The 72,089-nt window shown below is 47.6% G+C and overlaps 1 protein-coding gene and 3 pseudogenes across 1 annotated transcript; 3 read left to right on the forward strand and 1 right to left on the reverse strand.

Moving 5' to 3' along the window:
• Positions 1-4,730: 4,730 nt before the first annotated feature.
• On the forward strand, positions 4,731-21,967 carry LOC149337390 (uncharacterized). Its single transcript, XM_089554416.1, has 2 exons — positions 4,731-5,072; positions 21,956-21,967. The coding sequence occupies exons 1-2, from the start codon at positions 4,731-4,733 to the stop codon at positions 21,965-21,967; spliced, it is 354 nt and encodes a 117-aa protein (XP_089410542.1).
• Positions 21,968-52,387: 30,420 nt separating this feature from the next.
• On the forward strand, positions 52,388-62,552 carry LOC149337391 (uncharacterized; annotated as a pseudogene).
• Positions 62,553-62,565: 13 nt separating this feature from the next.
• LOC149337392 (uncharacterized) lies at positions 62,566-64,343 on the reverse strand (annotated as a pseudogene).
• A 3,479-nt stretch (positions 64,344-67,822) lies between these two features.
• Positions 67,823-72,089, forward strand: part of LOC149337393 (uncharacterized) — an 8,207-nt pseudogene continuing 3,940 nt past the window's right edge.

Raw genomic sequence — 72,089 nt, forward strand, 5'->3', positions numbered from 1 at the left:
ACTAAAACTGAACAATGTCATTTTCCATCTGACGGACGTTGCGAATCATTGGTACCGCAACCACGAGGCTGACATCACATCGTGGTCCGCCTTTAAGCGGAATTTCGCTAACGTCTTCGACCGGCCTGCGGTGCGCAAGCTGCGTGCTGAGCAACGCCTGCGTGCTCGGGCGCAGCTGCTCGGTGAAAATTTCACCAGTTATATTCAGGACGTGGTGGATTTGTGCAAACGTGTGGACGCTTCGATGCCCGAGCGCGCCAAGATCGACCACATCCTGAAGGGCATTGACGACGACGCATTCCAGATGCTTCTCGCCAAAAATCCAGCCACCGTCGTCGATGTCATAGCACAATGCGAGAGCTACGACGAACTCCTTAAGCGCCGTCTTCTCACTCGCTCTCCGCCGGAGCCTCTGACCGCTTTGACATCTGACTCCGATCAGTCGCTACTGCTGCCACAGATCCAGCAGTATATTCGCGAAGAAGTTCCTCGTCAGCTGTCTCTCGTCCACCCGAGTACTGCCGCCTCCTCTCCTTTTGTGTCTTCGCTGCACCGCGTCATCGGCGAACAAGTGGCCGAAGCTCTTCCTCCTCTACCAGAAGTTCCTTCCGCCCCTGCTTTGACGTCCGGCGGCGCCGCAGCACATTATCGCCAATCCAATCCTGTGGCGGCGCCCTTGACGTACGCCGCCGTGGCTGCACGGCTTGCGGCGTTACCACCTCGTCAGCCTGTACTGCGCCCGGCACCGGCCCCACCAGCGGCTCCGCTTCATCCTCCCCCTTCGCCACATTACAACCCTTGGCGCACATCGGACAATCGTCCTATATGCTTTTCATGTGGCTTCCTCGGACATGTGGCCCGCCGCTGTCGTCGCCGCATGGTCGCCCCTACAACGGTCGCGCCTCCTGCCTGCTTACCTCAGCTGCTCCATTCTGTTCCACCTCCGGAAGCCTGCGCCACTGACGATCGTCCCTATACGACCCGTCGATCCCCGTCCTCAGGTACCCGTTCACTTTCACCTATGCGCCGTCGCCCTACATCTAATGACGAAGGAAACTAAATTCCGCAGTTCCCGAGGCAAGAACTGCGTGCTCTTCGAACAGCTCAAGGCTTCAACTTTCTCCTGCGAACTTTCTATTGGTTTCAGTCGATGGTTTGTCTGTGTACGCGCTTGTCAATACGGGTGTTGCTGTGTCAGTGATTCATGAGAGACTGTGCCGTCGGTTACAAAAAGTGACGACATCATTTTCTGGTTTGTCGCTTCGGACGGCTACCGAAGAGAGGATCGCACCTTTGGCCGCGTGCATAGCGCGGGTCGTCATTGCCGAAATTTTGTACAGTGTTGAGTTTGTGGTCCTGCCGTCTTGTTCCCACGACGTGATCCTCGGGTGGGACTTCCTGTCAAAAAATAACGCCGTGATAGATTGCGACCGCACTAAGGTAGAATTTTCTGCATTGTGTGACGAACCGGCCGACGACCACCATTCCCTGTGTCCGCAGAAGATCACCGTAACTGAAGACGTCGACATCGCTCCGGAGACCTCAGCGCTTGTATCCCTCTTGTGTCCTGCCACACCCGCCGTCACCGATTTATTTACGCCGTCGTCTTCCTGCGTCCATTTCAAAAACCTGCCGCTGACGTCTGCTGTTCTCGATGTTCACGGTGGTCTCGGGACGATGATTGTCTACAGTCCGTCTTCCTGCCCGCTTACCCTGCTACGTGGCGAGTCTCCTGGTTCAGTTCAACCTGCCCACCTTCTCTCTAACCAGGATGCCCCTGTGACCTCCCGCAGTTCTTTCATCAATGCTCTTCATCGTGATTCGGCACCTGATTCGTTGCCCGACGCCTTCTTCCAAGCCGACATCGACGACGCTCTTCCTTCCGCCTACCGGACGCAGCTCTTACCTCTTCTACACACGTTTCGCTCCGCTTTCGACGTCGCCCACACTCCTCTAGGCCGGACTTCCCCCCTCGCTCATCGCATTGAGACCGGCTCTCACCCGCCTTTTCTACAGCGGCCATATCGTGTGTCGGCGGCAGAGTGCCGCCTGATTAGCGAACAAGTTGAGGACATGCTGCACCGTGGTGTCATCCGTCCGTCGAGCTGGTGGTACTTGTCAGGAAGAAAGATAATTCAATTCGATTTTATGTCGATTACCGCCGCCTCAACCAAATTACCCACAAGGACAGTTACCCTCTTCCCCGCATCGACGACGCTCTTGATAGCCTCCAAGGCGCTGAGTATTTTCGTCCATTGACCTACGTTCCGGCTACTGGCAAGTATCGATGGCTGCACCTTACAGAGAAAAGACAGAATTTGTTACACCCGACGGCCTCTACGAATTCAACGTGATGCCGTTCGGTCTGTGCAACGCTCCCGCCACATTCGAAAGGATGATGGATAACATCTTGCGGAAATTGAAATGGCAGACCTGTCTCTGCTACCTGAATCACATTGTTGTCTTTTCCGCCGATTTCACCACACAAATTGCACGCTTAAAGCAGGTTTTGACTTGCCTGACTGACGCTGGACTGCAGCTGAATCTCAAGAAGTGCCACTTCGGAGCTCGGCAGTTGACAATATTGGGACACATCGTCTCCAAGGAAGGCATTCTCCTTCACCCGGCCAAGCTCCGTGCTGTGCCACAATTTCCTAAGCCGGTTTCGCTCAAGCAGCCTCGAAGCTTCATAGGTTTGTGTTCTTATTTCCGGCACTTCGTACGCAATTTTGCGTCCATCATTGCGCCGCTGACGAAGCTACTTGGCGGGACCAATGACATATCTGGTTGGTCGGCCTAGTGCGACGAAGCGTTCACTACCCTGCGCCATCTTTTGACTTCGCCGCCAATACTCAGACACTATGACCCCACAGCACCCACCGAGGTCCACACGGATGCGAGTGGCGTTGGCCTCGGAGCTGTGATGGCCCAGCGAAAAGATGGTTTTGTAGAATACGTAGTTGCGTATGCGAGTCACGTGCTTACCAAAGCTGAAACCAACTATTCTGTTACGTAGAAGGAATGCTTAGCTATTGTATGGGCGCTAACGAAATTCCGGCACTATCTGTACGGCCGCCGGTTTGACGTCGTCACGGACCACCACGCGCTCTGCTGGTTATCGTCGCTTAAAAATCCATCCGGGCGCCTCGCTCGGTGGGCTCTTCGCCTTCAACAGTTTGACATCCGCGTCATCTACCGTTCTGGCCGTAAGCACATGGACGCCGATGCTTTGTCTCGGTCTCCCGTTCCCAGCGACGCTGCCTGCTCCTTGGCGACCGATCCCGTACTTTCGTCTCTTACCATCGCTGATATGCCTGCGGAGCAGCGCATAGACCCGTGGCTTGCGTCCCTCATAGACGCCGTGCCTTCATCACAAAACGTTGCGCCTTCTAGATCTTTACGGCGTCAAGCTCCGCACTTTGCCCTCCGGGGCGGCCTTCTATACCACCGCAACTACATGCCTGATGGTCGGCGGTGGCTTCTCGCGATTCCCTGCCATTTACGATCCGAAATTTGCGCATCTTACCACGCTGACCCTCAGTGTGCGCACGCTGGTGTGCTGAAAACATTCAAACGAATTTCTCAGCGTTACTATTGGCGCGGCATGTACGCCTATGTTCGAAAATACGTCCGATCTTGCGTCGCCTGTCAGCGGCGGAAGACTTCCACTCCCCTTGTGACCGGCCCCTTAAAACCACTCACATGCCCAGCACGTCCTTTCGATCGCGTTGGCGTTGACCTTTATGGACCGCTTCCCTGTACGGTTTCTGGGAACCGTTGGATTATCGTCAGCGTCGACCACCTCATCCGGTATGCCGAGACAGCCGCCCTTCCTGCTGCAACTAGCCGCAAAGTTGCTATGTTCCTGCTCCATCATTTTGTTCCTCGCCAGGGCGCGCCGCGCGAGCTGCTCAGTGACAGAGGCCGCACCTTCCTTTCCCAAGTCGTTGAAGCTCTGCTTGCCGAATGTCGCATCGTACATCGGACCACCACTGCCTACCATCCTCAAACTAACGGGCTGACCGAGCGCTTCAACCGTACTCTCGGAGACATGCTCACGATGTACGTCGCAGCAGATCAGACCAACTGGGATACCGTCCTCCCTTTCGTGACATACGCGTACAACACCGCCATACATGGCGGTGTTGTCCAGCACAGCATATACATGGCCCGCAATAACTGTAGCGTGCGAAGCAATAAGACGAGGTGTTTATTAGTCTAACTGCCAATTATTTCTGATATGTGACGTCATCACACCTAACGGTGCCCTCAACAAAGGTAAAGGCAGAAGCTCGAGCAAGTTCGTACAACTTTCTAAACAAAGATATTTCGCTCCTGGCGGATTAAACTTGAGTTGCCAGTCAGTGCGTTGTGTGTCATTTTCTTCCTTCAACTAGTGTTTGGCACTCGTTTACCTTTCTTTAGAGAGTTAAAGGGGGGGCGAAAAGTCTCGCGCTTGCATGTGCGTATCCCCCCACCCCCCCGCCTCGCACCATTTCGGACGACAGCCTTCTATCGCGTCTTCCTCCTCTCTTCTGTGTGTGCAGCTATGAACATAACCGATTTCGCAGTGATTCCGGCAGGCGGCGCACCAGCAGCTCGCTCTGAGAAACAAAGGACGTAGAAAAGCGAATAACGCCCACCAGGTTCGATTTCAGCGCGTGGCCGTTATCTGAAAAGAAAGAAAGCGGCCCGATATCCTTTTCGCAAGAACTGGTTGCCTTCGAACGATGTGGACGGCGCGGCTCAACCGTATTCCAGAACTCCTCAACGAAACGTCGGTCACCATCGAAGGGAAGCTTTACTCGTTCCACTGTTTCCATATCTGCTGCCCGAACAGTGATGAAATCTCAGGCTACCTCTTGGACGTGTACACCTTCGACACCTTCTCATACCGGTGGGATAGGATACAGACTCGGTCACCTCCCGAAGATGAGCCGATGAACATCACGGGCCGCAGCGTTGTAGCCTACGGCCACTGCGCCTACCTGTGGGGCGGATGGCACATCAGGCCAGAGATTGCCGGCCTCTACCGCTTCGATACCGATGCCATGACATGGAGCCGTCCGGAAGTAAGGGGCGAAGTACCGAGAGCGGATGTTAACCACTCGGCGTGCGTGCTTGGACACCGGATGTACATTTTTGGCGGTATGCTCAGATATTCATCGAACTTTGTACGTTTTCTGGACCTCGAGGCCCTACAGTGGCATCGTGTCCCGACCAGCGGAGAGGCCCCCCTCGGGCGCTACTTCCACACAGCGACCGCTATTGGAACCCGCATGTACGTTTGGGGTGGCAACGTAAAAGGCTCACGGCCCGACGACCGTTATGACAATTACTTATACTATCTGGAAACGACCATTGCGACATGGGTGCGCCCACAAGTGCAAGGCGTGGGCCCGGAGGGGCGCCAGGGTCACAGTGCGTTCCTGTACGGAAGAGCGCTGTATATCTTCGGTGGCTACAACGAAATGCTGAACACCTACTTTGCAGATATGCACAAGTACGACGTTGAAAAGTCGTGCTGGACTAAAGTGACGCCAAGTGGATCCGGCCCGTCAGCGAGGCACTCGCCCGGCTGCTGTGTGCTTGGAGAGAGGGTGTTGGTCTTCGGTGGCTTCGGGCCTACACTTCGCCTTGAGGAGGAAGAGTATCTCGAGGTCATTTCTGAGGAAGAAGAGATGACGAACCTGCACGTGTTGCACATAGCACCGACGCTGCAGAACTTGTGTATGCTTGCTGTCATCGATGCAGGTCTAGATATGAGCGAGTTACCAGAACTGATTATAAACGAGATAAACACCATCAAATCAGGACAATCTTAATCGCCGGCGTGTTGCAGGTCAGCGTGATGGAGCGCCTTGGACAGAGCCACTTGTGGCGGTGCGTTGGCTAACTTCAGTGTCTGTAAGCGTCGCAAGGTGCTGTAGACATACAGGCGGCTGGAACGTATCCCGTACTACCCTATGGCGTTTCTTTCGGCGTGCAGCAGTGCCCCTCCTGCGGTGAAACAATAGTGAGCTATTGCATGCATCGAGAAGACAGGCTTCAAGTTCTGTTTTGTCGTCGCCCGGTAGCCGCGCCGAGTCAGGATGCTCTGCATGTGCTGTCCTATGGAAGGAAATCAGCCGCGCTGCTAGCGCGCAGTGTTAACAGTGGCAACGCATGGCACTGCGCTTCTTGAGTGTGCTATATGTAAGAACGTGTACATATGTGACATTAGCTCAACGGTGGTGATGATACGAGCGGCAACGCGTTTAATCCCGGCACCGAAGCCTTGCAGGTTGGCACGATTTCAGAGTAAGCTTTTTCTTTAAAATTCTGTGCACATCATCGTTCCTGTGCTTGCTGCTGCTGCATATTTCTAACCGCTTTTCTTCCTGAGTTGCTGTGTTTGTGAATACATTTCCTCTATGTAATAAAGCAGACATTTGGGCTAGTTGGTGTGAATTCATGCTATAAAAAACAGCGCAAACTTAGACAGAAAGCACAGAAAAGAGGGGAGACACTACAAGCGCTGACTCGCAACTAAGGTGTATTAGAAAGAACAGAACACAATATATACAAAAGCCACCCACGACTGCGTACGTCATAACAGATTACGTGCAAGCGTGCAAGATAATCTAAACAGAAGCATCGCGCGTGTGCACCCGGTTATTTAAGTACCTAAATTCCAATCCTGACAAGGCCACTGAAGGATCACTCACGCACCGTTTGCCGTTTTTTCGGATAAAGAACGCTTCCATCAGCTCCCGGGTCACCTTATCTTGGTGGAAAAAAAGCACGTCAGTTTTTGGGAAAAGGGGTGTGCATTTGCAAACCCGGCAGTGTGCGGGAAGGTTGTCTCGCGAGTCACTGCCGAGTAGGTTGCGGTGCTCAAAGAGCCTTACATTTACACAGCGCCCCGTTTGCCCGATGTATACCTTACCGCAAGACAGTGGCAACCGATATACAACACCCTTTTTGCAAGGAATGAAAGGCGCCACATGTTTTGTTGTACAGGCCTTGCGATTCTTGTGGACACCAGCCGCCAGTTTTTTGTCCACTTGTGGGCAAATTGCAGCGAGCTTCCTAGGAGCCGAGAACACCTCCCTAACATCGTACCTCTTTGCCACGCTCTTTAACCCATGGGAAAGCCTGTGAGCGTACGGAATGACGGCTGGCCTACAGCGCTCACTGTCAACACGGCCTCTTCCGTTGGCACCTTTAACCCACCTCAGAACTTTTTCTCCTGCCCTGGAGATTACGTGGTCGGGAAAACCGCTGCTTTTCAATCGTACCACTTGCTCTGACACACTTTCCTCAACACGGTGGTGGCACGACGTAGATGTGGCGGCTTTAAGGCACGAAACCGCGATACCGTCCTTGATTAGTTTTGAGTGCCCTGACTCATAACCGAGGAGTGGCTTGACGGTGCGCGGGCGATACATCCAGCAAAGGTGTCCCGGAGTAGCTCTCAAAGACAAGTCAAGAAATAAACCTTAGTTGCGAGTCAGCGCTTGTAGTGTCTCCCCTCTTTTCTGTGTTTTCTGTCTAAGTTTGCGCTGTTTTTTCCACCATGACCTCTATGTAATATTTTATGTGTTTTTGCTTTGTAACGTGACGCTTCTCAAGAACACTCTTTTTCACAAGCTGCGAATGTGATCATGTGATTATTGATGTTATCTTAGCCCCGGAATCACAATGACTAATTACACTTTAGCGCTTTAGATGGCAAGAAGAAAAAACTGGAAGGGCCAAACGTGTCAAGTTAAAGCTACGAGGGGCGAAATAATTTTCCTAGTTTGAACAATAAAAAGAAGTCCTGCTTAATAGTGTTCTGACAGAAGTAGGCAGCAAGCTTATTGGGATAGCCGAAATTAACGAGATAGTTATTCTATTCTTGATAGACATGCTCGACAAGGCAGAACCGCCTGTTCAACACCTGCCCGATCAATGTGATATGTATTTATGAGAGGTAAAATAAGAGTCAACTAGGACTGCAGCATGCAAAAAGAGGGCTGAGAAGGTTGAAGCGGACCACGCCAATATGGAAGTTAAGAAGATAAGACGGTGGGTGTAACACGAGGGCTCGCTTAAGCACCGGCTAAAGCGTATGGCGCTACAGCGTTAATGGGTGCCTTCAGCCGTTTGGGGTCCCCTGCCTATGACGTCCCAGTTATGGTAATTCTCTACTTTACATTCATAGCTTGCGGGGACGTGCCACTGCTCCGACAGGCAGGTGTTTTAAACACAGCAACCGATGGGGCTTGTAAGACCCTGGTCAGGGGTGAGAAACTCCGGTTAGTTTCGGTTTCACCTACTCCACCGCACCTGGCGACTAAAGGCGAACTTATATTTAACATTGAATGATTTCTGCGCATACACGTACCGCGTCGTAAGACTGGCTGTAGCCGAATTGTGTGAGGAACCGTGATACAAAGCTGCTCTTTTTCGCGGGCAGTGGTTTGAATCGCGCTCGGAGAAGAGGCTTTTTGTGCTGGATACCGCTTTCTCGACGACGATACGACGCTACAGTTGGCGTCCCTGCAGGCGCTATGCATGCAACTGGCGCTGGCGTCTGCATATGCTGGACAATTGTGTATATGGAAGTCGCCTACCCCTGCCCTGATTGCTCCCCCCGAGCGACCTCTCGCAACCAATGAATAATAATACTGCCACCTAGCTGCCGCGCCCGGCTGGTCGTTATGACGTTGCATGGCGTTGAATCTAGCTTTATATTTTGTTTTTCTACACTGAAAACTGTATAAAAACCAGTATTGTACTTTAACAAAACAGTGATGTTTGCGACCGGTGAGGTGCACCCCTTCCATTCTTGGGCTCACCCACATCAAGGTGGTTGTTTCCAAAAAATGCAAGGAAGTATCGTACTCGTCGTTGCCTTCTCCGTCGAACACCTGGCCACCCCAAACATACATGCGGGTTCCGACTGCTGACACCGTGTGGCAGTAGCGCATAGCGGAGGGCTGTCCACTGGTAGGAACGCGATGCCACGTAAGTCGGTAAAATAAACACGGTCCGAGCATTCCCGGTACAAGCCATCAAAGATGTACGTCCGTTGACACAGCAAGCAAGCAGAAAAGAAGATGCTCAGTGTCGGCACTTGGCCGCACATCTCCGGGCGGCTCTATGTCATAGCGAGGGTATCGAACCGGTATATGCCGCCAATCCATCACCTGATGTCCGAGGAGCTCCCCCACATGTAGACGCAGGGGCCCTAGGCGACAACGCCGTGGTCGATAAATTTAATGGGCCTGCTTTCGCAGTGCAACTCGGTCAGCAGCACACCCCACCTTCACGTTACGGGGTGGAAGATGTATACGCCTAAGCGGCTGCCTGCGATTTCATCGCTGTCATCGTGGTAGTTGTAGGACGGGTCGAACGAGTATACCTTCCCTTTGATGGTGGCAGCCATGTTGTTGACGAGTTCTGGAACGCCGTTTAGCCGCACAGTACACATCGTGCAGTGATGACTAATCTTCTCAGAGATGAAACCGGGCGTTAGTTTTTCCTAGCTCTATCGTGCAAGCACTGGGAAGGAGGAGTGTACGATGGGGGGCTAGTTGGTAATCCATGAACTAAGAACGAAAACCACGCAAAAGACGATACACAGGGAAAAAGTAGACAGGAAGAGCGCGGACTTGCAACGGTTTATTGAAACACATCTTCCTTCCCTCACCAACCCTACGCATGCGCAACAAGCAATGTCTATCTAATCGAGTTCAGGAACTTCAGCTCCTTCTTGTACAGATGGAACGAAGCCTCGCTTACACACTTTTCGGGCCCATATCTATCAATCTGACAGTTTACGTGGGACAGTTTACGTGGGACAAACGGGACGCTGCATTAATAAGCGCCTACAAGAACATAAAAATTTGTTGGGCTCCCACAGCGGCATGCATTTGCCAAAACGCTGTCTTTCGTGTGACAATAAATGCACGCCACTCTTTGAGCGCACAAAGATAATCGGAAGGGCCAAAAACCAGAAAACACGTGAGGTCATCGAAGCCTGGCAGATTGATAGATATGGGCCCGAAAAGTGTGTAAGCAAGGCTTCGTTCCATCTGTACAAGAAGGAGCTGAAGTTCCTGAACTCGATTAGATAGACATTGCTTGTTGCGCATGCGTAGGGTTGGTGAGGGAAGGAAGATGTGTCTCAATAAACAGTTGCAAGTCCGCGCTCGTCCTGTCTACTTCTTCCCTGTGTATTTTCCTTTGCGTGGTTTTCGTTCTTAGTTCACTGGGAAGGAAGAGATTTGGTATCCGTTTTTTTTTTCAGCTTCTCTTGGTTTTAGTGTGATAGCTTCTAACGCACCCTGTGCTGTTATGACAATATAGGAACTGTTCCGGGGCTTACGCGAAGAAGAGAGAGGGAAAGCGTGTGAGAAAGGTTGCGCAAGGAAAGGGACACACGAGGAGGGCAGGGAGGGCGCCAGACACTGGGTGGCGCAGGCGTGCGTGACACCGATGTTTTTCTTCGCTACAGCCTAATACTTTATTCGACGTGATGGCGCGAAGCGCTAGGAATATTTAACCTCTTGACTGCAAACGACGTGTGTGATTGCTTCATAAGCCACGGAACTGTAGGCCCTGCGCACACTCAAGATTTGCGGTGCTCGTAAGATTGCGAACGCAAGCGCGGATCCAGTCTGCAAGAACCTACATAGACGGGCAGCTGAGGTCACAAGAAAATGCGAACATCAGCATTAGGCAGCCGTGGATGCAGCCAGAAGGCAAGTAAGGACTTGGGACGCTTGCCATCAAGAGGAGGCCAAAGCCCGCGAACATGTGACATCAAACACATACGCGCCGGGGTGGCTCAGTGGTAAGGCGCCCGTCTACCGAGCCAGAGTACCCGGGTTCGAACCCGACCGTGGCGGCTGCGTTTCGATGGAGGCGAAACGCAAGAGGCACCCGTGTGCTGTGCGATGTCAGTGCTCGTTAAAGATCCCCAGGTGGTCGAAATTATTCCGGAGACCTCCACTACGGCATCTCTTTCTCTTCTTTCACTCCAACCTTCCGCCCTTCCCTTACGGCACGGTTCAGGTGTCCGCCGACATATGTGAGACAGATACTGCGCCATTTCCTTTCCTCAAAAACCAATTTACCAATTTTTTCATCAAACACGCTACGCGAGAAGATCGTTCACATCCCGAGGTCCAAAATGCTTGCGACCCCAATGTCTGGCCATTATCACATAGACGCGAGGCCACAGCTCTGCGGGCAAGCCAATCTGCCCCTGCAGTTCCCGTTACTGGTGGTAACTGCTCCGTTGGTTTTAATGCAGGACGGCAATTTCGACGTGATTAAGGATTCTAACTTGACAAGAAAGATACTTCGGCAAACTTAAGCTCATGTTAAGAGTATGTAACGATAGCGTTAAAGGGTCCCTGCGGTTGCTAGGGGGTCTCCTGGCGCACCGACTCGCACACATCGACACACATGTTGCAATCAAAATTTTTTATTCCACATAATCGTCCATATTATTTAGTGACGCTAATTAGTGACCCTAATAATATAAGTGGTCCTTTAATGTAATCGCCTACTGGGCGGTGTGAGGTACTCGTAAAGGCCGCTATATCCCAATGAACACACGTTCCTCAGTGGTTTCGATCCCGACTCACCACCTTTTTTTCCATATCAGCAAAGTTCCATTTCTACTCCAGTACCCTCTCGACCAATCAAGAGTTTTCAGTCACAATGACAATGACGGTAGGCTTCCTTCCGGGCGGAATTTCTAACGCGAAAGCGTTAATAAAAATTAGAGGGGTGCACATAAGCTGCACCTTAGGAGTACGACGCGATAGCCTGATACGTTAATTCCCGTATATGCAGACGACCATTCTTTATTTTACTTTGATAGATCCCTGCGAGTCCTCCTACCCCTCCTGTCGCCGTGGTGCAGCGGTTCTCCCAGCGGTGGCCCTTGAGGGACCCAGGTTACTCTTCCCGAGCGACCAATCATGCATTTAACGGCCACGGTGGCCAATTTGCTGACTATCTGGTGAGCAGGTTGTGACGACGCGCCAAGGTCACGTGACCAAGGTGGCCCACCTTACCCTCTAAGCTACTCCCTGGGGGACCACCTGCCAGAGTCATGCCCGTGATTTTTCGGTCACAACGTCAACACCGACAACGTCAATGCCGACAATGCCGACACCGGATTTTGCTGGTCACGGGGCCTTGAACGCTATCGCGTCAGAACAGTGCAGTCCAGTCGATACAAGGCAGCCAGATACAGTGTTAACGTTCTGCTCTTCAATAACTAAAGAAATTGTGTGTGATGTTTCAAATAGAGAGATGCAAGTGGCGCTCTGTTTGCAAACGAGGTGTCTGCTCCATTTGTCAGTCCACACAGTAGAGGCTATTTATCAAACTAGCACACACCGTTATTGTGCAGGAGTTCATTGGATTAATATTGCCGCGACTGTGTTTCGAACCCACGGCGGAGCAAACAGGTCAGCTTCGCTGGCCACTGCACGAGAGCACTAGTCTATCGCCGCAACCGATCATGCCTCGGGTCAAATTGCAACACACTCTCGCGCTGTGCGTTGTAAATAGTCGCTTCATGAACTTCCACCTGCGGCGTAGCACTCATTACACGTTTCCCACTAGCGGTGGATACCCGCCGCGGTGGCTCAGTGATTAGCATGTTCGGCTACTCAGCCGGAGTACCCGAGCTCGAACCCGATCGCGGCGGCCATGTTTTGGTGGAGGCGAAACACAATAGGCGCCCGTGTGATATGCCATGTCAGTTCACGTTAAACATCCGCAGGTGGTCGAAATTATTCGCGAGCCCTCCGCTACGCCCCCTCTTTCTTTCTTTCTTTCTTTCTTTCTTTCTTTCTTTCTTTCTTTCTTTCTTTCTTTCTTTCTTTCTTTCTTTCTTTCTTTCTTTCTTTCTTTCTTTCTTTCTTTCTTTCTTTCTTTCTTTCTTTCTTTCACTCTCACCTTACTCCCTTCCCTTACGGTGCAGTTCAGGTGTCCAGCCAAGATATGTGAGACAGATATTACGCCATTTTCTTTCCTCAAAAGAAACTAATTTAGCGGTAGATATGGAAGGCATAGTGACCAAATCACGTATCTAATTCACCAGAAACAGTTGCATATATTCAGCCACTTTCGGAATTTCTCGCTAGACGATGAAATTCAAATCTGAAATGGCAACCACATTTTCGTAATTGTGACGGAGTTGAAAAAAGTTGTTGTGGCTCACGCTGTGAATAGACCAAAGCTGCACGACACCTATACCAAGCACCTGCTAGACGATAAGGCGGCAACCAAACACGCGCGAAACGAAAGAAAAACGTACCGCGGGATTTAAGCAACCTATATTTCACGTTTCTTCTTAAGGCCTCCAGATATTCAGTCCCTATCAATGCGATTGCCATGACCCACTAACTAAACGAAATTCTGGATTGGAAAGCGTTAACCTCGTATCTCGCGGCGTCAAGAAAGTAATTCGCTCTGAAACAAACCCGTAATAGTAGAAGATCCCTCCTTGCCACTTATGCGCACTTGATAATGGCTGTTAGCGCTTTTAATCGCGGTGAAAGCAACAGTATATGCTCTTTTTCGAACGTTCATTCGTATGAATGTCATAAAATGACAAAAATGTTTCAATATCTAACAGAAATACTCACCGTTGGACGTACTAAGTCCGCATACGCTGAGAATACCGATCACCGTATCGCTGCTTCAGAAAAAAGCCGCATGATGCCGCCACCCCCGCTGGAATGACCGGGCCTTGTTTCTTATTCTTTTTTGAGTTGACACATGAAGAAAGCATAAACGTATGAGTGATGAACAATGGCCTCTCCACTGTGCTGGAAACTGGCCGCATTGTATCGGAAACAAACAACTTAAACATTCTGGAACCTGTCTCCACGCCTGGCTAATGGCCACCCGTGACTGAGGGTTGTGCAAAGGGGTGTTTCTGCCGTCTACTGCTGTGGCATTGTAGAAGATAAACATATCAGTCATGACGTAATTGGTGTCTTACTGGAAATATGCCCACATAATACTGTTACAATCCCATGGAAAGCAATAAAATGTGCAACTGTCAAGGTACGCAAAGGATTAAGGCAAGGTTATCCTCTATGACCGCTGCAGTTCATGCTTCATATGATAAATATAAAAACATGGCTACAAAAAAGCAATCTAGGTTATATTCTATGGTACAGATTAAGGCTGGGCATCGTTGCAAGCAAGGGAAGCTTAAAGAAAAATTATATATGAAGAACGCCTGAGGAAATTGGTTAGTTTACAGGTTCGCAGCTAGTGTATTGAAATATTACACAGAAAGAGCGTTGACTCACAACGGCGGAAGGCAACTAAGGCAAAAACTAGTTTAAATCAATGGAAAAGTGTTGGTGGTGAAAAATTTATTTACAACTGGGGAGTTTGGGACACACAGGCCCGTGGGCCCCCGCACGGCCCCACTGCACTCAAACGTTCATGTCCCGGAGGCTCATGACGCTGGCAGCCCGGCCGGTGGCGATGGCTTGCTCGGCCGGGTCCTCAGAACGCAGTAGGGTCTCCCAAGCCTCCCAAGTGGTAAGATGATCCAGGCCCCGTGGGGCAGGATCCGCCGGGCAGAGGAAAAGGATATGGTCTAGAGTAGCTTTGGGGTGGTTGCAGAGGGTACAGGAGGGGTTTGTGAAGACTTGGTGATAGCGCGAGCGTATATAAGGGGAGGGACCCTCCCCTTATATACGCTCGCGTGATATGCGTGAAGGCCTACACGTGTAGGCCTTGTCAGGAAGCATGCTTGGTCATCCTCCTTTAGCCTCACCTCGAGGGCATATTGTATATAATATGGCGAAATAAACATACTACTACTACTACTGCTACTGCTACTACTACTCTACTACTACTACTACTACTACTACTACTACTACTACTACTACTACTACTACTACCACCACCACCACCACCACCACCACCACCACCACCATTTTTGCGCTTGCACAGTGCCACAACATCATCTCCACTCTCCAGCAGGTTGCTGCCCTCGGCAAAGCCTTGACAGTTTAGGACTGGCTTTCCATCTGTGTCTGGCGCATTAATCACGTGGTTGTGCACGACTGAAATAAAAGAAAATACATCATCTTGCAAGTGCTGTTTTTATAGTTGGCTGAATCTTGCTGCAATAGAAACAATTATCTCCATGCTAGAAGCTGCTCTGCCCGCCAGTTATTCATTGTCAGCTGTTTGGTTTCCAGGAGAGGAAAAGAAGGTCTGCCCTATGTGCATACGCTCCGAGCAAGGATAGATGCCAAAATAATACAGCAGAATCCCAGTAACACGAACTCGCGTTCTTCATTTATGTAAAATTAAAAACAGCGGTACGGGTGGAGAAACGGGCGCTTAAAAATTAAGAGATTGAATGTTTCAGAGTAAGACATAGGGTATGGGGAAGGCCGACCTGGGTGGTACCTTAATGGCCCAGTTGGACATTACCTGGGGGAAGAGGGAAACATGAAAGAAAAACAGTGATAACTACGAACAAGATAAAAGATGCGATATCAGGATAAGCCAGAGTAACAAATGCGATGGCAAGTAAGATGGAATAAAATTAGGGTAAATAGGCAACCAAACAAAACTTCAATACAGTAATAGAATTGGGATTAAAAGAAAGAAAAGGAAACAACGTCAACTCATTGCAATCGTTTACTGATATATTTAGCTGTGCATTTTGGTATCTTCTGTACGTGCGAAATTGGGCAGGTTTTGTTTGTGCGGCGTCGGCTAGATGAGACGTGAGGAGCGGGAAGAAGATGGGAGCGGGTGATTTCCCAATTGCTGTAAATAAGCCATCAAAAAAGTGATATTTGGGCAAATTTCCTCCTGGTGGCAAAAATTTATAGGTTCGAATTTTGTTTAAGTAATGATATGCTTTGAAATCGTGAGTATGATGATGAAATGAACCTTGCTGCTCGGTTGTGAATAGATTAAAAAAAAACTGGAAAGGAAGTCCTGACGTGGATGCCATATAACAGAGGCATATTCTAAGGATGGTCTGCTCAATGAAGTGTAAGCTTGATGCCTTCTGATAGAATTTTCAAGGTGTAAACGGCGTCCTAACATGTCAAGTTTCCTGAATGCTTTACTGGTAATGTGGTCTATGCGAGTACGCCAAGGAAGTATAGAATGCAGACTCCTTGATATTTGATGCTAGAGACAGATTCGACACTTCGATTTTGTACTTTGTAAATGTTACATAACGGTTCAGGAATCGGCGAGAACGGGATGTGTTTAGTTGTTTTGTGCATTAATTTCCATTTGGCAAGTACGGCACTGAAGCGCGTGAACATCATTAGGATTAGGTATTTCTCTATAGAGCACGCAGTCGCCTGCGAGAAGGTGAACTGTTGAGACGATGTCGTCTGCTATATCATTTATACAAATAAAAACAGCAAAGGCCCAATAACTATCTCTTGGGGGTCGCCTGTTTTCACAAGTGTATGGTTAGGGATGCAGAGGTATATCTTAACTGATCGGAACCGTTTAGTCACGAATTCAGCGATCCATAAATTTGATCTAGTCGTTTACCATCAAGCTACACACTTTTAATTTTTAGAAGTAATCATTTGTGAAGAACACGATCAAAGGCTTTAGAAAAAGCGGCAAAAATTGCGTCTTTTTCGAGGGACATGTGCAGTGAGGAGTGAAGGTCAGTAACCAATTTAAATAACTGGGTTTGGCAAGATTGTGTGCACCGGAAACCGTGTTTTGTTTCTACAAGCACATTATTTGAGTATAAATGGTTCACAGTGTGGGTAAACAGGATGCGTTCATATAGTTCGGAGCGTACTAATGTCGTAGTAATTGGTCTGTAGTTGGTAGGGCTCAGAGTAGTCGCCTGCTTTAAAGATAACAATGATATGGCGAATGCCGAAATACATGTATCACAGGTCCACTCAATGGCGAATGACAAAATGCATACATCACTAGAATGATGTTTTCATCAAAGGCACTTGGCAATTGTCAGAATACACGTAAATACATGATACAACTCGCCAATACGTCAACACATTATTATAAATAGGCAGCACAAACGTACGAGGCATACTTTTGCCTATACTTCCAGATCTTACCTACAGTGGGCTCGGAAAAGGAATGTTTCCTTCAAGCTTTCGGTGGTGCTTTTGATTCTCTTGCACACGCGACTCTGACTTTTCCTTCTGCCACGACCTCTGCTCTTCTTCCGCCTTTTAATGAGGCTTCTCCTCCGAACGCTGTTCTGAGCTTCCTACTCGTACTGCTGTTCGTGTTTGCGCTCATACTTCGAGCCCTTACTCTCTTCCTGTGGTTAGCGCGTCTGTTGCGAACAAACTTTACCCCAGTTCTTGTTGTTGTTGTTGCCTTGGTGGCAACAGTTCACTCATGCCGGCGCCGATTGCGTGTCTTCTTTCTTCTCGGTGTGCGCTCTTCTGTTTGCGCTTCCGTCTCCAGATCGCGTCCTTAGTGAACGCTTGACTCGTTCTTCTCATCTTCTTCCTCACTTTTCTGCGATGTTCAGGCAGCTCACTTGCTCTCGACTCAACTGTCTTGAGCTTAGTTCCCTTTCTTTCCATTCTCTTCCCGATCTTTCTCCAAGGCTCGTCTCGTTGGATTCCACCTGTATCGGCGGTGCTCGATTCACTTCTCTTTCTTTTTACATTCTCCCGATCTGTTTTTCGGGCAAGTTGGATTCGTTTTTACATGCATCATCCGAGATGGGTTCTCGCAAGAAGCCACTGGCTCAGTCTGTTGTCGTATTTAGCAGACTGAACTTCCTCGTTGTTCTGGCGTTTCTTTCTTCTTCCTCTATCTTACCTTGCTTTGTGCACTGTGCTCGAAGCACGGCTCACGACTCGTTGAAGAATTAGTCGCCTCAGTTCTGCCAGTACTACTCCCTCAATTCCTTTCCTTAGTTCAACACTTTCAGTGCAGTGGTAAAGCGACTTTCGTCGGCCTGCTCCTTTCCTTGCGTTGCTCATGCTCCTTCCTTATTGGCAAAAATTGCCTCGCCTTCCTCATCGGGAAACACCTCATCGCTGCTCGAGGGTTCACTCGGAACTGCTTCCGGTTTTTCACTGATTATACTTTCCTCAGCTACAGTTAGGTTGGAGCTTTCACAATCAGTGCCACTTAACGACTCTTTCTCGTGGTCTGCACTGCAACATTCAGACGTGTTGTATTCGGACTTCTCGAAACAGGTCCGATCTACTTCTTCTTCTTCAGGCGGCGTTCTTAATGCTCACTCTGACTGAAGCGTCAGGTTGGCCTTCTCCGCATTGCTTACTACGTCGGTAGTAGCTACACTTTCACCTCCCTGAGGAAGCGACTCTCCGGTCTGGACTTCACTGTCTGTAATCTCATTTACAGGAACGGGCAGTTCCACAACCAAGCTCTGACATGCGGAACTAGCAACAACCTCGTCTGTGGCTGTCGAGCAATTAATCTCTTCTATCTTCCAGCCGGCATCTCAGGGGATCAGCTCCTCTGGCTCCCTGACGTTCCTCAAGCGCCGAACTTTAGCAAGCTTCCGCAGAAGGCTTGCTTTCTCTCATTCGAAGGCTCTTTCGGCCAGTTCTTTCTACTGCTTGTTTCTCTATTTTCTTCTTTACGTTCCATTTCCCGTATTCAGCGGCTTCTCTAGCGCGCTATCTTTCTCTAGTGGCTGCGAAAGACAGTCTTGCTCTCTATTTATCTTCCTGGGTCTCTTTCCCTTTTGGTCTAGCCACTGAACAAGTTGAGCTCCTTTCAGACCTTTTTGAAGTCATAATTAAGCTATCTCCTTGAGATTCATAGTGAGCCTGAACTATTCAATGGAGCACATTACCTCTGCGTGGTGAACACCCCATAACCGCTTAGCGCGGAACCTTACAGTATCGCTATTCGGTTGTCAGTTTACTAGTTTACGAAGTCTTCGCGAACTTCTTCTGACTCTTCCTCCGTTCTGTGAGCTACCAAACACTGAACGTCGGGACGTGGACGCTATAACACCACTTCGCGCACATCGGAGTGCGTTCCCAGACGCCCTTCGAGCGTGTGAAGGTAGCAGTCTCGGTCACAGAGGAGATGCCCTCGACTCAGCGGGGCAAGCTCAGCCAGAGACCAGCTACCAAGTGACAAGAGAGGTGGTTATTTGGTGGCGAGCTTTCGCCAGTCGCAAGCAGAAAACGGGACGGAGCCAAAGGTTCACAAACGAAGGAATGCTTATACAGAAAAGAGACGAGGCCGAAGATTTCACAGTCATTCGTACGAGCCCATACAAAATGATTTAAAATACAATTCAACTCGTGCAAAATAACACTGAAGAGATTACAATACAAAATAAATAGTGCACCTAAAGTGCACTAACCAAAGAAATAGGCAAACAAACAAAACTCAATTTGTTCACCGGGCACAACAACAATCCGACGACCAAAGGTTCACGACTAAGCCGTCGCTCAGGCTGGCTTACGGCACCTCGTTGGTTCGTGGCTGGGCTAGTGGTGTTGTTCAGGAAGTCAAGCGGGCGCGCTTCTCTGAGGCTTGAACGGCGGCTCGGGCTGAAAGGCAGGGGTCAACGCCCTTCATATATACGCGTGCGTCCACGTTTGTTCGTTCTTCGCGAAAAGGCAGGCGAGCACATATACACAGTATCATCTGTGCTATTTCCTTTTATTGCGAAAGCAATACTAGTTGCACTTTCAGCCCGTCGCGTAGCGAGGCCGGTAGCTACCATATTAGCATCTTGGATTGGATTGAATTGGATTACATTGGATTGGATTGGATCGGATTGGATTGGATTTCAATGGATTGCATTGTATAACCGATGCATCACCACAAGTCTAACCACAAGCACCACCACCAGCTACACTACCAGCTAAACTATGGCGTAGCTACGGATATTGCTTTCGCAATTACCGGGCTTAACCAAGCTAAGCCACTGCCATTTTTTTTCGCGCCGGGCTCGCGTCCCCATTGGTCAGGTGCGGAGACTGGCTACGAGATGCTTCGCGATCTTTCTTGTGCTGCGCCGTCGCCGGCGCGCGAGGCAAGGGAGAGAGGGCATCAGTTAGCACACTCGAGGCAATGCCCTCTTCATCAGCATTGAGTAGAACCTTCACCCACATGTTTTAAGAATCGACGACATTCGCTGTTATAATTCCCCTTGGCGCCGCGCCGGCGAGCGATAGTGGAGAGGGCAGCAACACACAAGGCTAGGCCCTCTCCAGGGTTTCCTTGTCTCTTGTTCTACGGTGCGCGCTGGAGAGATCGCTTCCGCGCGTCGCTATTTTTTTTTTTCAATAATGCGCTGAATTTGGGACAATCTCCCTTTTTCGCCGTGTAATTTATTCGTTGAAAAATGCATTCCACGTACAAAGACACGACGAACAAGCTCATCTTTCCTCATTAATTAACAAGTGCCTCCAAGTTTATTAGATCAAGATGCAAAAACACTCAATAGCAGCGCCAATTCCCACGTCGTAATGCGCCTTTTCTCGTCGAAGTCGTTCTGTAGCCTTCGGCTCAAGAGCTGAAACGCACAGCAACAAAGACGATGCGGCAGGTACAATTGCTTGCGCCTAGTTTCTTTTCTCAAATTTCATTTGCGATTTCGAAGGCTGAGTCTGCGGTTTCAAAGAAAAATTTACAAAAAAAGGAGGAAAGTGACGTAAAGCTCGTTAGAGCTCCATTTTACTTTTACGAGCCAGAAAATGAGGCCCGACATAAAATGCCTGACAAAAAAGGGCAGTACTTAAAATCTCAGAGGAAAAGGCCGATGTAGATTTTGAACTTGTCGTCAGTAAAACAAAGAACATGTCTGATAGGATTTGATGTTTAGTCTCGACGTAGTTCGGCATTCAGAGCTCACACATTAGGTTAAGTGGAATGAAGCGTGTGGCACCATGAATTTCCTGGGTTCGTACCTAGCGACTGCGATGATTGTTATTTATGGAAAAAATACTGGCGCAATTACTTCTTCCAAAGACGCCCTCCACGTAGCCAGGTACATGCATAGTTCAATTGTTCTCTTCACTGGTCAAATTTTCAGTGATTCCTCATACCGACTGCTGTGTTTAAATATTTTAAATTATAAAGGGCAGCAAAGTGGTGCTCACGTGCTTAACTTAAAAAAAAACATATCCGAGGTAACTTATCAATGTATTCATTAAATTTCATCATTTTCTTCCTCTAATGGGTTGTTAGTAAATGCGATAAGTTCTGTCAGTTCAGTTTTCCGGCTCAAGATACCATGCATTATATACTCCATTACATTCTGCGCAAATATTTGCCATCGTACTTGGCTTAATATTTTATTTCATAAGACTCCTTGCGTCAATAACCGAACTGTTATTGCTCCTGACTTAGATTGCACACGTCTGTGTAGCTTAATTGTGACATAGGAGGTGTCATCGTCATCTTCTCGCCGAGTGAAGGAATAAAAGTAGTAAAAGAGAGAGGAACAGATTGCACTGCCTGGTGTTTCAAAACTTGTTGTGTGAGAGCGGCCAGGTGGGTGGTCGAAGCGCCCCTGGAAGCGAATCAGAGATGAATAAGTTAATCAATCTAGACTCTTACATAACACGTGAGTTAAGAGAGTCTACTCGTCTGTAGTGCATCCACAGTTCAGTAAATCAGAATTCACTGCTTATAGTGCAGCCCATTTAAGAAACCTAGAAATAAAATTTGTAAATGCGCCCTTTGTCCAGCTTTAACTAATTTCTGTTTGTTTCGAGTGTTTTATTGTTGCTCGCGAATTTTTTTTCTCTATGAGATCATAAAGAAATATAGCTCTACTGTGGGCACAGATTACAAGAGCAGATGTCGTTACCTTCTTCGTTGCACGGTGTAATAGGGTTAGCATTGCCTTCTGGAAGCAGTTTGCCTGTAGGCATTGGGATGAACCTTGCAACGAACATACGGGCGTAACCATACAAACTTTTTGGTTCTCTTCCATTGCATTTTTACCTTCCAGTTGAAGGACTAACTGGTCAATGTGGTAGTGAGGGCGTTGGACTATGACAAAGGACAAAATATTCATAAAGAATTCAAATAAGACTTTTATCGTTGTAAACTACCTTCCATCCAGATACCAAAAGCCCCCGATGAACATATACGTACGCCGAAATACGGCCGGTTCGCATTAAGGCGGTCAAGCAGAAGACGGTACAAGCCTAAATTGTGCTGCTTAGTTATCAGTGACCACCGCCATTTCTATCGTAATTTGCAATTTTTAAAAGAACGCTGCATTAGCTTTGGTGTAGGAATTTATAGTAGCATTACACCATGAAATCTACCGTCATCGTTACAACCGAGCGGGCACTGAGTGATAGAGTAGTGTAGCCTCGGTAGTACAACTAGCCACCGCTAGGAGCGCGAGCATCACAGGCTGTTGAGGAGTGAAGCCCCTCCAACGCCACCGAATGGCTGCGCCGACGGCAGAGGTGGTGCTGCGACGCGGGTAGCATGGCCTGACCGGTGATGGGTCGAGGAGGATGGGAGACTGGGTTAGGAGGAAGGCAAATAACACTTTATAAAATTATTTACATTATTTACTAAAGAGCGACTGAGAGTGACTCTCCGTGGAAGGGAACTTCTTCGCCAACCAGAGTCGATGGCAGTTAACAGGCGACTCTCGGCCACACTCACAGCCGAGTTAAATAGGGTTAGGATTCCCCAGATCCCTGACTGGGGAATAAAGTTCGAAGAACGATGTCCAATCGCATGGGCAGATGTGGACGCCGGTGGTACCACCCTCGGGAGGAGTGGTGCTGCGCTTTCCCGCTCTCTCGCAGCTCGGTCGACGGAAAGGGGTAGATGCTGAGTAATCAAACACTGTTGGAAATGAATCTCCCGCAGTCTACCAGCAGGTGAACGAATGTCCTCGTGCTTCCCTGCCGGGTGTCCAAAACACGAGAAATCTGTCGAGGACACAGCCGTTTTTGAATTAGCAGCAACAGCTTGACCTTGCACCACTCCGTCGTTCGGCGACCAGAGGGTAGATTCGGCCACCTGACGCCGCTGCTTCCGCTGCTGTTTCCGCTGCCAATGCCCTCGCCAGCCCCCTTCGCATCTTCGGCCTTCGCCGGTCTTCGACTTTCGCCGCTGCCGCCGTGGTCACCCCGGTCGAAGGAGTCCATTGCCTTAATCCATTTAGGCTTGGGGGGGCGGGGGGGGGGGGGGGGGGGGTATCAGAAGCACTACACTGGCTTGGCGCCGTCGCGATGTTGTCGGCCTTGTCAACCGTTCTCGGTTGCTGCTTGCTCGGGACCACGTGGCCAGAAGTACAATCATAACAGTGGGAAGAGGGTGCGTGGCGGAACAAATCAGCGGCCCGACGGACAGCTCGCAGTCCCGATCCGCAGTTTAAATTCCGCGAATTAATACCTTTCGCTTCTAATCCACCGGATTACCTGCGCGTGCCGGCATCCTAGTCGCGTTCAAGTCGCTAGCAATACGGTGTGCGCGCACCCAATTGTCTACGGTGTACTCAATAAATCAATCCATCAGTCTAAGTTTTATTATATTCATGAACAAAAACAGTTTACAAAACAGTGCTTGGGCCCCTAGCGAGAGGCTAGTTTTGGGTCGAAAAATAAAGCCTGCGAACTTAAAATAATGGTTTGGATTAAAACAAATAATAAAAAATAAACATGAAACCAGGTAGCCACAAATGATTCCCTAGGGGCGGGATGTTATACATGAACTGCTATACATGGAACAAGATACTAGCTCTGCAAGAAAGCGCAAAACACGAGTAGGATGTTTTAAACTGAAAATTACTCAATGCGTTGGCTTAACAGAAATTTCCGCATTTTACTGAAGATAATAAGTTTTCAACTTTTTAATAAAACTTTGTTCCAGCCTTAAACCAACGTGTATTTTGTTCCAAACGTTGGCTTCGACGTACTCAATTCGCCACTCACCATAGACATTTTCTGTAGCGGGGATAGTAAAATTACCAGACGTGACGCTTGTTGTGGGCCGTAGAGGGCTACAGAGTAAGAACACGGGAAATCAGTGGTTGTATCGAGCTATGCTCAGTACAGAGCGTGCTGGTCATACTTCACAAAATTATCAAAAGGCAACGACTTTAGTTTAGAAAAGAGTTGTTTACTGGGCTTATTATATTTCCCGAAGTTCATTATTCTGATTCTTCGTTTTTGCAAGCGTCTAATGGAGTCAAGATAGGTGGTGTAAGTCCAGTCCCAGGATTCAATACAGTACGACAGGTGACTATTAATAATTCGCAACGTGCTGGTGTCAAAGCAATCACGAGCTTGTAGAATAGTGTAGCAACCGGAAGCTAGCTTTGAACATACTGCATTAGCATGATTTGTCCAGTGTAGATTGTTGTCAAATACAACACCTAATATTTAATAAAGCTTGTTTGCGTGACTGCATTAGTACTAATAGCCGATTTAATTACAGAGCTGTTTATGCATTACTTTAGTGAAAGAAAAACTAAGTATTTATGTACTTAGTTTTGTTTGTATTAATAGCAAATTTGTTTCCCAAAAAACCGCTTGAAATTCTAGTTAATGCCATGTTCAATTCACCTTGAATTTCTACTTCATTATCAGCAGTGATTATGATTTCAGTGTCGTCTGCATGCATGAGCATTTAAGAATTATTAAGCACTTGAGGCAAGTCATTAACAAGAGCAGTAAGAGCAGTGGTCCAAGCACTGACCCCTGCGGAACTCCTGTGCGTATGAGCTGTAGAGAAGATGTTATGCCATTCACTGAGACAGTTTGCTGACGATGAGCAAGGAAACTAAGAAACAAATCACAGGTGTTGCTCCGGAATCATAAACTATAAGTTTGTCCGGTAGTATATAACGGTCCACCTTACCAAAAGCTTTACGTAGATATAAAAATACTAATGCAGCGATCTTATTACTGTGCAAGGCCGTTATGATCGAGTAGTGTTTTAAGCACCTTAGAAGTTCATCACTATGTGCCCAAAGGAAGAACATGTCAAAAATGCGCACATATCTAGCCTAAATGCGACACGGCCCAAAAAAACGCAAGTAGAATGTGGAGCAAGAACCATTTAACTAATCACTTGTTATCTCGCGCAGCAAACGCTATATCGGCAAATTCGAATACTGCATAACTAAAGAAAAATAGTGAACATTGGAGTAAGTTTTGGCGGTCTGTGCACCCACATTACGTGGCAACACAATGTGCTCTGCACAAGTGTGATTGTAGGCGATGCCGCATGAATGACCGAAGGAATGAATGAGAGACAAGCAAAAAGAGCGCTAGGTGTTCCAAAATTTGAGGTATGAGTGTGGAGCTGCAAACGACCCAGGCGTGCTTTGAAGAGCATCAAAGCTTAACAACATCAGCATTGAAGGCTCTTAAACTATGGGTGCGTAAAATCGGTAGACACATAATATTTTTCCCCTAGCAGGCGAAAAAATTAGACTTCACCGTTTTTAAGGCTGGCGGATTTTCAAAACTTAAAAATGAAAATCTCAAATTTGGGGGGCTCTCTTTATCTATATAATTACTCTTCGCATTTTCGCTATTTATTTCTGTCTTATGATAACTGGAAACATAATGCGCCGATAACAAGTAGTAAAAGATGTTTGCCTTGTTTGTTGTACTTTCGGATAAGGTTAACAGCGCCTTCTCGGCACAGTTTTGCTAGTAACCAGTAAAAGGAAGGCTTGCATTGAACGTGTGGCTGTTATACGAATTGTTCGGGTGCACCAGTCTTACCAGCGCTTGCGCTCTTGCCAATATCGCCGCCATCTCCGCGCATCTACACTTACTCTTTGAGCTCCTCGCGCCGCAGAGCTAATGGCCCCATCTCTATTTATGAATTTTTCGCAATTTCCAACAACAGACCCCCTCCTTTGGCTGGTGCTGCTGGAGAGCCACTTCAACTTCAATGACCTCCCCATCCAGTTACTACACCGTGTGCACACCTGCTGCGGGTTCGACCTGGTCCCCTGGCCAATCTGACTGCCGTCACCCGCCCCCTGATGACCGCTGACTTCCAAAATGTCCTTGCTGCCCACTACAGCTTGGAAATGTCGCTGCCTTCCTGCGCTCTTTTTTCTGGTGCACCGCTTTTGGCAACCGTCTTCTAGTCGTCACTTGCTCTGCTTCCTTAACAAGCTCATCCGGCTACTGAGTACTACTGACATTTCAGCTATTTGGCACAGCCTCTAGGAAACAACAGTCAAACAAGAGCTAGCACGAACCCACACCACAAGTTTTGTGGCATCTGCACTAGTGAAGTCTTGTTTGGGCGCTTGAATATCCTGGCCACCTTTGTAGCGGCCATAGCGCATCCATCAGTTCTTGACAGAGCTTTCAGTGTTTTTTTTTCTTGCGGGACAATCCACGCAGGCAATTCGGCGTTTCCGGCACACATCTGACGCACCTATCGTGCGTGCCATCGCCTTCGATGAAAATTAAAGGGGACCCTACTGAAAAATCCGGTATGAATTTTAAACCGGAACCGCATACCGGGTTATTGTACAGGATTTGCGATACCGGATTACTGGAATATCCTGTATAAAACAGGAAAGTCCTGTATAATACAGGACTCTCCTGTTTTGTACAGGATACTCCGGTATCGCAAATCCTGTACAATAACCTGGTATGCGGTTCCGGTTTAAAATTAATACCGGAATACAGGACAGTCCTGTATTAAACAGGGTAGGCCCGTATTATACAGGAGGGCCCTGTATCACAGGACAAAGGCAGAATAAAATGCTTCAAATATATCCCACTTGGACTAAATCTGCCCAAAAACTGGGGCCATAAGTGTACATGCCAAATGCTGAAATATACAGAGCCTCAGAAACTGGTAATCTGCGATTATCAGCAACTCGCATTGCAGTCGATGTGCCATTGTGTTATTTGCTCCCACCTTTTACCAAAGTATTGGTAGCTTGGTGAGTATTATAATGCATCAAAAACTCCAAAAGATGTTTATTTTTTCCGCATGTCTTGAACCAGCTCACTAAGGTAATAATTTAACCCTTTGCGACGATCTACCGGCGCTGGGGTCTCTACAGGGTGCTGGCCAATGAAGTAGTCAAAAGCACCTGCAGAAAAGAAAATATGATTGGTAGTACATAATGCCCCCAGCTTATCATTTAATTGCGCACTGACACACAACATAATGCATTGAGCACTGTGACATGCAACTTACGGCCAATGGCTTGTAGCTTTTCAGGGGTCATTGGCTTTCTGCCCACTGTGGAGGCTTCTGACTTCAGGTTCCAATGGCAAGCTTGCCCTGTAACGCCCCTTTCCAGGAGTTGTGGAGTCGTCCAAAGGCTGCGTCTTTACAGAAACGCGAATCTTTGGGTGCCACCATAACTGCTGCGCACGTTGCCGAAGGAATAAAAATTCCATTCCCGAGGTAGACCTGTATGCAATAACAAATGCATACCCCAGTAGCACAAACGGGGCTCTGAATTGCGGGCCCCCGTGGGCCCAGACAAGCCACAGACAAGCCAGGCGTCTCAAGACGCCAGGCCCTGAGCATTGGGCAAGATGCTCAGTATCGTGAATGCACCTCCTGCCTTCCATATTTGAATCAATAATGTATTGAAAATCTGCGTCGTAACATTGTTGGTGTGTAAACAGGTTGCTCAGACGATTGCGATGCTTGCGTGGTCATCCTCCATTATTTACGGCACATACCGCAGCATCGATGCGATGCGTGATGTTTGTTCAAGGTCTTGAGCCGCTCCCCCTCAGGACGCTTATCAATGATTGCTCTCGCACGTATACACCATGTGCCTCTGTAAAGAAATAATACAAACTATAAAACTAATTTTAGTCGTGCTATCATGAAGGACAAGCAATTTCGGTATGTAATTGAAAGAAAATTTTGCGCTATTTCGTCCCTCTACGCTGTGCAGTCTACAAAGTTTTAGTTAAAAAGACACTGAACAGTTAGAACGTTTCTGTTGACGCCGAGCATATAACCGAGACGGAGGCAGTACTTAAAGAACAGAGTGATTTAAAATGCGTACTTACGTCCTAGCAGCACGACGTCGCCGTCATAAAATCCGCCTTCCACCGGTCAAATGTTCACCACCGGCCTCCACCGGTCAAATATTCACCACTCACGTCTTTCGGAGCGAAGTCATTCATCACTGAAACAAGGATGATAGGGTTCCACCATATTTGCACTGGACGTACGCATGAAAGGCGATGTCATCTTTGATCATGGATTGATCAAGGCAACACGAAGAGAGGCGCAAAAAATTGTATAACACAAATTCAACGCCAACGAGCGAGTGCCAGCGTGTTTTCCCAGCTACCTTCATCGCTTGACACTCAACTCAGCCGCAGGAGAGAAGTAAAAACCTGTTCCAAACAAACGCAGGAAAGGCGGGGGGGGGGGGGGGGGGGGGGGGCACTTTTGCAAAAAGTCACCGCGAAGCGGCCGGGGACAGTGAACAAGCAGAATCGGAACCTCCTCGCCACTTCATGGAAGTCGCGGGGAGCGTGGTCGGGAGGGCGGCTTTAAATGTTCGGTCGTGGGTTGACAGACACAGAGGAGCCGAAGGGGAAGGAACAAAGCCCGATAGAAAAACCAGGAATGCGCAGGTTTTTTTTGTTGTGACGGACCCAGGAAAAGCAGAGAAGGCGGTGATGAGAGAAAAAAAAAAGCTTTAAAAAATTTGCGTAAAGACGGGTTACTCGTGTAAGGTTTCTACAGGTGGTTTTTGTTTTTATTTTGTTCTCTCGAGCGCTGTATCTTCTAGCTAGCACGAAGCGTCGCCCTTAAGGGAACACCGCAAGCTGCCGGCTCCGTTGAACTAACCTTTTCTTGTTCGTCGATAGAAATGTTCTGGGCGATTTGTGATTAGCATGCCTTCCTGATAAAGTGAAGGGTGCGGCCGCTCGGGATGGCACTTGGACAAGTTGCGTTATCAATGGGCAATCACTTGACGAAGAAGAAGCGCAAAGAATTCCTGCACGAAAACCAAGAATTTTCTTTCTTCATCGATGCGTCGCTACAGACTGCCGCTAGCGAACATTAAAAAAGCTGCTGCAATGAACGCGACAGTAACAAACCTTTTGGAGCCTCTGGCGCAGTCACCGGAGGCTCGCCATGCTTATCAGCCAGTCGTGAAGTTCTGCACTGTGAAATTCAAAGTAATCTGCGCAGGACTTACGAAGGCTGCTGGCGGATATATACTAGCCGTGTGCCCGCACACAGCCGCCCTGACTTTGTCAGGGTGCTGCACGGGAAGCCAATATGGCGGTTGCCCTCAAATCACCAAATCATGCACAAACTGCATGTTTTGCCACTGCGAAGCTCACGCTTAGCCCCTTTCTTTTCCTAGCCCTTTCAACAAAACCGTGTATGTGTTGATTATCGCACTTATGCGCGCGCTGCCCCCCCCCCCCCCCCTTTCCCCTAAAAAATATCTGCTGGCGTACAACAGTCAATCTGCAGACCAAGCACCAAAACAGCGGCACATATCGCTCTGAATACAGGCTGGTATGTCCGGTTTGAGCTCCGTACCGGACTAGTCTGTCCGGTTTGAGCTCCGTACCGGACTGGTCTGTCCGGTTTGAGCTTCGAACCGGGAATGGACTGTCCGGTATGAGCTCCGTACCGGAGCGGTCTGTCCGGTTTGGGATCGATACCGGACCGGTATGAACCGGTATAGCCATCAAACCGGACGGGTCTCGCCGGTATGAGAGTGATACCGGACCGGTATGAAACCGATATGTTCCGGTAAAATCCGGTTTGCCGCGATACCGGATTTTTCAATAGGGACATGAGGCCAAGAAAGTGGCGTATGAACAAAGTGAAGCCCTCGGTGAAGCCTTAGGAGTGTACGTCTGCGCACGTTGGCAGGTCGCGTGGGTATCACCAACGGTTGCACCTGCCATGACAGGCCAGTGGAGAATCGCTTAATTATTGCACCAATGCGCCAGGAGAGGTATGAGGACCGCCAGGGTTATTTGAATGCAGAGAATGAGCAATGTCGCGGCATGAAAAGTAGATGGCGAGAACGATAACGCGAAGAACAAACATCAAAGAAATAAAAAGAAAATGTGAGTCGCTAATGAGTGTAGTTTGTAACGGCATCCGCACGCGCATTCCCGTCGTGTCGTCCAAGCTAGCGCCAATGTTTTTTTTTTCTCACATTGTTTTGCCTTCATGTCCGGACCCCATGCTCTACCGCACATTGCATCGTAGTACATACTGCAGAGACAATTGACACGGTGGGCCGTCCCACTATGTGCGGATCGATCCTTCAGGCCATCAGTGTCGATGTTCGAACCTCTGCCGTTGCGCGAGTATGACGTTGAAATTTAGCTATCGCATCGCCGTTCCCTCTCGAACGCTTGCACTTCCGATCTCTATCGCGCCAACACTTGGATTTGCAACCACACTCCGACCATGCCTGACCTTCCACCATTTTCAAGCCGCCTCGCCTCACCATCGCATTGAGCTGCGGGTCAGCCAGGACCACTGCGCAGTAGCCTGCACCTATCATCCGAACTGGTAACACACTTTTGAACTTGCGTGGACCTTTAGGAGTCTCTGGACTGCCCAAGTTAACTTCAGCACAGGCTTCACTGCGTATATACCAGTTTTATCCTGCAAAACGCTAGGAGAGGGGAGAAGGGGCATTTGTAGCGGCGCTGCACTCGGTATTCGCACCGCCGATGTAGATGGTGTAGCTACGACCGCTACGCTCGCTAAACGCAAAGCGTTTCAACAACCTGCCAAGACAACAGAGTCGACGACCTACTATGCTGGCTGAACACACTTGGCTCCATTGCTGCCTCAACAAGCAAAGGCTATCTTCATCAGCAGGCCGGCTTTCATATCATCAGCCTTCGCTCCAAACGTCCTTCGAGCCAGAAATGTCTAGGAGGACAGAAATTCGAGATAGACACATCGCCATCATCTTCACGGAAATAAATACTGCGTTCAGGAGAACAAAAAAAATAGAATATTTACTACATTCGATCAATGCTAAAGGACGAATTTCTGCCACGAAAAAGCCGACGATGAAGAGACAGTGCTATGGGGTGGAGAGCTCGCGCTAGGCCAGCTTTCGTACATGCACAACAATTTTGCTATGGTCTAAACAATCGGATTGATGCCATGTCGAAGATAAAGATGAGATGGCAGTGCGCTGGACGCAAATGGAGAATTATTAGCTGTCATTCTAGCCTTACGTAAATTAGATCCTGCCGTTTCCCAAGTCATGGTTATGACGGACTCTCTATCTATTTGCTTTTCATTATCATCACCCTCTGAGTCTCGGGCATTACGCCTCTTTAAGCAGCTGATCCCGCTCCATCTAAATTCGGTGAGGCTCCTTTGGGTACCGGGTCATGTGGGCATTCAGTTAAATGAGGTTGCTGATTCATTAGCAAGGGCCTCTCTCTGTGGCCCAATAATTGCTGTCCTGCCAACCTGCGCATATACAGCTACGGTGAGGTTTCGCAGTTACACAATATTTCAGGAATTTTCAGCCTCGGCGCTTACTTCATGTCCCGAATACCAGCACCTTCTGCACCCTTGGAGTAGCAAAGACTGGAGTTCGCGCAGACTGGAGGTCTCTTTCACGCGTTTGCGATGCCGAGTTCCTCTGCTAAATTTCTACCTTCACAGATCTGGTCTGGCGGTTTCTCCACTGTGCCCATTTTGTGCCGAGCCTGAGACAGTGGATCACTACTTGCTGTTCTGCCGCCGATTCTCTTCTTTGAGGAGGCGTCTATTAGAAATTCCGTTTCACCAGCTGGGTCTGCCTGTGACCACTGAGGTTGTTCTTTCCTTTGGCGCTACTTCGCTTGGACAAAGCAACAGGAGTGCGCGCTGTGCAGTACAAAAATTTCTTCTAGAAACACAGCGACTCCCATGCTAATATTAATTTTATTTATTTATTTTTCTATTTGTTTTCATTTTTCTGATTATCAAACAGTTCAGTGACTATTATTATTATTATTATTATTATTATTATTATTATTATTATTATTATTATTATTATTTAATTTTTTTATTATTATGATTATTTTTTGTGTCTCTCTTTCAGTCAATACGAAATTGAACCATTCCATATGATGCATTCAAATTTGCACATAAAGCCGTCGTCCCATCTTCGATCTCCCAGCTAACGGACCCCTTTCGTTGCGTCGTCCAATCTGTCAGCCTATACCCTATTAATCCTCCTTTTCCTCTAAAACTCCTAATCATTCCAACAGTTCACCGCCTGTGTCTTGGCCACTCCCTTGTAGTGGGTATGTGCCACTCCACTTGAGGCCAACCAACCAACCAACCAACCAAATGGAGATTGATGAAGACGACACTCTGAAATGCACAGCGCTTGAGATCCTCATCATCATCATCGCCAGAGTGTGCTATGGTTCACCAGAAGACGTCTTCGGCTGCGGCGATAGTCTAGTGCTTCCATGTAGCAGCCTTTGAAGCTCATTTGTTTGCACCGCCGCGGGTTCGACTCCCTGTAGTGGATATTGATGTGGTTTTCGTTTTTGTGTGGTTCTTCTCGTGCCCAAACGTCAGCAAGCGACGATTTCGCTCGCCTCTGAATGTCCTCATTAGTGCTCTCGCTCTAAAATGGCGCAGATAGCCGAATGGTTACAGGCGCACGCCAAGGAGACAAAAGGGCTGGGCTCGACTGGCACTTGACCCTAAATTTTTCTCTTACGCCTTTTCCCTTCGCTAGTTTTTTAGAGGTTAGGACGGACGAATTGACGGGCGCGTAACAGACGAACATTGAGAGGGATGAAAAACAGCGGTTATATTAACTCCTCCAATAACGCCTGCAGAGCCTGTCAGCGACGGAAGTGACCATAGGCCAAAAGAGCTTTAACATAATAAACAATTCCGCCACCAACAAAGATTCGAACAAGTCCAAACAGATCTTTTGAGCGACTGTCTGACATTGACGTTGTTAGTTCACCGCATTAACTAATGCGCCGAAACTAAAGCGTCACGGAAGGGTACAGCATGACAATTCGTAATTTTTCAGAGGAATACATCCTCCTGAGACAAGACGCCCGTGAAGATCAGATCATGAATGATGAAATCGCGCGCACTGCGGACTTCAGATAGGCAATTTCGAAATTCAGTCAGTAAAGCACTATAAAGGGTGGTTCACCTTAGACTTTACCCAAATTTCAAAAATAGACTTTTTGAGTTGGAAGAGCGCTTATTTCGTCATAGAACGTCAGCGGTACAGTACATCAGGATGACGATAAGACGTGTTAACTGCCAGGTTGGTTATCGAGTATTGAAGAGTAAACTTTTAAACAATTACTGTTAGGCTCGTTCATTATTGAGAGGAATGTAGCCGACCGTAGGTGACACCTGTACAGCTTTTAGAATATCGGAAACGTGGTTGCCCTCTGTGCTGCGGCCAAACCAATTTTGGCTATTTCGACTAGTTAGGTGAACTGGCAGGGTTGCTTTGCATGCAAGCTAATCGAAAACGCATGCATTTTGCCACGATATAACCGAAATTTGTTGTGCTGCAGTACTAAGGGTAACTTTTTTCGAAATTCTATAAACTGATATGGTTGTTACTCACGGTTGTTACTCACACGCCTCACAATAGTTGAAGAACTTAACAGTAATTGTTAATACTTTTGCCTTTCAATATTACACAATGAGCCTGATAGTTAACACGTCTTATCTTCTTTATGATGTGCTACACCGCTGGCAAAGCTTTGGCGCAAAAAGCGCTCTTCTAACTTAAGAATCCTATCTTTAAAAATTTTGTGAAGTCTTGGGTCAGCCCCTGTATATCAAGTGTTCACCACCCAAAGGAAAAGGCGTAGTAGCGCGCCTAAATCACAATATGGCGCAGAAGTTTTGCATTGTAGTGTGCCAACTGCGACGGGTTCCGCTACCGCCAAGCGCCGACACTACGCTGCGCTTGAAGACGACGAAGTTGCCCCGCTCTCTTGATGCTGGCTACGCCTGCCTACGCTGCCTGATCATACACGGCGGTTCGATCTCTTGAGGACGCCTAATAAACGCACCCCTACAATTGGTGCAGGTGCTGGGTACATCCCCTACCAACCTGGAACTCCGGAGCCGTACGCTGCCGCCTGTGTCAACCATGCCAGATGAGACTGCCCCAACACCGGCGGCCAGTTCAACCACGTCCTTTGTTCTTGCGTTCTCCGGCAGCGTGACCCTTCCCTTTTCAGTGGCACTGCCGACCAAGATGTTGACGACTGGCTGTCATCGTATGAGCGCGTGAGCAGCTACAACAAGTGGGATGACACTATCAAGCTCAGTAAGGTCATCTTTTATCTCACGGACGTGGCGAACCTCTGGTTTCGCAACCATGAGGCGGACCTACCTACTTGGCGCGTATTTAAGAAGAGTTTTGCGGAAGTGTTCGGCCGCCCTGCAGTGCGCAAGCTGCGCGCCGAGCAGCGCTTACGAGATCGCGCTCAACACGCCGAAGAGACCTTCACAAGTTACATTGAGGACATCGTTGACCTCTGGAAACGTGTCAACGCCGCCATGCCAGAAATGGACAAGATCAATCACATCCTTATAGGCATCGCTGACAACGCATTTCAGATGCTTCTCGCGAAAAATCCCACCTCCGTCAGCGAGGTTATTCAGCTTTGCCATAGTTACGAAGAGCTCCGCAAGCAGCGCGCTTCTACACGGCTCGCCGGTCTCTGCGACGAGGCCCTCTCCCCACTGGCCCTGGGCGGTACTAGTCCTGAGGACTCCCCTCTTCTCAACCGAATCAAAGCCTTCGTTCGCGAAGAGGTCGCTCGCTAGCTGTCCCTCGTTTCACATTTTCAGGACCCCGCCCGCAAAGTTCCTGACTCGACCCCGTCTTTGGCTCCTACCATACGCCGTGTCGTGCAGGACCAAGTCGCTGATCTGCTACCGTCCAGCCCTGTGCTCCCGCTTTTGACAGCACCCCTGACGTACGCCCAAGCGGTGTCCAGGCCAAGACATCAGCTGGCACCCGATCCCTACCGTGCCGCCCCTTCTTTCCGTCCTCCGCCACCGTCTGAGCCCCCGTTTCAAGCTCCGTTCTCAAGAGTTCGCCCACATCCTACGAACCCTTGGCGTATTGCGGACAACCGACCCATCTCTTACGCCTGTGGTCTGCCTGGCCTTTAGCGGAACTGATGGGTCGGTATCATGGTCCCTACAGGGTTCTCAAGCGAACCTCTCCGGTCATTTACATTGTTGAGCCCGTTGCACCCACTGAGGACTTGCGCCGCCGTGGCCGCGAATCCATGCACGTCAACCAACTGGAGCCGTACTACGACCCCTTTATTCTTCCTTCCCCTCAAGACGCCTGGCTGGCTCCTTTTCACCCGGGGGAAACTGTAGTGTGCCAACTGTGACGGGTTTCGCTACCTTCGTGCGCCGACACTGCGCTGCGCCTGACGACGACGAAGTTGCCCCGCTCTCTTGGTGCTGGCTACGCCCGTCTACGCTGCCTGATCATACACGGCGGTTCGGTCTCTTGAGGACGCCTAATAAACGCACCGCTACAGTATGTATTTCCGGGGGTCATTCTGTACTCTACAATACCGCAGTGCTGGAAAACGCCTATATGATTTCACGCTCATGTTTAAGTAAAACCCAAAGTTGGGAAAGTTGGTGTGCGCTTATAAAGAAAAAAAAGTGCGAAGAGGACCCGAAGGACAGACAAGACGAAGCAGGCAATCGCTATCTTGTAACTGTTTTTTATTGGTGAATGCACGCAATATATGCATGGCACACTGAAAACGTTATTAAAAGCAGGCTCCCTTCGGAAGTCTTAGTCTACTTTAAAAAAGCAACGAAAGCAGCGTGTGTTACTGATCGCCTGCGGCAGAAAGAAACTATCCCTTTTTCTCACTTGCGAGTTTGCGCTTGTCTACGTCGCCCCATCCGTCCGCAGTGTTCTCTTCGCGCATTTTTTTCATCATGAACGCTCAAGGTGACTCTGTCGGCCATCGTTGATGAGAGCAGCTTCTACGCTGCCCTTCCCGCAACCACCCTGAAGAAGGCGAATGTCTTGCTGAGGCGCGCATGAAGTCCAAGAGCGCACCGGCACCCCATGCTAAAATCTACGCCGACCTCACAAGCATAAGACAGCCGGCTGCGGGTCAGTGCGGACGCCCGAATTTGCAGCTACGAAATGGGCGAAAATATTTTTCGTCGCTTCTTGGGCGCGTACATTCTCACTACTCGACATGGAGCTCTTGATTAGGTTGCTGTCCTAGACTTAGCGATAAAATTGCGGCGCCGCCGCACACACCGAGCATCATACATCTGGGTTTGATTATGTGACTCACCCAAGACTATATAACGGGCGTCAGGAGATCCCCAAGGACGCGTTTTCACTGTTTTGCAGTAGTAGTGTAGGCCAGGCCCTTTTAGCTCATTTGAAATGCCTCAGTTTGTAACCCGTAGGGTGCTTAATTTGTATGTGCATTTTTAGCGTTGTTAAGAACGGACCGATGCTTGAGGAGCTAATGGCGCAATGACTACTAAAGTTTGTTGTCGCGCCTGAACATGCCCGTTTCTGGCGCAAAACGCGTCCAGATTTATCTGTCAAGGTGAAATCTATACGAAACTACATTCAAGTCCTTGCAGATTGCTCTAGGTGATCTTCGCGCCTAATGTTGAAAGTGGTTCAAATGTAAAAAGTACCGCTACAGGAACAGGACGTAGAAAAAGTAGTGAACGGGATGAGCGTTCCTATTCCTGTAGTTTCTTTCGCGTTGCACATGTCGGGCCAACTGGTCAAGCACGTCTCCGTGCTGATTCAAAGTGCTTCGTTAGTATTAAAATGCTCGCCACCATTGTATGCAACAACAATGATAATTGCCGGGCTGACTTACCGCTGCTGCCATCCTTAGCCAAAAAAGGCTGTGCTAAAGATGCTTTCAAATATAGCATATTAATTTCATATATTAGTTGCTATGACTAAATTCCGAAACGAATGCTTTTTAAGTATGCTATAGGAGTAATATTTTGAACATTTTTACAAATACGTCAAATATATTATTCCACACTTAGTATACCTTTATACTTAGTATACATTTAAAATATGCAGGGAATATGCAAGAAATACATCAAATGATTTTAAAAATCCACAAAAATACACATTTAATGCATCAAAAATGGATTCACTCCGGCTAGAAAAACGACTACTAAACGGCTTTACCGTACGAGATTGATTGGCGGTTTCTCTTAACATCCCAAAGCGGCAAAGGTTACGAGGGACGCCGTAGTGAAGGGCTTCGGAAATTTCGACAGCACGCAGTTCTTTAACATGCACTGACGTTGCACAGTACTCGGCCCTCTAGAATTTTGCCTCCGTAGAAATTCGACCACCGCAGCCGGGATCGGAACCGCGTTTTTCGGGTCAGCAGCCCAGCGCCATAACCACTGTGTCACCGCGGCCTAACACGAGATTGATTGAAGTTGTCCACAGCAGAACTAGTGACTAACCCGGCTATAAACGATAAGCATAAAATAGCCCATCTCTGAGAAAATGCGGATGAAACAAAAGATATTGCCACGTAGAAAATGCATACAGAAAGTTATGTCTGCAAACAAGAAGCGCTCTGACAGGCAGATGCTTGGCTTACCTTGGCCCCTCGAGAGCTGGCACATTATCCTGCCCGGTGAGGCGATTCTGGTGCAAAAATTGTGGGCCCCCAAATTGTCACACAAGTGCTTGACTTGTGACGCTTGAGCCTGGGGGCGATCTACGACCGAACTGCTAACGGCAACTTGCGTCAGGCAACGTATACGAGTCTAAATATCAACCAACACATACATGGGCGTCTATGGGAGCCGGTCGACTCTGCGAGCCCGGGTACTTTTCAATGGAGTGTTCGGGCCCAGGGGTGCCCAAGGCGCCCTTGCAGCTGTAACGCTCTCACGTTCTCCACACATAATGCGAATTACAGACTCTCTTCCTGCTAGAAGGTACCATAAACCAAAGGACGCCAGAACAGGGAGAGTGTTCACTGCTCCCAAAAACCTTATCTCGATCATGAGATTATTCCACGGCACCTTGAATTGGAATGCAAATATTATTACGCGGAGGGCTCATTTTCTGGAATTGAAGTATACTTTGGACGAATTATTTCGTATTTACGAAATCGTTTTAAAACGTTGCGAACATGCAAATTTTATTTCCTGAAACGCGATTTCGAGCACCAGATTGTTCTATGGCAACCACAAGTGTGCAGCAAATATGTTTACGAGTACTGCCTGTTTGTTAGAATTTAAGTATACATCGGACTAATTAATTTCATATCTACAAGAGGACATTTTAATACACTGACAAGATGCTAATCCACATACTTTTTTTACGTATTTGAGACATGCTTGAACCATGCTTAAAATAATGTATATTTTAGGAATTTTAAGAGTATGGTTCGAATACGAAGCATGAAATTTCAGAAGCCTATTTCATGCGTATTATAGTGCAATAATGAATACAAAATGCGTGTAATATAGAATGTAAACACACCGCTGTATACTCGAAACATATTTTATTTCGCTAACAGCAGTACAGAAGGAACAATATTTCCGAGCATACAGCTTTCTTTAGAAAACCGACCACAGTCAACATCACGTCACGTGAAGTTATGCGCCAAGAAGATAGGATTGAGTAAAAGCAGTGTGAATGCGACCCACATTGTCATTACTCCTTTTTGCTGGTATTTCTAGCAAATACTAGCATCACTCGCAAATTGCTAGCATCCCTCACAAGATGACGATCATTAATGTAGGAACTCTTATGACGATTCCAGAATCGCTGCAACCGGAAAAAACAAAAGCGAAGGGTGCAAATGCTCGGGCGAAGAATCTGAATGCCTGATTCCTGACTCGCTATGCGAGTGCTATGGCGGGATCCTTTATTATAGGAATAGCGCGATCTGTCCCCTTCATGCCAGCCACTGCACCAGGACAAACCATAAAATGTAAGACGTTTCATATTTTCTGCGATTTTGAGCTCTTTGCATTACGATGACGTACAAATTGCACAGGATGCAAAGTAACTGCGAGTTTTTAATTATATGGGTGCTTTGCTGCTGTTAGATGGTGAAATACGCCTTGCTTGCATCGTTGTAGTGCGAGAGAGTGTAATCATCGGCTTAGTTTTATTGAGGCGGTAGCAGCGCATCTCCAGGCTATGGACGCGCGCGACGAAGACGAAGCAATACGAGCCGCGTGTCAAAAAACCTCGGGCTCCGGGTCGGCTTGAGGACATCAGAATAAAGTGGTGAATTGGTAAATTGATTTTTGAGAAAAAAATTGCGGAGTATCTGTCGCGCATATCTCGGTGGACACCTGAACCACGCCGTAAGGGAAGGGAGGAACGTGGGAGAGAAAGAAGAAAGAGAGAAAAAGGTGCGCCAGTGGAGGTCTCCGGAATAATTTCTACCGCCTGCGGATCCTTAATGTGCGCTGACATAGCACAGCACAAGGGCGTCTTTTGCGTTCCGCGTCCATCGAAACGCGGCCGCCGCGGTCGGGTTTGCGCGCGGGTACTCCGGCTCGGTAGATGAACGTCTTAACGACTGAGCCACCACGGCGGGTATATCAGAATAAGAATGAACCTGTTCTGGAGTAGAGCAGCTGACTGGTTCGCGCCCCATCTCCATCGACACTCTACAGGAGGTGATGTCCGCATGTGATCTCTGTGAGCCTTACTTAGATGAGGTAGAGTATGGAGCACCACTAGGACACCTCTCTACGCAAAACGCAGCTCGGTTCCAGCTCCGGGGCCCCAGGCCATGAAACTTGTCACAACTGATCCTCTCCGCCCTGCCGAATTAAGGGGAGAGCAACCCAGCGCTGTGGTTTCTCCTGATCGAAGCACACTTCGGCCTGCCCCGGATCACACCTCAAACTACGCGGGATTTACACGCCCAACACAACATCTCCCACCGTGGCTGAAGAGGTAGCCGACATTCTGGCTTGGTTCCGGATTAACCCCCGGCTGATCTTTACGACCCCCTCAAAGCCGCGCCCTTCGCGCACACTGCAGCCTCAGAGCAAACGGCTATCCAGCAGCTCCTGTCCGCTGAGGAGTTTTGAGACCTTCGCCAGAGTGAACTGCTAGGTCACGTGGGGCAACTTCTCTGCGCACGAACCATAACGGAGGACGACACTCTGCTACGTAAACTGTTCCTCCAGGGGCTTTCGTGGAACATGGAGATAATCCTGGCTGCTGCCTCGGCAATGGACCTCTCCAAACTCACCGACTTAGCCTATGAATTCTGAAGGTCGGCGACACGTGTCCAAAGCTTGACACTGCAATCTCTTCTACCACCGCCATCTCTGCGCCCCGCGCACCCAATCCTGCTCATCAGGACAGACGGCTGCACGTGCATCCATCGCACAGCTCTGCCACAGCATAGATCAGCTGATCGATACACTGCACCTAGTGGATTCAGTATTTTGGCAGCTGGGGTTGCGGCAGTGAACAAGCCCTGACCATTCTGTACTCCTCACGCAGGTCCGTTTCACCTTTCAAGAAGCCGTCCACTGCAGCACTCACGTGTGACGATCACAGTGACACAGCATCAAGAAAAGACATCTTTCACCGATAACCAAATCAGCCGACAGCGCCACCGACGTTCAACGTGCCCTCCCGCCCCCCAGAACGACTACTACATAAGGATCGACACCGCACAAGATCGACCATTTGGCAGCCGGGGTTGCGGCAGTGAACAAGCCCTGACCATTCTGTACTCCTCACGCAGGTTAATTAGTTTCATTGATTTCCACGTGTACTTTTTTTGCCGCAACCACTGCTGCCCATACCAGCCCTTTCTCTGTCACAATGCCCACCAATGCAGAATTGGCAAAAGATGTCGAAGAGCTGAAAAAAGAAGTGTCCGAATTGCGAGACAGCCTTGCTATGTTCAATGAACTCTACGAGGCAATGAAAATCAAACAAGCTGACTTGACAAAAGAGAATAAGGAACTTGCTCGTTGCAATAAGCAGTTATCACAGCGATTGTCTGAACAGGAGCAATATTCCAGGATAAATAACGTTGAGGTTAAGGGAGTTCCTTCGACTCAGGGGGAGAGCTGCGTCGCAATTCTGGAAGAAATAGGCTCGAAAATAGGTTGTTCAGTTTCTAGCACTGACATTGAAGTTGCGCATCGAGTTCCTGCGAAAACCGACACCAACATCATAGCACGATTTTTTTCCCGCGTCAAGAAGGCAGAATTTATTTCCAAAGCAAGAAAAGCACGCATCTCCATGAGCTCCATCGGATTTAAGGTCCATGCTGACAATGACAAGCCCATCTACGTGAACGATCACCTAACCCCAGAGAACAAACGTCTTCTTGGCAAAGCACTGGCTCTGAAAAAAGAAAAAAACTGGGAGTTTGTGTGGGTAGACAATGGCCGTATCAAGGCAAGGGAGACCAAGGATAGCGACGTCTACCGTATCTCTGGAGTTGATGATCTTTCAGTCTTCACGTAAAAGGAGCACCACATATCAATAATCATCATGCACTTCTCACTAGACCACTTTAAAAGCCTCCTCCTTAATTCAGCTGATACCCATAAGTGTATTATTCATTTTAATTCTCGCAGTTTACCAAGGCATTACGATGACTTAGTAAACTTTTTAACGCTCGTTCATCACGCCTTTTCAATCATTTTGTCTTTCTGAGACATGGCTGTCATCCGACGATGATAGGCTGTTTACTCTTCCTGGCTATCACAATGAATACTATCAGAGGTCAGCTGATCGACACGGAGGATCTGCTATCTTTATTTCTAACGCTATATCATACAAACGCCGTCACGACATCGCGTTTCAAACAGAAAAGTGCGAATCAGTATGGTTAGAATTTGACAAAGCAATTTTTGCTTCACACAGAAACACTGTCATTGGTAGTATCTATCGCTCACCATCCGCTTCTTACGAGCACTTTTGCCACGAACTAGAAGTCATCCTCCAAATTCTAAATCGTGAAAACAAGAACATTGTAATCGTAGGTGACATTAATATTGACATAACTGACATTTCTGACAGCTCTTGTTCTGTATACACAAACTGCTTTCTCGGCCATGGTTTGGAGTCACTACTGGCGTCACCAACGCGCATTGCTCATCGAGGCTCTAGCACCCTCATTGATCATATATTATCTAATGTCATTACGCCTCAAATCGCAGGAGTCATCAACTTTCATATCACGGACCATTATCCCACTTTCCTGTTAATTGAATGCCCTAATAACACGCCCCCCAGAAAACGCTATAAGCAAACATTTGATAGAAACCGGTTTGTTGCGATAGTGGCTGAGACTAACTGGGATAGCATACTACAAGAAACATGCGCCAATAAAGCGTTCAGTAAATTTTCTGCGAAGCTCAAAGAAATAATTAGCTCATGCACATCAGTAACTCCCATCACTCATTGGTATTCAGTTCCCCGGAATCCATGGATAACCAAAAGCCTTCTAAGCTGTATAAATAAAAAAAATAACCTTCTCAAAAAGGTTAAAAAGCAGCCATTTAACGTGCACCTAAAACAGCGCTATCAAAAATACTCAGATACTCTCTGCGCAGCACTTAAACGCTCCAAACAAGATTACTACCAAAATGAAATACTTAGAAATGGAAATGACACTCGTAAGAATTGGGTAACAATTAAGGAATTTCTGAATATAGCTGAAAACAAAACGAGCATAACGAAAGTCTCTGACGGTGAGTGTACTTTAACTGATCAAACTGACATTGCTAATGCATTTAATTCCTTCTTCTCGCGCCGCGGTTCCCCGCCTCCAAGTAGTTACTGTGGCCCTCGTCGATGCCCTCACTCTTTTTACTTGCGCCCTACTTCACCAGGCGAAGTCTTCCAAATAATTTCTAGCCTAAAAAATACCGCTCCTGGGATCGATGAAATTCCTTCTTTCAAAGTAAAGCTGGTGGGTCGTGAGCTGTCTAACGTTCTTAGTCACTTTATTAATTTAGAATTTAGGACTGGTGTTTTTCCAACTGAACTTAAAAAAGGTAAGGTGACGCCGATATTCAAGAAAGGCGAGAAAGAATGCCTAAGTAACTACCGTCCAATAACTATATTGCCTTTCTTTAGTAAAATAATAGAAAAGTTAATTGTTAATCGCATAATGAACTACCTCATTAAATTCCAGCTGTTAGCAGATCAGCAATTTGGATTTCGGCCTAATTACTCCACAGAACTAGCTTTAATCGAATTCACAGACAGTATTAAGCAATATATTGATAATGAGTTGTTTGCCGGTGCTGTTTTCTTAGATTTCACCAAAGCATTTGACACAATTAACCACACTATACTGTACACTAAATTAGAATCTCTAGGCATCTGTGGGCCTGCTATAGCTCTTTTACGCAGTTATCTCACAAACCGTATACAAGTTGTCCAGCTACAAGAAACATTGTCTTCCACTTTAACTATTAATTTAGGAGTGCCACAAGGTTCCATTTTAGGTCCGCTTCTTTTTCTCATTTTCATCAATGACTTACCTTTGTCCTTAATTCACACAAGATGTATACTTTACGCGGATGATACGACATTATTCACTCAGGATAGCAATTTCACAAGCCTAATAAACAAATTAAACATGGACTTACAGAATATTGTTTTATGGTGTGAAAATAACTTACTACAACTTAATCCTACAAAAACCACTCTCATGATATTCCGCTCTCATCAAAAGCATGTCATCCCGAGCCCAGCCATTTATCTGGGACATCATATTATCACTGCCTCCGAATCCGTTACATTTCTCGGCATCACGCTTGACTGTCATCTAAAATTTCATCTACACACCAAATCTATCAGTAAAAAAATTTCATTTGGAATAAGGGTGTTAATAAAAATTAGACTTTTCTTTCAACGCCATGTTCTCTTATCTCTGTACTATGCTTTCATTAACAGTCACCTTAATTATTGCCTATCATCATGGGGTAATACCTATTCATGCCATATGTCATGTATTTCTCATCTTCAAAATCAAGCGCTTCGAATTTTATCTTTCAGCCCATACACAGCCACTGCTTCACCTCTTTACTCTGACGTAAACATTCTGCCATTGAAATGCCTCCTTAATCTTAGGTTAGGTCTTCTAATCTACCGCGCTCGCAATAATAACAATCAACTTCTCTGTTTTTCCGTATCTTTCCTTTCTAATAGCAATAAAACTAGATTCTCTGAACAAAATAATATGCTTCTACCAAAAGTGAACACAAATTATGGAAAACAAACTGCTTTTTTCTCCGCCATCAAAACCTGGAATTCATTACCACTAGCAATCAAATCCGCACGTTCGCAGCCCGCTTTCTACACTTTACTAAAGAAACATCTATCAACCCATTCAGCTTCATGCCATGCTTAAGGTTGCCTTCATCTTATTTTATGTTCCCCACTCTGACAGCAAACGGTCATATTGTTAATCTTCTGGAACCTCTCTTTTTTTTCTTTCTCCGCCTGTGTATTATATCTGCATTTATTCAATGCCCATTGTTATCTGATGTCTTTTTGTGTTCTTTCTATTGCTCTTATGTTTTGCTATTTTATGCCTTTTTTTGTTAAATTATGCCCGCTAACTATTGTAAAACTTATTCATTGCCGCAAATTACACTAATAGGTTTTAACTTGATTGTATACTTTTACAGCTCCTCTGCCAAACTTATGCACTTTCCTTATGTATTCCTGATGGGAGGTCCCCCAGACAGTTTTCACTTTGCGACCTCCTACTGTACTAACTCTTTTATGAAACTTACAACTCATTTGTATTTCGTTTTAATAAACCTTAAACCTTCAAGCGCCAGTGACGGCGGACCTCGTACTGTCCCGGGTCCCAGGAGCACCGTTCGGCCTCACCATCCCTGCCACCGCTCTCTTGTTACCACCACCGTTCAGGCGCTGACAACCGTCTCTGCCTTCTGCAGTGTTTTTTGCCGGCCATTTGCGGCCGCACGAAACGGCGACGAGCGGTCAAGGCCAGGAGTCATGTCGTATTTTCTGCGTGACTAGCAAGACCACCGGTAACATTTCAGATTGCTACATGTGATCCAATCAGTGCCTTATGCGCTATGCGCAACGACCGAACTTTGAGACCGCTCACCAATATGCTAGCCATGAGTGGCACCCGCATTCCGGTCTACTAGAGCGGTCTATGACACTGAATTTGGGTTTCTGTAGAATTTCTCGATGGATAATCGTGCTTCTGAGGCCCGCACGCCTCTCCTCGGTGCCCACTTGCTCATTCATCATGGCCTTCTTGTCGATGCCGTCTCGCCGTCTTCTTGATTCGACCACTCGCCTCTCGCCCATGGGTCGCGTAACGCAGGCAACTAATGATGCGGCTAGTTGTTGTGCCATGGCGACCGACCCTCCATCTAGCCCTTTACTCCGCGAGTATCGGACCCTGAAAGCCCCTACAGACTGAACTATACCAGCATTAAGTTCATATGATCTGGTCACCATTGGCCCACGTGAATTACCCTGTCGACCTCGTCTTGCCCCGGACAAGCTCAAGATCGCTCGCGCCGAATTTCGGTGCATGTATCAGTGGAGGGTTATTAGGCGTCCAGCATTTAGGCTTCTGCATTCGCTTTGTCCCCCAAAAGACGGAGGTCTGGCAGCCAGCTGGTAACGGTCGCTCTCCCAGAGCCTGCACCATCCCTGGACACTACCCGAGTAGCACAAAAAATCTGCCCAATAATGAAAACGTATTGGCAAAGGCCCAGCCCTACATTGGACCAGAGCGAAACCATCCATTTTGTAATATCGGACCGATTGCATATGCTGCTTGGGTGCCCACTGGCCCATATCCAGGACTTTACCATAGCTCTTTATGCCACGACCATCGTTTCGAAGATGGACCTCGTCCGCCCTACCACCACATTCCAATGGTCGCGGAAGATATTCGGATGAGAGCCATTACAACATCATTTGGTCTCTCGACTTCCTGCCGACGCCTTTCGGATTGCAGAACACTACGCAGTCCTTTTAACGTTTTACCTTCCAAGTCCTTCGAGGTCTGCCCATTGTTTTCGCTTAGGTGGACGGCCTACTTGTGGCCAGCAGGTCCTTGGACTATCGCTTACTTCATCTGCATCAGTTGCTTGGTCGACTCTCTGCCCAAGGCGTCGTCATCAGCAGTGAATTCCGCGTCGGTTCTCTTGACTTCCAAAGAGGAAGCAATTGTTGATTTTCAACACCCTACCTGTGTCGCTTCCTTGCACTCGTTCCTTGGAATAGTGAACTACTCTTCATCATTATCATGTTCACCTTGACTAGATCTACAGAAGTACAAAGGCCTCTCGCAGATCTCTCCAATTAACCCCGTCATGCGCCTATTGAGGCCAGCGTATACCCGCAAACCTTAATCTCGTTCGCCCACCTAACTTCCTGTGGCACCCTGCTACGCTTCCCTTCAATTCGAATCAACTACGTTGCTCTTAAGGACAAGTCGTTATCTTGTCTTTGAATTACATGCTCTGCCCAAGCCCATTTCTTCCTCTTCTTTGCGACTAGGGTGTCATTCACCGGCGTTTCTTCCCTCACCCACTTCACCTGCTTGCGATCTCTTAACGTTACACTAATCATTATTCTTCCCATAGCTCGCCACGCTGTCCTTCCGTTAAGCTGAGTCCTTTTTGTTATCCTCCACGTTTCTGCCGCTTAGGCGAGTACCGGTAATATTCACCTGTTATGTACTTCTCTCTTCAGGGATACTGCTAAACTGCTTTTGAGTGAACATCGCAAACGCGCTTGACCACATTCTTATTTTTGTAGTTATTTGATTCACGTGGCCCAGATACGCATTCAATACCTGCCCTAAGTACACCTAATCCCGTACCACTTCGAGCACCTCGCAGACTGTTGAAGAATATTTGGTTTTCTGCATACCAATTTTTAGACCCAGAGTGCAGACCTGCCTGTCTAACTCGCTGATCATGTTTAGCAGTTCATTTGCCGGGTGGTCTATAAAGTCATTGTTATCAGCGAATAAACTTTATCCTCAAGTGTTCCCTATCCTGGCCTCTGAATATCTCCTGCAAATAGAGGTTGAATCGCATGGCGCCATTCACACTATCTTTATGGATAACTAGGGCAGCTGTTTACCCTCTTTATCTTGCTCTTGCTCACCAAGAGTCCGCCATGTGTGCACGAGTGCTGCAATTTCGACTGAGTCAAATAGGTTCTCCTTAACTATAAACTCTATATATAGGGGTTGATTACAGTCTGCGCACTTCTCTATCATCTCATTGATAGTGTAAATATGGCTTCGAGTACCTTTCACGAAAACATGCTTGATCATTTGATTCATTCACATGCACCGTTCTCCTTACTCTATTAGTGATTACCCAATAAATACTTTATAGGCAACGAACAGTAAGTTGGTCGGTCGTAATTTTCAGTCCTTGACATCTCCTTTCTAATGGGTTTAAATGATTCCACTGTTCTCCGAAGATTCTTGTATGCTCAATGTCATAAGGTGTTGCATATACAGGAACACTAGTTTTTCTAGCACAATCTTCCCTCCATCATTCGACTTATCTGCTGATTCCTTATCGTCGCCAGCTGCTTTCTCCTTTTGCATTGCTCCTAAAACTTTAGTTCCTCTTTCGTTACTGTCGGGATATCCCAGTTGTGCTCACTGCAGCCTCTATAATTAACCATAATTAACCTTCTTAATACGTGCGCTGCAGTATATACTTGTGCAGAACTCTTAAGGTACTATAACTATCTTGTTAATACAGGTAACGGCATTGCCCTCTTTGTCGCTTAGCGAATACATCTCGTTTTGGACTATGCCTAGATTTCTATTCATCGCTTTTATGTCACATCGGTTCATGAGAGCTAGCTCGATTCTCGCCGTATTAAACTATCCGATGTCGGCTAACTTGCGTGTATTGGTTAACTTTGAAAGGTCTTTCAGTCCCATTCAATCTGTGGCTTTAGATACCTTCTTTTCTGGCGTTTTTTTAATCAGAGTTATTTTTACATTTTGTCTCCTAAGTTCGTTCTGCACTTAGTTCTACTGCATATCCCGTAAAGATAGCTGTGACAGGATCGTTCGCTGCTTAAACATGATGGTCGTCATCAGTGAGGTAAACTGAATATCCGTTCCTGAATTCCCCTGAATATCCTGAATTACTCTATTTTTCCTCAAACAGCTAACTCGGCAATGGGCTTCCGCTTCCCTAGTTACTGCGGTTCCCACCTCAAGTCCAGACTAATTCGGACCTTTTCATGCTGTGGTCGCGACCACGAAACTTTCCAAGTACATCCATATCCTGCACGATGCCAGAGTGAGTTGATAGTATGAAGTGGATTTCATTTTTATTCTCATCTACCAAAGAAAGTCGTCATGATCCATGAATAATTTCTGTCTGCACTCTACTTATAACTCCCTCCGAAATAGCTCTAGCCATAGTCGCCTACTGCGTGGTCTCCAGCCAGCTTGTTCCCAACCTTGGCACTTAAGTCGCCCTTCACTGCTGTGTAATGTGTTTTTCTTTGCTCATGGCCGATCCGAAGTGTTCGTCGAAGCTTTCTACGATCTGATCGTTATAGCTACATGTAGGCGCGTATGCATGGACTGCCTTCACTTTGTGTACTACTTCGAAGTGAAGTACTTAGTGTACTCCACTGTATGCTGCCTTCACGAGATAGCGATAAGAGGGAAAGCAGAATTCAGTATATCGTAGCACAACAGATAATGGGCTTTTGCTTAGAAAGACTACTTTAAAATTAAAACGATGAACGATGATCTTACGGCTATTTTTACAGAAAGCCCACTAGAGCTAGGTTGCAGGATGATTAGATAGGTTACCGGCAAGATCTTTCAGGCTACGAAATATCTGATTAAGAAACTTCAAAGCATGAAAGTCTCTAAACCTAAAGATACCTTTAATATCCTGTGGAAGTATCCAGTCGAAATAGCCGAATTTTGTCAGGCTGGCGTTCTCGAAATTAGAAAATGCGTAACTAACCGATAAGAAACTTATGCACAATGTGGAAAATGACTGCTAATCTTACAAATGTAAAATTATGGCAGTTAGCTGGAAGCACATCAAATCGCTCTTAAATTATTCTCTTCAAATCATTACGCCAGCCATCACGTCAGCTAAATATTTAGGCCTTCGTCTGACTTGAAATCGTTCTTCGGCGAAAGACATTCGAAACATTCATCTAAATATATATTTAGTGCCGCCGCGGTGGCTCACTGGATATGGTGCTCGGCTGCTGACCCGAAAGACGCGGGTTCGATCCCGCCCGCGGCGGTAGAATTTCTTTCGAGGAGAAATTCTAGAGACCCGTGTACTGTGCGATGTCAGTAAACGTTAAAGAACCGCAGGTGGTCGAAATTTCCGGAGCCCTCCACTACGGCGTCTCTAATAGCCTTAGTCGCTTTGGGACGTTAAACCCCATAAACCAATCATCTAAATATTTAGGCCTTCGTCTGACTTGAAATCGTTCTTCGGAGAAAGATATTCGAAACATAACTTCTATAGCTTCGCGCACGCTGCGCTAGCTTAAGCGAAGTGTTCATAGCACATCTATTTCTATCTGCAAGCTGGCATTCGCAACATCTATGCATCCCCAAACAGGATATGCTTCTGCCATCTGGTCATCGCAACAGGTTTATCTAATCCGATCTCTCGAAACAATCAAGAATTGTACAGTGCACTTTTATTGCTCACGGTGACAACCATCACTGAGCGTAAAGAACATGAAGTTATCTGAATCAGTAGAGAATCAGCAGATATATAATTGAGGCTTTCCATATAGCTAATTGTAGCGAAGGTTGCATCAGCACGCCTTCAATACGGTAATCGCCCAGGGAGATTGCTTTTCTTCAAAGACAGCTCGTGCCATTTTCTCAGGATAAGGATCTCACGCATGCTCCTTGATGGTTTCCTTTTTTCTTTATATGTCTCATTTTTGTATATTAAAATTGATTTGATAGTTTGCGCTTCGTCGATTCTAGTCTCGTCTTGTTTTTTACTCAGCGCATTTCAGCCGCAGATTTAAAGTTAGCTGTACCGTTCAAAAGTTCGCAGACACGTACTGTAGTCGCACTTCTGTGCTTATTACCGAAAATAATTTTAGTAATCACGCCAGACATTGCCACCTACACCCCCAATACGCACGTCACGACGCCTGCATAATTATCTAAGCTTCGAACGCCTATTCTTCCGATTACTAGGGTTTAATTCTGCTTTTCCACATGTTATTAAGTGTTGGAATAATCTTCCATACTGCAATGCTAACATACGTGACCAAAATATTAAAAAACGAATAGACCACCTTTACTGAGTCACTATACAGTATGTGTAATGCGTTTATGAGGTACGAGTCCTCAGTCTTGATTGCCATTGTTAACTATTTCATTGCGCGTGAATGTGAGTGTTTTTCCTTTCATGTTTTTATAATAGTTTGCAGGATAAATTGTATCATTTTGATTACATTTGTACTTTTACAGATTTTACTATCTCCTGTCCTTAAAATTTTGTTGCCCCTCCCTTCACACACTGTTCTAAATGTCAAACTGTTATTCAGTATTTCAGTAAATATATTTCAATAAATAAATGAATATATTTATTTCGTGCGTGTACATGAAACCCAATCTGCTATCGTCATTCAACCCTCCCTCACTGCTTAATCGCTAGAGGAGGGTTGGGTAGCGAAATGACAGGCCAGAGCACGTCTGCCAAGCGCGAGCAGATTAGATTCCGTGGCTGCATGACCGAATGCCGGCGGCGTTACACCCAGTGGCACAGGCTGGGACTCTTTTTCTTAATTCTTTTTCTTCTTCCCAAATGATTTTTGACCTGCTCCTGCCTGGATACGAGTCCTTTTAAATATATTTATAGAGGTCTGACTACGACTTGTGCTTGGGTTCTTCTCCCCACGGTAAAGAGGCTACAGAGAACGCGTAGAACGCGTTACGCAGTATTGTTTACTCACGCTCTCTTTCTTTCAGGATTCCGGATGAGACATCTGACCATATGTGCGCCCATTGCACATGCTTGTCTCCCGAAATGTGCTGCGTAATGGGCGGCGAGAAATGCGACTGTGTCAGTGGAATACTTTACTACAAGGACACATTGAGATGCGTTCGGGACAGAAGCGAGTGCAAGTTGAGTGACTGATAAGCTTTTTCGCACCCACACGAGCAGTCTTTAAAATTTACTCTGAGCCTATTACTTTGTACTCGAAAGATAGTGAACTTCGTTGCAGCGATGCAGAGTGTAAAATAAAGTGATTCCATAAAGGTAGAGGAAACCACCCTGCGTTTTTCACGGGTAGCCACCAATGACAGGCACCTGCTCCTCCAGCGACTTATGGTGCATATACATATGCTGCTGCCCGCTATGAGTGTGAATGGTTGGCATATTACGAGCAGGGTTGCCAGGTTTAGTTATTTTGCGCCAAATTGGCTACTTTTGAGAGCTCTTGGCGACAAAACTTTGAGCTTGGCTACTTGGCTACTTTTTGGCTACTTTTGAAGTGCTATTTATGAACACCATTATCCTGTTGTACCTGCCTTTTTGTCGATAAATGGGGAACAATTTAGCGAGGTTAGGCCAAATGCGAATTAGTTGTGCACGCACTCCGGTTTTTACTTCGGTTTTGGTTCGAGGCTCAGTTTTACACGTCAAGCAGGCTTCAGACAAAGATCGGCGACTTAATCGGACTTGAGCTCCATCTTAAGGGTATGACGAGATAGCATTAATGGGTTAATGCCCAGATATGTGGAATTGGTCATTCTCTACATTTATTGATCGCTGATAATGCTACCATTCCTGGCGCCGTTCTGCAGTGGTTAAGCAATACGCTACTGCGCTGCGATGGCAGGTGCTGCCATTGGTGGGGCTTGTGCCCAGGTTGCTCTTCCCAAGCAGCCAGTCTCAACCAACCAGTAATTTAACTTCCACAAGCCACGGTGGGGAGAGTACTCATAATCAGGTAGGCAGGGCTTCACTCCTAGAGTTCCACCTACGCCTTCACGTAGGGCTTCACGTAGGGCTTCACGTAGGGCTTCACTTTGTTTACCCATCACGAAATCGCGACATGTCCCCTCTAATGCTCACGCATTAATACTATGACTGCGTCAAAAGAACACAAAGTATTTGCTCTGCCGAAGAGAAAATGATTTATTCTGGTCACTTTTCAAGTCATGTCATAAATACCTCTTATGCTTCCAAGTTATTTACAAGCACTATTGCCCCATAGGTTGCCTCCTGTCTTTAAACTGTAAATTTCCTGCCTCTGGTGACGTTTTTTTTGGTGCCTTGGCGCCAATTCTGGCTACTTTTGAGACCGTGGCCGTAGACTGGCTACTTTTTGGCTACTTTTATCATTTTCTTGGCTATTTTTTGAGATTAGGAGCTGGCAACCCTGCGTGAGCGCTGGATTCGGCTTATTCGTCGCCAAAAGTAAGTTCGAGCTCCTTTTCTTGTTCTCATACCATGCTGTAGACACAGGGACTCGTTGCAGTTTTACAGTGTTGGAAAAATCAAGTTTTTTGGCACTGTCTTGATGCACTTTCGTGAACTTATATGACGATAGATAAAAGCGCCGCAGCATCGTTCCTTGCAAACGTGTAGCGGAGTATTATGTATATTTGTTTTTATTTTGAACTATGCACCGAAGATGGTACGGATTGGATGCCTTCGAGGAAATCCAAAATATGCAGCACGCATTTTGTAGGAAATGCTAAATCGAATAAAGAAAAGCACCCGTCCTACTACCGACCCAAGTATCTTCCCATCAGCCTACAAAAAAGCAAGCACAAGTGGTTCATCCGGGCGTTATGACAGGTATGCTGACAAATGTATCAACTTCGGATTCATTAATGTGCACTTCATCCAGTATACATCCAGTAACTGTCCAGTTGACAGTTAGCGCTTGTGTGTGTGTTTCGTCTCTCTTGTCCGTGTCTTTGTTTGCGCTATAACATTTCTACTTCAACATAATGTGTACTTGTGTTTTCGGGGCTAGATATTTTCTCCAAGAACGCGTAATTGGTCTGAAAAACGACAGCAGGCACATGGCTGCATGCAGGTGCGCTTGTAAAATTATCACATTGCCACGTATCATTGAAGTGTCCGTTCGTTCGCGCAAGGCCGGAGGAAACGGGTGTTATCATTTGTGTTCGTGACGCGAGAAACGACCGGACTAATCTCGATTGATCACAGCCATGCAGAGCTGCATCTCCGTGTTTCCAGATTACTCTAGATGATCTCGACCTGTTATCTCGAAGTTTCCTTGCCGGCTTTAAATTGAACGATGCCGCGAGCAGCGGGCATTCGTAGTTCGACGACCGACGAGCACGTTTGTTCCTTACGCCGCCGCCGAGTGATTCAGTTCTTTTGCGGGCGCAAGTCAGGCCAAGTAAAGAGCTTCGTTTCCAAGACTGGTTGCTGTATTCCTGACCGCTGGACAGCCGTCACTATAACGCGACAATATGTATTCGCCACAATCTCGAACGTCTCCATTCCTGTCCTCTTCCTGCACATCTCTTAGATCATTTTAAATGCAATACGCTGCTGTATTTATTCCCCGTTCAGAGCGGCGTGTCACATTATTTTTTTTTTTGCTCCGCCTGGTCGAGAGCTTAGTTGTTTTAATACATTTTGCTGGCGGCGGTGGACGAAACATCTGTTCGTTTGACGACTGACCTTGATTTCTTTTTCTTGCACTTCCGCTTATTTTTGTTGCATAATATCTGCAGACGAAAGGAAAGAGAGCAGAAAGCATGATCAGCAGATCGACGATGATCCTCACCCAATGGTGAATACAAGGGGGGGTACTGCGCACAAAAAGACAAGAACAAGAAGTTAACACAACAAGCGCAGACTCGCGACTAACTTTATTTGAAAACACGACACTCCTTTTATAGTTTCAAACTGTCACATCACACACATGTGGAAACCAAGAACCTGTCTTCATTGTGATACAGTTTGATAGAAGGGTCACTTACGCAATATTTATCCTTTTGTTTGATTCAAAACGCCCAATGAATGCAGTTTCACTTGACGCCGACCCTCCACCGAGTGGCGGTGACGAAACTGCGTCACAAAAGAAGTTTGCCGATGTACTAAGCTTTTCCTTCAAAGCAGCATTGAGCGTTTGCTAAACTGTGAGAGGTAGCTTATTTGCGTAGCGAAAAACACTTCACCATGGCAGCCAAGCCGGTTCTGGGGACAGAAAATAGGGTGCAGCGCTGTAGACACACATAATTCCTGCACATTTTTGAAAGTTGTTGCTTTCGCGATAAAGGTAGTTAAGTACAGCTCTACCAAGCCATTCCTTCGCGGGTACAACTCACTGTCCCCGCGCTGCAATCGCGAAGGAAGGGTGCGCTAAGGCAATTCTTGTCAATGCATACACGGCGTACGGCTTGGACAGATGTCTTTAGCGCTGCACCCAACTTCTCTTCCTAGGGTAGGCAGCGTCTTCATGGTAGAGTTTTTGCTACGCAGGGAGGTTGACTCACGGAGTCTTGAAAAGGATCAGTGTGCAAGCAATCGGGAAAATGTTAACAGCAACCGCTGACATGCTACTTTTTTTGGTATTTCGTGCATTGCAGGCACGCACGATGACCGACATGGAGGCCGAATGCCTTTCCGGGGAACTTACGTTCATCTGGACAACATCAAATTGCAACGCAAGTTGCTGTGTGCACCACAGGACTTCCACCACCGCTGAACGCGGAACCCCATGTGACTCAGCTCAATTGTGCGACAAAAACGTGGGCCCTGTGCGGAAACAGCCGTACTTTGGAGGTTTCAAGGAACTCATGGTAATGAGGCTGCGCTGCAATCCTTCACTGCGGTGTCATTTCAGCTTTTTTCGTTGCTTCTAAGTGTTCTTCCGCCAGGAACGCAAAGGTTAAGGGAGTTTTCCGTTGAGGACAAGCTTCTTTTGTTTTTGATGAAGCTAAAACATGGCTTGCCGTTTTCGTTTCTCGCTTCACTGTTTTGCGTGCACAGCACAACGGCGTCCAGGGTATTCAAGTCTGTTCTTGTGAACATAAAAGTAGCAATGAAATATTGGATCTATTGGCCGTCACGACTAGCAGTGCAGCGGACAATGCCGCTGAGCTTAAAAAGGCACTACGATACGTGCAGGGCTATTATAGATTGTACTGCAATAGAAACCGAAATGCCACCAGATGTGGAGACACGCAGCCTGTGGTTTTCCCACTACAAGGGCAGGTAGACCCTGAAGTATTAAGTCTGCATCGCACCGAATGGTGCAATAACTTTCGTAGCAGAAGGGTACGGCGGAAGGACTTCGGACGCGACCATCACAGTGGACGGCAAGCTGTTATCCATTCTAGAGCCTAGCGATGTCATTCTAGCGGACAAAGGCTTTCCGGGAATTCGCACTGACGTTGGGGTGCAACAGGCGACACTTGTGATGCCACCATTTGCGACGAGTACCCAGTTTACGGAGTCAGAAGTCGATGCTACGTATGAGACAGCGTCTGTCTGCATTCATGTGGAAAGAGTTATCCAAAGGCTGAAAACATCCAATATACTGTCCCAAAGAATTTCTCATGAACTGACTGGGTATGTCGATGATATTGCCACGTATCATTGTAGTGTTTGTTCGTTCACGCTCAAGGCTGCAGGAAAGGGTTGTTATCACTTTTGTTCGTGACGCGAGAAGCGACCGGACTAATCTCGATTGTTCACAGCCATGAACAGCTGCATCTACTTGTTTCTAGATTACTCTAGATGATCTCGACCTGTTATCTCGAAGTTTCCTTGCCGGCTTTAAATTGAACGATGCCGCGAGCAGCGGGCATTCGTAGTTCGACGATTGACGAGCACGCTTGTTGCTTACGCCGCCACCGAGTGATTCAGTTATTTTGCGGGCGCAAGTCAGCCCAAATAAAGAGCTTCGTTTGCAAGTCTTTCTAGTGTCTTCCTGACCGCTGGACTGCCGTCACTACAACGTGACATCTGGTGGAGGTGCTGGGTGGTCTTCTATGTACCGGACACCCCCAGCAAGTCGCCACGCCAGCCCTTCGAGTCATTCACCGCAGGACCTGAGTCCAGTCCACCGCGCAAGCCGACGTGTGCTAGGAGACGCACCTGAGTTCGGGATTCTGCCTGACCCTACCCGGAAACGAAAGCCAGCAGGAACGTCCACCATGAGCTTGCCCCAGCCGACGGCTCCAATCATTCTTCACCAGCCCCGGGTGCCACCAACCTTCGACGCTTCGCCTGGCGCCGACCCCGAAGAGTGGCTGGAACAGTTCGACCGTGTGGCTGCCTTCAACAACTGGGATGATGCTACGAAGCTTAGGTACGTCTTCTTCGCCTTGGAGGGACCAGCAAAAGTCTGGTTTGAGAATGAGGGAGCTAACCTCACGAACTGGGAAACCTTCAAGGAGCAGCTTCTAAAGACATTCACGAACGTTGTGCGAAAGGAGAGAGCCCAGCAGCTGCTACAGTCTCGGTTTGGTTTGGTTTATGGGGTTTAACGTCCCAAAGCGACTAAGGCTATGAGAGACGCCGTAGTGGAGGGCTCCGGAAATTTCGACCACCTGGGGTTCTTTAACGTGCACTGACATCGCACAGTACACGGGCCTCTAGAATTTCTCCTCCAAAGAAATTCCAGCCGCCGCGGCCGGGATCGAACCCGCGTCTTTTGGGTCAGCAGCCGAGCACCATAGCCGCTGAGCCACCGCGGCGGCTCTACAGTCTCGCATACAACACCCAAACGAGACCGTTGCTGTGTACACTGAGGAAATGAAGCGTCTCTTCCGGCGTGCCGACGCAAACATGAAGGAAGAAGAAAAAGTAAGGTTGCTCATGCGAGAGGTTAAAGAGCAACTCTTTGCCGGCCTCGTCCGCAACCCACCGAAAACTGTCGCGGAATTTGTAGAAGAGGCATCCATGATGGAAAAAACTCTGGATGCCCGAGCCCGCCAGTATGACCGCCAGCAGCGCATTTTCTCAGCAAGCTGCCTGGACACCGCTAACAGCAATGACCTGCGGGATGTTATACGTCAAGTTGTGCGAGAGGAGCTCCGACGATTGCTGCCAACGGGAACGCAGCCGCAAATTTCATCGCTCACTGACGTCATCCGGGAGAGGTTCAACAGGCCTTGGGTGTGACGCCGACACCCACGCAGCCTCTGCAGCCCCCAGCCATGAATTACGCCCCAGCTGTGCGCCGTCCTGCCCCTCGACGCCGGGACCCAAGCCCCTATCACCCTCAGCCAGCTGCGTTGGACCGCCGCCCACTCGCCCCAACCCGCCCGTCCTACGAGCGACGCGCGCAGCCGAGGAAATGCGACGAGTGGAGAACTCCCGACCAGCGCCGCCCACTATGCTTCCACTGTGGCGAAGCCGGTCACGTCCTCCGGCACTGCCCATACAGAAGACTGGGCATCCGAGGGTTCTCTTACGACGCTCCACGACCCCGACCCGGCCAGCGACCAGCCGAAATTGAGGAATTTTTGCGTCGGGAAGAATGCTCACCACCCAGCCACCTATCACGTTCCCCGTCGCCTTCGTCTCCGCGTTTCGTATCTCCGAGCCGAGGCTACGCTGTGCGTGGACGCTCCCCCAGCCCCCGAAGGTTAAACTGAATAAAGCAGCCTCTGGAGGTGAGGTTGCTTCTAAGCGCAAGGACAAAGATCCTCCACCGACGATAACTCCGACGACACCTCCGACGACACCTCCGACGACACCTCCGACGACACCTCCGACGACACCTCCGACGACACCGACGACGACAACACCGACGACGACAACACCGACGAAGACAGCTCCGACGACGACGACAGCTCCGACGACGACGACAGCTCCGACGACGACGACACCGACGACGACGACGACGACGACGCGGCCAGACTTGAAGCTTTTACCGTTGCCCAGCGAAGTACCGTCGCAGTGCGCCCACCGCAGCCTCACTACTCGACGAAGCCGAGATCGTACACCGAAGACAACGTGCAATGCGAAAACGCGAACAAGTGACCTTGAAGTTATGATCGACGATCACGCGGTTACTGCCTTAGTGGACACCGGAGCTGACTACTCCGTCATGAGTGGGCCACTCGCTGTCCGACTCAGGAAGGTAACAACAACTTGGGATGGCCCGCTGATCCGCACCGCAGGTGGTAACCTGATTACGCCGTCAGGACGCTGCACCGCGAGAGTTACTGCAAATGGGAGAACCTACGCGACAACCTTCCTGATCCTACAGCAATGCTCGCGAGACGTGATTTTAGGAATGGACTTCCTGAATGAACATCGGGCGATCATCGACCTTCGATCCAAGTCGATCAAGCTTTCCACGGACAAAGCCATATCTGCACCGACGACAGCGACTCATTGCGTTGCCTTAAACGTCCTTGACGAAGTACTGAGCGTGCCGCCCTGATCAAGTGTCTTCGCCTGCATAGGTACTGGAGACGTCGAAACTGCCGAAGGCGTCGTCGAGGGGAACACCCAGTTACTCTTGATCGAGGACTGGGCGTCGCAAGGGGAGTCGCCCAAATTCGAAATGGCCAAGCCCAGGTGCTGCTAACCAATTTCACCGAAGAATACCGGCATGTAAACAAAGGTACGACGATCGCTTTCCTCGACGAGCTGGCAGACATCAGAGACATATTTGCCCTACCCGACCAACCCGTAGAATCATCTAACCAAGGCCATCAACCAACGTTTGATATCAACCCGGCATTACCACGGAGCAGACAAGAACAAATACGCAGTCTTCTTCAAAAGTACAGCGATTCCTTCTCATCAGCATCGAATGTGCGAAGAACCCGGCTTGCCAAGCACCGCATTGCCACAGACGAACACGCCCGACCACTGCGGCAGAGCCCCTACCGCGTATCGCCGATAGAACGCCAAGCTATCCGCAAGCAAGTAGAGGAAACGCTACGTGACGACGTCATCCAGCCATCAAGGAGCCCCTGGGCAGCACCAGTTGTCCTAGTGAAAAAGAAAGACGGCACCCTTCGCTTCTGCGTCGATTACCGCCGCCTGAAAAGCATTACGAAGAAGGATGTCTACCCCCTCCCCCGCATCGACGACACACTGGATCGGCTATGCAACGCTAAGTACTTCTCATCGATGGACCTGAAGAGCGGCTACTCGCAAATTGAAGTCGACGAAAGAGATCGCGAGAAGACTGCGTTCATCACGCCAGACGGACTCTTCGAGTTCAGGGTGATGCCATTCGGCCTCTGCTCGGCCTCAGCGACGTTCCAGCGAGTAATGGATACAGTGCTCGCAGGCTTGAAGTGGCAAATTTGTCTAGTCTACTTAGATGACGTTGTTGTCTTCTCCACAAGCTTTGAAGACCACCTCAGAAGGCTTCGGACAGTGCTGGAAACAATCAAGTCTTCGGGCCTAACACTGAAACCAGAGAAGTGCCACTTCGCCTACGAGGAGCTGCTGTTCCTTGGTCACGTCGTAAGCAAGGATGGAGTTCGCCCAGACCCTCAGAAGACGGCTGCGATCGCACAGTTTCCACAGCCTAATGACAAGAAAGCTATACGAAGATTTCTTGGATTGTGCGCTTATTACCGGCGATTCGTCAAGAACTTTTGGCGCATCGCTGAGCCTTTGACCCAACTTACCAAGGCGGATGTGCCTTTTAAATGGGAAACGCCGCAAGAGGAGGCTTTCAAAGAGCTAAAGCGCCGATTACAGTCCCCTCCTGTGCTCGGGCACTTTGATGAAAACGCCGAAACCGAAATCCATACCGATGCAAAGCAGTGTGGGCTTAGGAGCGGTGCTCGTTCAGAAAAATGGTGGAGAGGAAAAAGTTATTGCGTACGCTAGCCGTTCACTGTCGAAAGCCGAAGCCAACTATTCGACGACCGAGAAAGAATGTCTCGCCATTATTTGGGCCACGTCGAAATTTCGCCCCTACCTGTACGGACGACCATTCAAGGTTGTGAGCGATCACCATGCTCTGTGCTGGCTAGCCAATTTGAAAGATTCCTCCGGCCGCCTTGCCCGTTGGAGCCTGCGTCTTCAAGAATTCGACATAACTGTAGTCTACAAATCTGGCTGCAAGCATTCCGACGCAGACTGCTTGTCGCGAGCCCCCGTCGACGCAGCAAGCGAAGAAGAAGACGACGAAGCTTTTTTAGGACCCGTAAGCGCCAGCAGTTTCGCGGAGCAGCAGAGCTCGGATCCTGACTTGCAAAGCCTAGTTGATTATCTGAAAGGCAAGACCGCATCGCCTCCTCGAGGGTTCAAGCGGCAACTGTCGTCCTTCGTCCTTCACAATAATGTCCTCCTGAAGAAGAACTTCGCGCCGAACAGGACAGTGCATCTTCTTGTCGTGCCCAAAAATCTCAGGCAAGAAATTATGCAGGCATGTCATGATGAGCCGACTGCAGGACATCTCGGGATTGCTCGCACGTTGCACCGCATCCAGGAGAAGTACTATTGGCCACGGCTAGCTACCGACGTTTCCCATTACGTGAAAACGTGCCGTGAGTGTCAGCGACGCAAAACGCCTCCGACTAGACCAGCCGGACTCCTGAACCCCATACCACCGCCAACTAAGCCCTTTCAGCAAATAGGGATGGACCTCCTCGGCCCCTTTCCGACCTCTTCATCTGGAAACAAGTTGATCAGCGTGGCCACCGACTACATGACCCGCTACGCCGAAGCAAAAGCGTTGCCTAATGGTACCGCAACAGAAGTCGCAAAATTTTTTGTCGAACAAATTCTCCTGCGACACGGCGCCCCGGAAGTGCTCATCACAGACAGAGGAACGGTGTTTACAGCGGAGCTGACGCAAGCCATTTTAAACTACAGCCAGACAAGCCATCGGAGGACCACTGCCTATCATCCACAAACCAACGGACTCACAGAGCGTCTGAACAAGACCATCGCAGACATGCTCTCCATGTACAGGTGCGGCCAGAATAATACGGAGCACGCGAAAGGCGGCCAAGCTAGCAGAAACTGCATCTAAGCGCCACCTATCAGCAAAACAAAGAGACTCCTGGCTATCCGCGCGCAGCGAGAGTGCCTGCCGCCGAGCCCCCCTCTTTGCTGCAACCCTGCCGTTATCACTGTTCGAAAGATGCTGAGCTGGTTCGGGCAACACCGCCAGGTGCTGCCTTCATCCAGGCGTGCTCACTTCAGCCTCGGTGTCGCGCGCCGTCGACTATGCGTCGACTAAACCATAGACTGAACTGCAAAGCGGTGGCCGCGCGGACTGAAGGGCCGAGATAACGCGTAATACCAAAACGGCCGTCTTGCGCCCGTTTACAGCGCGCGCCGCTCCTCGATGCGAGGAACGGGGCAACGAGGCGCATGGCGCTGTCAGCAGAGTATCAGTCGATCATAGAGCAAGGGATTGCATGCTATATGCTGTGATGTTGATAGGCCTGCGGAAAAAGTGGGACCGTGCTACCGGCGCCATCTCGCCGCGTCCAAATTAAGATAGTTCCTGTCGCCACTGCTAGGCAGCGCGCATAAGCACGTTTCCGCTGCTCCGCGACCCTTCCTGTGCTCCGTATTATTCTGGCCGCACCTACATCGACGCCGAACACAAGACGTGGGACTCCATTCTGCCCTACGTGATCTTCGCTTATAATACTGCCGTCCAGGAGACAACCAGGTTTACCCCATTCCAGCTGGTATACAGCAGGAAGCCCACGACAACACTCGACGCAATGCTGCCGCACGTGTCCGACGAAGACAACCTCGACGTCGCCGCCTACCTTGATCGCGCCGAGGAAGCCCGAAGACTTGCGCGGCTTCGCATTAAAGACCAGCAGCACGCCGACGCCCGACGCTACAATCTGCGCCGACGAGACACGAATTACAAGCCAGGTGATCGTGTTTGGATATGGACACCAATTTGCCGCCGTGGATTAAGTGAAAAGTTGCTTCGACGCTACTTTGGCCCGTACAGGATTCTCCGTCGCATCGGTGACCTCGACTATGAAGTAATCCCCGACGGCACTACAGCATCTCAACGACGACGCACACGCCCGGAAGTCGTACATGTCGTACGCCTTAAACCTTACTATGAACGCTAATGGATTCGATGTTACATTGTCCGTATTTTTCATTTTTTAAGCGTCGAGGCGACGCTTCTTTGGAAGGGGGGTAATGCCACGTATCATTGTAGTGTTTGTTCATTCACTGTCAAGGCTGCAGGAAAGGGTTGTTATCACTTTTGTTCGTGACGCGAGAAGCGACCGGACTAATCTCGATTGTTCACAGCCATGAACAGCTGCATCTACTTGTTTCTAGATTACTCTAGATGATCTCGACCTGTTATCTCGAAGTTTCCTTGCCGGCTTTAAATTGAACGATGCCGCGAGCAGCGGGCATTCGTAGTTCGACGATTGACGAACACGCTTGTTGCTTACGCCGCCACCGAGTGATTCAGTTCTTTTGCGGGCGCAAGTCAGCCCAAATAAAGAGCTTCGTTTGCAAGTCTTTCTGGTGTCTTCCTGACCGCTGGACTGCCGTCACTACAACGTGACAATATTGTTCATGTGGTCGCTGTGATAACAAACCTAAAGCCAGTAATTTTTGCAAGGAATGAATGCAATGTCTCATAAGAGACTCTGTTTATTACACTTCTCGGTATGTACATATTGCACAGCTCTGTTTTTGACTCTTTGGTAAATAAACAAATGATGAAAAAATTGAGTATATTTCATGAAAGGATGACTGCACCATTGCGTGTTGTAGTATTCTTTCAAGCATGTCAGGTACTTCGCGAAGTAAAACTCCCGGAGCACCGGAATCGCTTCGGCGAGTTATTCTTCATCCCGGAAAATTTTAATCGTCAGGGAATCAGCTTCCCTGTAGACGTACAACCAGCACTGTTGAAGCTCCAGGACGTACAGAGAGACCTGTATTTGAGCGTAGTAAGTGTGCTTTTTTTAGCAGCTCCAGAGCATCGTTCTTTGCAGATATGGCAAAAGTGGATCTGTTGTCAGCGTCTGACCACTGCGACTGAAGGGGCACTTTATCTCCAAAAGCACAGCCTCTTTCTCGTGCGTCCTGCATTTCAGAACAGAATAATCGAATGCATCAATGGAAGTTATTGATGTTTTGGCAAAATAGCAAAAAGCTGATATCTTGTACAAAAATCCGCTACAAAAATTATTATATGCTTACAGAAAGATTCCGTCCGGAGAGCACGCTAACCACGGATTCTTGCGGGAAACAACCAGGCCGAACAATGAAACTTCAACGCCGTGTTCATTCTCAAATGCTCGGTGGGCTTTGGGCTCCATCGCAATGCCGTATCGCACGGTTGGCCCTCCGAAGTCTTGCTCGAAAATGAGGGACCTCGCTCTTCTGTCAATAATTTCTGGCCGACAGCAAAGTGCTCTGTACGCCTGAAAAGAAAGCAAACAGCGCACTTCATAAATTTTGCAGGGTTCATTGAACGTAGACGTTTTTACACGGAGTCGTATGACACGCTCGGTAAAGTCATACGATACGCTCGGTAATTCGTTCCAATTGTCTTGCTTAAAACAGCAAAAGAAAATTAGAGCCTAGAATAAATATTTTCCAGCCAAAACGATATTTCTGCGCTCATAAGTCTTATCATAACTTTGTTTGCTTACAGCGAACTGCTATTTCCAACCTTTTACTCTGCTATGCGAAAGTTCTTTTATTTCCTAGTGAGTCCTCCGAATCCCCTTTTGTTTGGTGGGTGTTTTTTTCCACCATTGGTGGCCAGCGGGTTTTACTTGGAATGTGAGTCTCTCGGCGGGGCTCGTTCGGCTCCGCAGCTGGCATTCCAAGGACTGTGCCACTGCGGGGCCCACCCTTCGCGACGGGCAAAGCGCGCGCGCGGTTTCTGGTCAAGCAATGGTCAAACCCGTGCGGAAGGCGTTTGTTCGACTCATGCATTACCTCCTAGACATGTTTTAGCTCGTGGCACATTCAACAGACGCCGACGAATGCTAATGGATCTCTGGGAACCCTTCCCTCTTCTTGCACCCGCGATTTCCGGTTATTGACTTCGCTGTCATTAATATGTGGGCTTAAACAGACACGCTGCAACTCCGTCCGAGAGGAAGAAGCCCAAATTTTGAGCAGCAAAAAATCGCGGACCTTTGTTCCAGTTATGCGCGGAATCCTAGGTCGCTTCCACTGCGCCTTGTCGTCCAGCGTCTTTTTGGACAGTGAAGGCACGTTTTCAGGGGCAACAGCAACATGTTCCTCATAAATCTTTGCCTGGACATCTGAAAGACTGTGGGATAATTCAGTACAGTAATCACATATCCTAATGTTGAAGAATCAGGGCACTTGTCCTAACGGTGTAGAACTTAATCAAACCTTGCAATGAAATTCCGCTTTCTGAGCACAAGCTTTCCGCAAGAATCTTGCATGAAGTAGCTGGGGTGCTCCTTTTTTGCAGAATCCCAGTGAAAAAGTGTTATGTTGCCGGCAGGAATTTCAGTGCACACAGGCGCTTAACCGCATCTTTCATCCTCGTCTGCTTGTAAAAGCTCGTTTATTGGACATCTGATATCCCCAAAATACTGATGCACGTGTTGCAGCGATAACGGCCTAGCAGTTGCTGAAAAAATGAAAAAAATATGAGTGGCAGATTACACAGCGGGTACATCATTTCAAGGGATAGTTTCAACAGGGAATTTCGTATCGAAAACCGAAGGTGCTGCAAACGAGAATTTTATCAAGTCAGGTTTGAGCCGTTCGCTCAAAAACTGGAGTTTTCTAGTTAACTTCAATGTTATGCCGCTTGGCCGTCTTTGACAGTTTAGGGTAAACCTTCTTAAATGTAGGAACACCCCAGGCTTGCGGTTGGCTCTTAAGCCTATAATATTGCACAGAAATGTTCTCACCCGCTCTTGAAACCCTACACAACAATTTCAAACATCTTCATGCGCGCTGCTGTCTTTCAATTGCACTAATTTTTTATTCACTGATCGCCACTGGCATCATTTTCTAATGGCAATATTTTTTACCTTGTAGAACCGAAAGAGACTGAATAGCATTCGACGGTTCGAATGACATTAAATCGGCTACTCTGATAGGGTTATTAGAATACTTTCATTCTTGCTAGTGTTTCGGGTCAAGGTGCCAAATAGAGTTAACAACTTTGAATCCAATGTTTGTGGGTTTGTGCCAAATAAAAGAATTCAAATATCTGCGACTGGGATTCGAAGCGAGGCGGCGCCAACCGATAAGCTCAGCTGGCCAATGCGCGAGAACACATGGCTGTCACGACAGGCGACCACGCCACGTGTAAAACTGCAACACGCTCTCGTGCTAAGCATTGGCCGCCATTGCCATTGCCATCGGGCCGCCATTGCCAACTCGCCCATTCGTCCGGACCACGGTGGTCCGGACGCAGCATGCGTGTGCCCCCTATGCACACACGGGGCGCCATCTGCCACCTTTCAGCTGGTCTAGGATAGAGGGCCGCGTACAGCCCACTGTCTGTGCGCACACGCTGGAAGCTGCTATGGACTGGCGCTATCTTTCCACGAAGGCTGTCTTCCCTTTCTGGTTGCAATCTGAGATGCCCTTTTGATGCAAAATCGCGCTTTGGGAGGCTTATAGAAAAATATTCTTCCTTGCTTTTTTTCCTACTGAAAATTACAAGCACACAAACAGTTGTTCTCTTCTCTCGGGATGTGCGCTGCCTTTCAGATTGAATCCTCAGATGTTCTGGGTTCAAAATTGCCATTTAGAAATATTTGAGACGAGTCAGGAAGCAGAACTGGAAATGCGTGCACTGTGACACTGCTCTAATAGAAATCGTCAGATTGCGCGCCCGACATCGTCAGCTCCCAAGCAGTGTTTAGTACGTGCTGAATTAGCTTCTTATTCTAGGGCTTCTTAACTGTTGACACAGTGTAAGTGCTGCACCAATTGCGCCATGCTGTGCCAATTTGATCTTCTGCGCCAAGCTGCGCCTGAATGGCAATTTACGCCCATTGCAAGTATACAGAGCCAAAATTTAGCCGTGGGTTATTGCCGGCTGGGCCACAGTGGGCGCTCGCTACGAAACAGACGTGACCACATTCGCATCGACAGTTGGGTTCGCTCCTGCTGTGGTCTCTGCTTGTGGTGGTCGGAACGGCTGTCACGCGAGGCTTGTACAAGCATAAGTAAAAGTAAGTACTTTTAACTATTATCTGGTAATATATCTTGCGCGCGGCCGGTATTGTGAACTTATATCACACAACAAGCTGTATTTACTGTGTCGAGAACGAGATACCAAGTTCACTCGCATAATCTGTGCACTTTCTTCAGTGCTTTAGGGCTCCAAAAAGAGATGCGGAGATTTCGCGAACATGTCCTAAAATAACTCCATAAAGGCCATAACGCGCATATATGGCCTACATTGTCGCGCATACGTCGACCCCCCACTTGCTGGTAAAAAAAAAAAAACAAAGATGCCATCCACACACAGGTCGACGCAACCTCCGGCCCCGCGGAATGGTATGACGCCGCGTTCACAGCTCTTTGCAATAAACGCTCAACGATACAATCGCAGAGCCTGCTGTCAGGAGCCAGTGGAGATAAACGGCGCTAAAATGGCGTCCTCGTGATAGGCCCGGCTGACCAGCGACAAACCGAACCGGCAGCGGTTCGGTTGTTTAGGATTCCGGACACCTTGTCCTGGAAAGCAACCGCCAGCGCGAGTAGGCCGGGTAAACGGCACGCGAATATAATTTTCTCTACCGGAGCTAATTTAACAAACGAAATACGTACTTCTTACACGTGGAGCTGCCAGGGAATGGACACCTGGCTTACTAGCCGTCGTGCTCGCTCCACGCACGTAGCAGTTATGACATTACTTTGGCTTGGCCTGGCCAGTTACGTGGTTACATGTTCCCAGCGGCGCGGCCGGCGTCCCCTCGCTACTCGCACCTTTCACGGCCGTACAAGGCAACGCGTTCGCGCCGATCTTCCACAGCCTGCCTTGCGTGAACCCTCGTGCATGCTGGTGCATTTTTTTTTTTCATATATGCCTTGATAATGAACTCTGGGTGCGCATTTTCGCGAGGGCGCAAATTATGCGAGTGAATAGGGTAAGTTAGCCCCCTCCTTGTTGGTTTGGCTACGGCAATTTTCCGAATTGTAAAATCCACCTGTTCGCGGGTATTGATTCTTTTTTTTTCGGTCCTCACATAGTATATTCGAGATTCTGCTGCACTCTTTTGACGGTTGCGTTGTGCCTGTTAATAAATTATCCAGAACTGAAAGGCGTTGAAGTTTACCAACCAAGTCTGGTCGTTCGAATTCTAAGAGAAGTGTCATGTGACAGAATTGGGCGAACAGTGCGGATCCTTTTTCTATATAGTTCTCACTGGAATAAGGCAGTTAAGTGAACTGAGTGGGACAACTTTTCGTATCAAACCTTTTTGTATACTTGTTTCTGTGAGGAGTGAAGTGCGGATTTGTTTGAAGACAGTTTTTGATTTTTGGTTTTTCTCTTTTGTGTAGATCGGTGCACCGAGTTAAACACCGATGTAAATATGAAAAAGGACGCCAATGGAGGTTTAATATCAGTCTGGTTTCGGCCAATTTCTAAAGACAGTGATGCCTTTTATACGCTCTGCTGCACCACTGTGTATTGCCGGCAACATGGCACTGCAGCGGTACACCGCCATGCGAGCTCTCAGAAGCACACCGCACAAGCGAAATGAAATCGCAATGCAGAAGGTGTTCTCACCAAGAGTTCAAAGGTTCAAATTACGCTGGACGTACACAGTGCGACTGCAACGTCACTTCAAGAAAAGGTCACAAATGCAGAAACTCTTTTTGCCCTCTCTGTGGTGGCAACAATATGCCCTTCACATTTGGAGACGCAGCAACAGTGACGTACCGTCACATGTTTCCGGATTCAGAAACAGCGAAAGGCTTCCAGTGCGGACGCAAGAAACTTTCATGCGTTATTCCTGATGGCCTGGGGCCATATTTCAAGGCAAATGTAGTTCAGGAGCTTGTCATGCCCGACACATTCTACACCATCATGATTGACGAGAGCCCAACCCCTGAGGCCAAGGGGTTGTCCGCTCCTACTTTGCTCACACTGAAAATGGTGTGGTGGAGCATCTCCAGTCCTTTCATTTGGGTCATGCGACCACTGATGAGCTGTATTCCTGCACTGAGGATGCCCTCAGTGACGTTCACAAGAACATAAGTTTTTACAGCAATGACCCTAACATAATGAAAATCCTTAAGCGAAGGCTAAAGAAAGAAGTGAGCCCTGGCATGGTTGACATCGGCGAATGCGGCCTCCACAAAGTTCACAACTCTTTTGCTACTGGGCTGGATATGTTCTCTGAGAAAGTGGAGTCTCTTGTAACTGATGTCCACTACTATTTCGAGTTTGCCATGAGGCATGCGGACATGAAGGATCTGCTGAACGATCTAGGACTGCCCCAGCTAGAGTTTTTGAGGCACGTGAACAGTAGATGGCTGACACTGTTTCCTAGTGTCGAGAGAGTGTTAAAATCATATGATGCCCTCACGGCATTCTTCTACAAAGCTGGACAGCCAAGGTGTTCAATGAGGCACGGTCGTCTGACATCTTCGTTTTTGTGACGAAGCACTGCGAGCAAAATTATTTTTCTTTCAAAACGCTGCTCAGATATTTGACAGATTTCAAACGCTCTTCAAAAGCAAGGAACCTCTTCTGTATGTTTTCTATGAGGAGATGTTGGTTCTCGTGAAGCACCCAGGCAGCACAACAACATTGGCCGAACGTCGGGCAAGTGTTGGCAAAACTTGGCACGAACATCGGTCCTACGCTGGCATTTGGGCCGAGCGCTACCACTTTACACATTGGCCCTACTTTCATGCCAGTTTTGGGCCAACGCTCGGCCGATCAAGCGGCCAACGCAGTCCCGATGTTCGTTCTGCAGCATGGGCCAGCAAAGGTCTCATACTGGCATCCAACTTTCAAACATTGGTAGCCAACTTTCAAACATTGGTAGCCAACTTTCAAACATTGGTAGCCAGCTTTCGAATAATGGTTTCCAGCTTTCGAATAATGGCATTCAGCTTTCGAATAATGGTTTCCAGCTTTCGAATAATGGCATCCAGCTTTCGAACGCTGGCACATGCAATTAACCCACTCGCCAATGACCGGCACTGTGGATGGATGTACATACATACCATTCTACCTAGCAAATATTCATAAATCAGGGTGCGAAAGAATTCCAGAAAAAAGACCCGTTTATTGCTTTGAGTTACAAGAACCACGGTTCTAGCGCACACAGGATGGTTTGCGCTACCACCAGCCACTGTGGGAAGTAAAGAAAGGGGTCCCAAGAGCATGGTGGCAAAGGTTGTGGGAAAACAATTTATTTTCAAGTTTGGTGCGTGCCGATCAAGTTGGACAAAGCATCTCGGCAAGCTGCTGCGGCACGGCTAAGGCATCCATAAAGCGCTCAACGGAGCTGTCATCCAGTGAACTGATCAGTCATATCCGAAGTAATCGTTGCACTCCACTTGCTAGAGGGCTGTTGGACTCCATTCAAACGAATTCCTCGTCCAGCTCTTGCACGATGGCCTCACGAAGCGCCAAGCCTGCAAAGAGATGCATGATGTCATGGTAAGTTTAATTATGGCCATCACAGAACAAAAACAAAAATTGAATTGAATCCAAACTTTATTTCAAAAATATGCACATTCTTTAGAATGAGCCACAGGCCAAAAGCTAAAGAAAATAGCTTGAAAATGCCTGTGGCTCATCTAAGAGCCATTACAACATAATAAATAAGATAAACACATTCATACAACGGTGGCAGGTGGCATATACGAGCACACTATAGAAAGAATTAATATTTACAATTGAACGGATTGCTACACAGAGATGTAGTTTGAAACTAGAAAAAAACAATTAAAACTGAACAAGTTGCATTTGAAAGTTACACACACTGCTGGGTTGATGACAAATGGGAAAAGGACACCGATACATGCACAAACTACAATATATGATAAGAAGTTATGGAATATTATTTACAAAGTACACTTTTAAATCATGTGGCCGGAGGTTATACATGCTAAGCTGGTTAGATTCGTAGCTGTTTAGAACATTAGGTATAAGAAAATTAAGTGCTTGTTTACCATAATTAGTTCTAGTGCGTGGAAGTTTTCATTTTGCAGTTGATCGGGTTTGAACATACTTTTCTATGGGCTTTAACATTGCGATATTAAGCAAAAAATTACATATTGATGGTGAAGAAAATTTGAGATAGTATAATAGGCGGTACTCAAGAAAAATATTTACACGAATTACTTCATACTTAATAAACAATTCAGCCGTATGGGCAGTAAAATTGGCACCTTCGATAATCCTGATAGCATTCTTTTGGAGAATTAGAATTTTCTGTAGATTTGTTTTGGATGTGGTAGCCCAAACTATGTGGCAATAGTTAATGTGTGATTGGAATAGGGCATGATAATTCATTCGTTTTATACAGGGAGGAAATTCAGTGCGGTACCGAGCAAGAAAACCAACGGAAGGAGCTAATTTCTTACGAAGATGTGTTGCGTGTGCGGTCCAGCTCATACAGGCGTCAAAAATTACCCCGAGTGATCTGAAGGTGTCCACTATTTCTATTTTATGGTTACCAAGTTGAAGATCATCGTTTAAGTTAATTTTGATGTTTTTAGGTCTGAAGAAAACAGCTTTAGATTTATTGGTATTAATAGACAACCCATTTTGAACGGACCACGCATGCAAAGTTTTAAGAACAGCATTACCGCGATTTAATAAATGATCTGTTGAGGAGCCCGTTAAGAAAATACTGGTGTCATCTGCGTACAGAATGAATTTAACGTCACTGTCAATGTTTACGAGGTCATTTATATATACGTTAAAGAGAAAAGGACCTAAAAGGCTGCCCTGAGGCACGCCACAGTTTATAGCCTGGAGAGTGGATCCATGTCCATCACAGAAAACAGCCTGCTTTCGATCAGTGAGGTATGACCGTAGAAGATGGAGACACATTCCTCGAACACCATACATTTCTAGTTTAGCAAGCAAAATAGTGTGGTTAAGAAAGTCAAAAGCCTTACTGAAATCAACAAAGATACCGAGAGTTAGACATTTGCGTTCAAAATTTTGCAAGATAAATTCTTTTTGTGAGAGGAGAGCAGATTCGGTAGAGCGTCCTTTTCGAAACCCAAACTGTGAATCTGTTAGCAATCTGTGTTTAGTAAAAAAGCTATCCATTCTTTTTAGAATAATCTTTTCATATACCTTCGAAAAAACCGGAAGTACGGAAATCGGGCGGTAGTTGGTTAATACGGCTTTATTACCTCCTTTAAAGATAACTGTTACTTTGGCATTTTTCATTTCATTAGGGAAAATAGAGCATGAAAGGGACTGATTAAAAATGAAAGCTAGATACGGGGCTATTAGGTCTGCAACAAACTTCAGCGGTTTTATTTGCAGCCCATCATAATCCACACAGCGTGTTGATTTCAGATTCATTAATACTGAGAACACTTCTTCCGAATCCGTTTGATAAAAGACCAGTGATTCATTAGGCATATTGCTAATTGTACTAGTGGCAGGTTTTACATCTCCGGTTGGCTTAAAGGCAGTAAAGAAAGAGTTAAATTTCTGTGCAAGGGAGGCCCCGGATAAAAGCTCATTTTCGACAAATAGTTCACCTAGTGTTTTGTTATGTTTTTTGTGGACAAAAGCTTCATTCAAAACTTTCCATAGCTGTCGGGGATTGTGCTTGTTATTACTAACTAAGCGCTGCTGGTAAGCTTGCTTAGCGCGCCTTAGCTCACTTGTTAGATTATTACGATATTTTTTGAATGAAACTAAATCAGCAGGATCCTTAGTGAGCATAAAACGCTTGAAAAGCTTACTTTTGCGGTTCACCATTTTCATGTGAAGGGGGGTTACCCATGGTTTTCGGATCTTAGATTTTTTAGTTTTTGTCTTCCATGGAAAGCAGCGTGTGATTAAATAACACCGAATTTTGTGAAACACAGTCATCGTGAAGACACTAGCAACATATTTTACAGGATAATTTTTAATTTATTCTTAAGAACCAGCACCACATTAGTTGCACAAAGTGGAATTTAATTTACTAAACTTCCCTTATACCAAATGGTTTTAGTTTAATGCG

Source organism: Amblyomma mixtum, chromosome 7, assembly GCF_055824585.1.
Source record: "Amblyomma mixtum isolate Tamu chromosome 7, ASM5582458v1, whole genome shotgun sequence".
Lineage (NCBI taxonomy): Eukaryota > Metazoa > Arthropoda > Arachnida > Ixodida > Ixodidae > Amblyomma > Amblyomma mixtum.

Excerpts from the sequence above, each read along its gene's own strand:
- LOC149337390 (XM_089554416.1), top strand. The coding sequence starts at position 4,731 with ATGTGGACGGCGCGGCTCAACCGTATTCCAGAACTCCTCAACGAAACG.